Source organism: Amphiprion ocellaris, chromosome 13 (genome assembly GCF_022539595.1).
Source record: "Amphiprion ocellaris isolate individual 3 ecotype Okinawa chromosome 13, ASM2253959v1, whole genome shotgun sequence".
Classification (NCBI taxonomy): Eukaryota; Metazoa; Chordata; class Actinopteri; family Pomacentridae; genus Amphiprion; species Amphiprion ocellaris.
This window is the reverse complement of record NC_072778.1, coordinates 1,673,719-1,745,807: the sequence shown is the minus strand read 5'-3', so window position 1 is coordinate 1,745,807 and position 72,089 is coordinate 1,673,719. Positions and strand designations below refer to the sequence as shown.

Sequence of the window (72,089 nt, the reverse complement as noted above, 5' to 3'; positions counted from 1 at the left end):
TGGTGTAATTATCTGGTTAATTGTGGTGTATTTTGTAAAGTGCCAGATCATTTAAATCGGGATTAGATCTTCTCACCTCCAACGGCCGGAGGCGTTGCTCCGACTTCCCCCCTCCACCCAAAGGTGCTGCTGCAGGAGGTGAAGGGTTGGAGTGTTTGTGTTCAGCTGAGGAGGGATCAAGTCACCCGTCCATCTGTGGTGCAGACTGGGAGAGGCTCAGACTCCTCAAATATATATATTACATAGAGACAGATGTGGCACAACCTCTGCTAGTTAGACAAAACGTTGGTAAAAAGTGAATTCCATAACACTAGAACACAGTTATTAAAAAATAGTCTTAAATAAGTCAATTATTATCCCAAATGTGTCCAAGACTGCCTAAAATTTGTCCAGATTTGTCCAAAACCACAAAAATAGTGTCAAATGTGAAAAAAATGACCCAAAATATGTCCATAATTGCAAGAAGTAATCTTAATAAGCCAATTAATTTCCAAAATGTGTCCAAAAGCGCTTAAGCTTTGTCCAAAATGACACAAAATTTGTTCATAAATGCAAAAAATCATCTTGAATAAGTCAATTATTATCCAAAATGTGTCCAAGACTGCCTAAAATGTGTCCAAAATGACTCAAAAGTTGTCCATAATTGCAAAAAAATCATCTTAAATAATTCAATTAGTTTCCAAAATGTGTCCAAAACTGCTTAAAATTTGTCCAAAATGTCACAAAATTTGTCCAAATTGCAAAAAAACACATCTTAAATAAGCCAATTATTCTCCAAAGTGTGTCCAAAACTGCTTAAAATTTGTCCAGAATGACTGAAAAGTTGTCCATAAATGCACAAATGTGTCTTAAATAAGCCGACTATTATCCAAATTGTGTTTAAAACGACACAAAAGTTATCCATAAAATCAAAAAAATCATCTTAAATAAGTCAGTTATTATCCAAAATGTGTCCAGAATGACAACAAATGTCCATTATGATTGGCAGCTGGTTTACAGCTAAAACAGACGTGCAGATCCACGTATTCTGATACTGTGTATAGAATCCTCCACAGTGAGGATTACAGGCTGCTTTTATTCATTAACCAGGAGAGAACATTAAAGCTCCATTCAGGCAGGATTAACACCACACAGGAATGAAATGTTCCTCCTCGTTTAAACCCTGGCAAAAAACAAAAGCCTCCCCAGAGAGAAAGACTGGCTGTCGGAAGAATTCACGAAAAATCTGAACACACGAGTCGAACATTAACCATCTGTGGAAAGATGATTGTTGGAGTTTCATACGTTAGCCAGGAGGCAGCTAACTTAGCTTAGCAATTAGCCAGGAGGCGGCTAACTTAGCTTAGCAGGGCCAACACATGTAAAACTCTGTTATTAATCCTAATTTAACAAGAAGTAAATGATCATATTTCAAAAAACTACAGACAACTTCTGAGTCATTTTGGCCCAGTTTTCAGCAGTTTTGAGCACATTTTGGATAATAATTGACTTATTTAAGATGATTTTTTGCAATTATGGACAAATGTGTCATTCTGGACACTTTTTCACAATTTGGACTATTTTTTGTGATTATGGACAACTTTTGAGTCATTTTGGACAAATTTTTATCAGTTTTGGACATACTTTGGATAACAATTGGATTAATTAAGACAATTTTTTGTAATTATGGACAAATTTTGAGTCCTTTTGGACATATTTTAATCAGTTTTGGACACATTTTGGAAAATAATTGACTTATTTAAGACAATTTTTTGCAATTATGAACAACTTTTGGGTCATTTTGGACAAATTTTAAGCAATTTAGGACATATTTTGGTTAATGATTTAAGATGGAAAACTTATAAAACCAACATTAATTTAAATTTCATATTAGAAACATTTTTTTTTTCCAGATGTCTCTTTTGTGGTCAACAAGGACTGTTTAGGTGGAGTGTTTGATATTTTTACAACTTCAAGCATTTGGTAAAGGAGTTCCACAGGGATCTGCGTTGGTCCTCCTGGTTTTCATGGTTTTTCTGAGCAACATTTCCATCATTCTGGTCGTTGATATTTAGTATTAGGTGAGAGTTTTACTGTGGAAGTTTGTTTTTCCTTCATCTGCTGTTTCTTTGCTGTTTACTGGCTTCGTCAGACAGTAAATGGGGAGTTTAGAGTCACTAATGACGACCCTCGGGATGATGCTAACTAGCTCCCTGCAGACCTTAAACACAGCTAATGCTCGCCTACAGGGACACACCGAAGCGTGTGCATGTGTGGACCTGAACATACATGTGTCAGGTTACTACTCACTGCAGTATCATGTATTTGTTGGTGTATTTGCATTACAGGAGCATAAATCTGTTTAATAAGCAGTTTAAACATTTATTCCTGAATTGTTCCAATACTACAACTTGTCACTGTGATTTGATTGATAGATTGGACATCAGGTTTATGCTAACATCAGGCTAACGTTAAGATCAGGTTTACGCTAACATCAGGTTTACACTCAGATCAGGTTAACGTTAAAATCAGGTTTAAGGTAACATTAGGTTTAAGGTAACATCAGGTTTAAGCGAACATCAAGTTTACGCTAACACCAGCTTTACGCTAACATCAGGTTTATGCTAACATTAGGTTTACACTAACATCAGGCTTAAGCTAACATCAAGTTTACGCTAGCATCACGTTTGAATTAAGATCAGGTTTACGCTAACATCAGGTTTAAGCTAACATCAGGTTTACGCTAACATCAGGTTTAAGCTAACATCAGGTTTACGTTCCGATCAGGTTTACGCTAACATCAGGTCCATGCTAACATTAGGTTTACGCTAACATCAGGTTTATGCTAACATCAGGTTCAGGCAAACATTAGGTTTACACAAACATCAGGTTTATGCTATGATCAGGTTTACCTTAAGATCACATTCATGCTAACATCAGGTTCATGCTAACATCAGGTTCATGCTAACATTAGGTTTACACAAACATCAGGTTTATGCTATGATCAGGTTTACCTTAAGATCAAGTTCATGCTAACATCAGGTTCATGCTAACATCAGGTTTACGTTTAGATAAGGTTTATGTTAACATCAGGTTTACGTCAGTATTATAGTGAGATTATGTTTCGGTTAAATCACATTAAGATTATTTACATATTAGGATCATACTGAGAGCATGTTATTGTTAGGTTGAATTTAAGGTTCCAGTAACGTTACATTAAGGTTAGTGTAGTTCAGCAGTAAACGACTAACGTTTCTGTCCACCATCTGTACCTGCAGCGTGGCTTCCATCATTAACCAAAACCACAGGGAGGTGAACAGCTGCTGTAACTAACACACACACACACACACACACACACACACACACACACACACACACACACACACACACACACACACACACACACTCAAACTTTTCCATGTAATAATGGAGTCATGTGATACTTGTTCTAACCAACCAGCAGCAGGATGAGTTGACAGTAAATCCTCAGCAGATGATCCTGGTTTCTTCCTCCACTCATGATGAGCCTTAAAGTTTACCCAGAATGCACTTCTTCCCCTAAACTTGTCCAGAATGACTCAAAAATTATGCAGTGACTCAAAAGACGTCCAAAATATTCCCCAAAACTCACCTAAAATTATCAGAAACGTCTCCTAAATTACATGTTGTTGTTGTAGTTTTGTTGTTGTTGTTGTGCCTCTGCGTTGTAGTTTTTGTTGTGTTGGTTTCATTGTTGTGTTGTTGTTGTGCCTCTGTGTTGTTGTGTGTGTTTGTGTTGCCTCAAACACTTCTTTCCTCCTTCTCTGTGATTCCTCTGCAGCTGTCTGTGTTGTGTTATGTTGCAGTGTTGTTGTGTTATGTTGTAGTGTTGTAGTTGTGTTGTTATGTTGTAGTGTTGTTGAAGTGTTGTAGTGTTATGTTGTAGTGTTGTTATGTTGTGGTGTTGTTGTGTTGTTATGTTGTAGTGTTGTTGTTATGTTGCATTGTTGTTGCATTGTTGTTGTGTTGTCTCAGACACTTCTTTCCTCCTCTGTGATTCCTCTGCAGCTCCATCTCTATGTTTTTGTTGTGTTGTTGTTGTGTTGTTGTTGTGTTGTTGTGTTTTTGTGTTGTTGTTGTGTTGTCATGTTGTAGTGTTGTTGTCTTGTTGTCTTGTTGTTGTCTTGTTGTGTTGTTGTTGTCTTGTGTTGTCTCAGACACTTCTTTCCTCCTCTGTGATTCCTCTGCAGCTCCGTCTCTGTTGTTGTGTTGTCATGTTGTAGTGTTGTTGTCTTGTTGTGTTGTTGTTGTGTTTTAGTGTTTTTGTGTTGTTGTTGTGTTGTCTCAGACACTTCTTTCCTCCTCTATGATTCCTCTGCAGCTCCGTCTCTATGTTGTTGTGTTGTCATGTTGTAGTGTTGTTGTCTTGTTGTGTTGTTGTGTTGTCATGTTGTAGTGTTGTCTCATACACTTCTTTCCTCCTCTGTGATTCCTCTGCAGCTCCGTCTCTCGGTGAGAATTGTCGGCTTCTCTTCCACTCGGGGCCCAAACATGTTGCCGTGACATATTTGGCCGCCATCGCCGTGCCAACCACACGCCGACCGAACAAGGCGGCCATTGTTCTCGGCGCCACTTTCGCAGCAGCGCTGTTGTTGTTTGGCGAAGTTGTTAGCGGGACGCCGCTCCTTCACACGGCTCGTTTTTAGCGTTTCGGCGGCGACGACGCGACATATGCTGTTTGTGTTTGAGACGTGGAGCTGCTGGACGCCGCCAGGAGGGAAATCAGACGGTTCTGATCAGCTGCTTCCTGCAGAGTTCTGGAGGTTGATCATGTTCAGAGTTTATTTCTGTCTAGAACCTTCAGAGTTTTACAGAAATACACAAAAAGCTTGAAAGGATTTGTTATTTTCACTCTGACAGTGAATACAATTGAACACAACGAGTCACACAGGAAGAGACTCTAAAGACTACACAACAACTACACAACATTTACACAACTACACAAAAACTACACAACATTTATGTTTGGTCTCTAAAGACTCCAGATATGACATAAACTTTGCAGCATTCTTCATGATGCTGCCACCACCATGCTTCACATCATGATGCTGCCACCACCATGCTTCACATCATGATGCTGCCACCTCCATGCTTCACGTCATGATGCTGCCACCACCGTGCTTCACGTCATGATGCTGCCACCACCGTGCTTCACGTCATGATGCTGCCACCACCGTGCTTCACGTCATGATGCTGCCACCACCGTGCTTCACGTCATGATGCTGCCACCACCGTGCTTCACGTCATGATGCTGCCACCACCGTGCTTCACGTCATGATGCTGCCACCACCGTGCTTCACGTCATGATGCTGCCACCACCATGCTTTATATCATGATGCTGCCACCACCGTGCTTCACGTCATGATGCTGCCACCACCGTGCTTCACATCATGATGCTGCCACCACCGTGCTTCACGTCATGATGCTGCCACCACCGTGCTTCACGTCATGATGCTGCCACCACCGTGCTTCACGTCATGATGCTGCCACCACCGTGCTTCACGTCATGATGCTGCCACCACCGTGCTTCACGTCATGATGCTGCCACCACCGTGCTTCACGTCATGATGCTGCCACCACCGTGCTTCACGTCATGATGCTGCCACCACCGTGCTTCACGTCATGATGCTGCCACCACCGTGCTTCACGTCATGATGCTGCCACCACCGTGCTTCACATCATGATGCTGCCACCACCATGCTTTATATCATGATGCTGCCACCACCGTGCTTCACGTCATGATGCTGCCACCACCGTGCTTCACGTCATGATGCTGCCACCACCGTGCTTCACGTCATGATGCTGCCACCACCGTGCTTCACGTCATGATGCTGCCACCACCGTGCTTCACGTCATGATGCTGCCACCACCGTGCTTCACGTCATGATGCTGCCACCACCGTGCTTCACGTCATGATGCTGCCACCACCGTGCTTCACGTCATGATGCTGCCACCACCGTGCTTCACATCATGATGCTGCCACCACCATGCTTCACATCATGATGCTGCCACCACCATGCTTCACAGTGGGGAGGTTTGTAATGATGTTCAGTATTTGGTGTCAAACATATTATCTAGTCTGATGACCATAAAGCTCCATCCTGGTCTCCTCAGACCAAAGAACCTTCTTCCAGGTGTCTTCAGAGTCTCCACGTCTTCTGCTGAACTCTAGTCCAGATTTAATTTGAGCTTTTTCCAACAGAGTCTTTCTCTTTGTCTCCATAAAGCTTTGACTGGTGAAGAACAGACAACAGTTGTTGGATGAACAGTCTCTAACATCTCAGCTGCTGAAGCTGGAACTCCTTCAGAGGAGTCATAGGAGTCTTGGTGGCCTCCCTCTCTAGTCTCTTTCTTCTCGGTCTCTCAGTTTTTGAGGACGTCCTGCTCTACTCAGATGTTCCATCTTCCTGCCATTTCTTAATGATGGATTTCAGTAACTTTAAATCTTCTTGTATCGTTCTGACTGATAATTTAAAGAACATTTCTTTGTCAATTCCTGTTAGCATTTCTGAATATTTAGGTTCTTTTCAGGCAGAAATGTTCCACGTTCTCTGTTAGCAGCCTCTCATTATTGTTTTACGCTGGACGTGTTCAACGTCTATTTTTGTAAATTTGTTGATATTTTCCCGGATTTCAAAAATTGCAGAAAAAGAGCTGAAATAAAAAATAGTTGTTATTTTTCACTCTATTGTGGGGATTTTGTATCATTTGTAGTATATTATCCTCTTTTTGTCGTGATTTTGTCTTTTTGTGATGATTTTGCATCATTTTGTGATGATTTAGCGTCTTTATGGCAACTTTGTGTGTTTTGTGGTGATTTTGCACCATTTTGTGGTGATTTGCCCTCCGTGTGATAACTTTGTGTGTTTTCGTTGTGATTTTGTATTTTTTTGTGGTGATTTTGCATAATTCTGTGGGTATATTGTTAGAGAAAGAGCTGAAATAAACAGTAAAACAGTTTTTTCCAGTGTAAGTCGACCGTGAATAACTTCAGAAACAGCAGCCGTGACTCACTGATGATTAGTTTATTCTCTACTTCCAACTTTCACTCCAGAGTTTGTTGGTTTTCCATCAACCTGAGCAGCTCTGCGTCCTCAGGAACTCTGATAATTGATTCTCCTGCTGCGCAATCAGGCGGCAAGAGCTTCATCCTGATTGGTCCACTCCACCCTGGACCCTCCCCGTGTCCCTCTCAGGCCCCCGTAGTCTCCGGCTGTAATTAAAGGGTGATTAGGAGGCTGGAGCCGCTGAATGGAGCCTAAATACTCTAAATACCCCTCACTGCTCTGCTGTCGGACGCAGCGTGGAGGACTTAATTGATTCAGGCTAATCAGCGGTCAGAATTAAAACTGTCACAGTTGTCTGGGAGAGACGGGAGGAAAGGGGGAGGAGAGAGAAGGAGGGAGGAGAACAGAAGGTTGAGGCGAGGAGGAGGAGGTGTTTTATTGTGGAGGAAGAAGCAGCTCGGCAGAAGGCGTCTCGGCGTCCTGCATAAATTAGCACACTTTACAAACACACTGGCGGACATTAGAGGAACAGTTTGTCGGACAATTAGGTGATGCGGGGACTCATTAGCGTCCGACGTGACGCCAACTTCCCGTCCGAGTTTGGCCACGTTGCAGCGCCCGAAACCTGAGCTCCACTCGGAGGGTTTTCTTCCTGCCGTCATTTTCCGTCACATTTTGGTCGTTTTAAATATTTTTATAGTCATTTTGCTTCTGTTTGTGTCTGTTATGCGTCATATTTTTGGTCATTTTTCATCTTTCTGTTGTCATTTTGGTCATTTTATGTGTATTTATTTTCTTTCCACGCTAATTTTGTGTCTTCCTGTCATCGTTTTTCATCACAATTTGGTCATTTTACATCTTTGTGCTGTAATTTCTCACAGTTTTTTGTCATTCTGTGTCTCATTTTGGTTGATTTTTAACTTTCCATGCTCACTTTGTGTCTTCCTGTCGTCGTTTTCTGAATAAAGAGAAAACTGCAGCATTTGCTCCTAAATATCTTAATCTGACGTAGAGAAAACTCCAGAGAAAGTTAAACTCTATTTTGCAATTTTTTATGGTCTTTATGACCGTTTTTATCATTGATTTTTATGTTTTTGTAGTTAATTTGTATCATATTTTTGTCATTTTGCAACTTTTTGTGGTCTTTATGCATGTTTTCCTTGTTGATTTGCATCTTTTTGTAGTCATTTACGTGATATTTTGGCAGTTTTATCAGATAACCCGAACCCTTTTGTGGTTCTTTCATAGGTCATGAAATAATTTGCTTCACCATTTCACTTTCTGTGGTCGTTTTGAAACGTTCTGTGGTCTCTGTGCATGTTTTTATGGTTGATTTGCATCTTTTTGTGGTTTTGTAAGTTTTTTGGGTCGTTTTGCAAGTTTATGGGGTCAGTTTGAAACTTTCTGTGGTCTTTATGCAGGTTTTTATGGTTGATTTGCATGTTTTTGTGGTTTTGTAAGTTTTTTTGGTCGTTTTGCAACTTTTTGATTGGACAGACTTCATAATCAGAGAGCTGATCCGTGGAATAAAGAGAAAACTGCAGCATTTGCTCCTAAATATCTTAATTTGTCGTAAAGAAAGCTCCAGAGGAGAAAGTTAAACTCCTGGACTTCCTCCAGCTATCAGCGTTACTAATCCTCTTTGTCGAGCCTCTCAAAGCGCCGGCGGGGAAACATGGCTTCATTGACAACCGGCGTCCTGGTTCCTCAATTAGACCTTGTGGTGGGCTGGTCTTGGGCCGGTCGGGGTTCCAGAAAGGCCGAGCGCTGTAAAGCCGCCTAATGACGTGATGGGAGGAGCAGCCCCATGCCGCTGGGAACCCATAATCCCACTTTGTTCCTGCAGGATTAGTGAAGACGCCCCTCCTGCTGCCCCTCCGGAGGCTGATCTGCTGCCACACAAAGGCCTCGCTGTCGGACCTCGGCCTCCCGGCAGCGCTCCGATTTATCTGCCCCTCAATTAGCAGAAAGGCTGCTGCTGGTCACTTCCCCTGCAGAGGTTATCGCAGCCGGAAACACAGACTTTCACGTCACGTCTGCCGCCCTCCGGAGCTCCGCCCACCTCCTTCACCTCGTTATGGAGGGGGACGGACGCCGGCTTTGATCAACCCGTCCTCCCATTTCCGCTGGACTCTCTGCCAAAAACCTTCAACCCCCGTCCTCTGTGGTGTCGGAGGAGAAGATCTGAGACATGCAGCAGTTCTTAACTAATCCACAGCTGCAAAAACTTCCTCTATGCTCCAATAAGTCAGTGCAAAACTACCAAAATGAGACACTGACTGCACGGTTTAACACCAGACGACCCAGAAAAGTAGTAAAATGAGCAAAATGTGACACTAGACAACCATAAAAAGATGTGAAACAACGTGAAAAAGTAGTAAAACAACCTAAATGTGACACAGAAGTAAGAAAGGTGCAAAACAAGCAGAATGTGATAGAAAACAACTATAAAAAGATGCAAAATGACCAAAATATGACACAAAAATGCTATAAAAGATGTAAAATGGCCTCAAAAAGATAAAAAACAAGCAGCATGTGATAGAAAACAACTATAAGAAGATGCATACTGACCTAAACATGACACTAAAATGCTATAAAAGATGCAAAACAACTTCAAAAAGATGCAAAACGAGCATAATGTGACAGAAATAACTATAAAAAGAGGCAAAATGACCAAAAGATTTCACAAACTTACAATGTGTTCTCACTTGGCTGCACTCAGCTGACACAAAACAATCCCAAAAATTAGAAAAAAATACCCACACTGACACAAAGTGACTGCAAAACATGTTAAACAACCAAAATGTGAAAAAAAGGAGATATAAAATGAGATAAATGAAACAAAATGAGAAAAACAAGACACAAACTAACAAAACAAAACACAAAATGAGAAAATTGAGACACAAAATGAGAAAAAATGAGACACTAAACGACTCAAATGAGACACAAAATGACAAAAACAAAACTCAAAATGAGAAAAATGAGACACAAGATAACAAAAATAAAACAAAATGAGAAAAATGAGACACAAAATAACAAAAATGAGATAAAATGAGAAAAATGAGACAAAATGACAAAATTGAGACACAAAATGAGAGAAAATGAGAGACTGAATAACACAGATGAGAAAAAATGAGAAAAAGGCACAAAATGAGAAAAATGAGACAAAATGAGAACCTCAGAAAGATGTAAAATTACCTAAAAGTGCAACTGAAAGCTGCACCAGAGGACTATGAGTTGGATCTGTGGGGTCTGGATCCATCCTATAGGTGGTCCATCATCTAAGATCCGGTCAGCCTTGGGGATGGAACCGGCGACCTCCAGCTCCACCAGACTCAGGGCTATTTGATGGAGAAGCATATGTCAGATCGTCTGGTGGTCCCGGAGGACGGCTTTAAACGGCCATCTGTCCGACTCTTGGCAGCCGGTCGGCCTCCCCTCCACAGAAGAGTCTCTACAGAAAAGAGAAGCGACCAAGAAGCTCCACCGAGGCCCAAGTCGAGGTCTCCAGAGATCTGAGGAAAGAAGAAAGTCTGGAGACGTCCAGTTAGCAGCTCAATATATCTGGTTTCCGTGGAAACAGAATCCATGAAATGTGTCCTAAACAGAGGCTTTGATTTAGTTCTAACTTTAATGAATCTGGAAGTTTCTGTTTCACCTGTCGTCAGTTTATCGACTGTTTTTCATTCATGGAACACACAATTTTATGTAGCACCAAACTCCAGACACAGAAACTTCCATGACAAAAATCATCCTGGAATCAACGTCCAATATTTTCCACAGATGTTACCAAGACTGGAAATAAGATGGAGGCTCCACGAACGGCAGATATTTGATTATTTAGCATTTTTACAAACACGGTGACACAGTTTGTCACATTTCTGTTGTTATTCTCATTTTGTGTCTTCATTTCTGTCATTTTGTGTCTCATTTTTGTCATTTTGTGTCTAGTTTTTCTCATTTGGTCTCATTTTGTGTCTCATTTTTTTGGTCATTTTGTGTCTCATTTGTCTCAATTTGTGCCTCATTTTTTGTCATTTTGTGTCTCATTTTTGGCATTTTGTGTCTAGTTTTTCTCATTTTGTCTCATTTTTCTCATTTTGTGTCATTTGTGCCATTTTGTCTCCTTTTTGTTATTTTGTGTCTCATTTTTTCTCATTTTGTGTCTTCTCTTTTTGTCAAATTTTTGTCATTTTGTGTCTCCTTTTTGTCATTTTGTGTCTCATTTTTCTCATTTTCTTTCTCATTTTTCTCATTTTGTGTCTCATTTTTGCCATTTTGTCTCATTTTTTGTCATTGCATCTCATTTTCCTCATTTTGTGTCTCGTTTGTGTCATTTTGGGGATTCAGAGGGTTAAAAGGACCTTTAATTAAAAATTTCGAAGAGTGTTTGATGAATGAATATAAAATTACACAGTTAACTTTTTAAATGTCCAGAGTTCATGATTTAGGGAAAAAAAGTAAATCAGAGAGAGTTGAGTGGAAGTTATTCCATCCAGATTTTTTTTTTTTTAAATTTAAAAATTAGATTGCCGGCTAAAGATAAGGGGGCGGGGTTTACAGCGGGAGGTAAATAAACAAGCTCATCGTCTGTTTTTCTGTCTGTCTGTCTGTCTTCTCTTTCATTTCTTTAACTCCCTCCTTCTCTTGCCTCAAACACCTGCAGCGCCTGAAGGCCGATCTGTCACCACGATGACTGAAAACACACACACACACACACACACACACACACACACACACACACACACACACACACACACACACACACACACACACACACACACACAGGAAGTGAAACACCTGAAGAGGTCAAAACATCTCCTCCATCATCACGTCTGCAGGTAAGAAGTCAAACAGCTCAGAAATGTTTTAATTCTCCAGGATTTACTTTGGAGAAACTCCAGATATTAAACAGATTTTATCTATCTATCTATCTATCTATCTATCTATCTATCTATCTATCTATCTATCTATCTATAGTCTATCTATCTATCTATCTATCTATCTATCTATCTATCTATCTATCTATCTATCTATCTATCTATCTATCTATCTATCTATAGTCTATCTATCTATCTATCTATCTATCTATCTATCTATCTATCTATCTATCTATCTATCTATCTATCTAACTATCTATCTATCTATCTGTCTATCTGTCTATCTATCTATCTATCTATCTATCTATCTATCTATCTATCTATAGTCTATTTATCTATAGTCTATCTATCTATCTATCTATCTATCTATCTATCTATCTATAGTCTATCTATCTATCTATCTATAGTCTATCTATCTATCTATCTATCTGTCTATCTGTCTATCTGTCTATCTGTCTATCTATCTATCTATCTATCTATCTATCTATCTATCTATCTATCTATAGTCTATCTATCTATAGTCTATCTATCTATCTATCTATCTATCTATCTATCTATCTATCTATCTATCTATCTATCTATCTATAGTCTATCTATCTATAGTCTATCTATCTATCTATCTATCTATCTATCTATCTATCTATCTATCTATCTATCTATCTATCTATCTATCTATCTATCTATCTATCTATCTATCTATCTATCTATCTATCTATCTATCTATCTGTCCTTAGCATGCTAAGGACAGGCAGCTCTCGGCCTGCATGGGAGGGGGTCAAATCCATGATGGGGATGCAATTCAGGAAGAGCCATGACTCCTTTAATGGAAGGTCTGATCTGGTGCTCTCAAATGAACTGAACAACTTTTACAACCGTTTTAACAACTGTGATTTTAGTAAGGAATTGTCAGTTTTTACAAATGTTGGCCCCTCACAGAATAATGTTGTTGATAGGTGCAAGGTGTGTAAAATTTTCTGTGGAATCAAGGAAAGAAAAAGCCGTGGCCCAGATGGCATTGGAGGGCGTGTTTTTAAGAACTGTGCTGATCAGCTGGCAGATATATTTACTTTCATTTTTTCAATGTCCCTCCAACTTCATAAGGTCCCGTTAATTTGGAAGAATTCCATTATTGTTCCAGTTTCCAGGTCTGCATCTGCCAAATCACTAAATGATTTTAGACCTGTGGCATTAACTTCTCTTGTTATGAAGTCATTTGAAAAAATTGTCAAGGAGACACTTGTGACCTGTGTTCAAGAGAACCTGGACCCACTGCAGTTCGCTTACAGGTCAGGCAGAGGTGTTGAAGATGCATTAGCCACCCTTTTAAATCTTGTCTTAACTCATCTTGTGGGAACCAAGACTTTTGCCCGTCTTTTATTTATTGACTATTCATCTGCTTTTAACTGTATACAGCCACACATTTTAGCAGAAAGATTAAGGGACTTCCATTGCATTGATCCTGGTCTAATAGCTTGGCTGATGGATTTTTTGTGAGGGTCAATGGTGTTTTGTCAGACACCCTCGTCTCCTCCACTGGATCACCTCAGGGCTGCATCCTTTCTCCTTTACTGTTTGTTTCATACACGAACGAGTGCCAGAGCCAACATGTGGGGCGTCACATTTTGAAATTTGCGGATGACTCAGTGATTGTGTCCTTGCTGAGTAGTGACAACCCTGACCATGGCCCTGTATTGAAGGAATTCACTGATTGGTGTTCCACATCCCTTATGCACATCAATGTGTCTAAGACTAAAGAGATGTTTATAGACTTTAGGAAACATCAGTCAGTCCCCCCTGCTCTTGTCATCGAGGATCAAGCCGTCGAGCTGGTCCATACTTCTAAATATCTTGGCATTAATATTGATGACAAGCTGTCTTTTGACTTTCATGTTGATGCTGTTTGTAGGAAGGTGCACCAACGCATGTATTTTTATAGGAAATTGCAGAGTTTTAAGGTTGATAGTACTTTTATGAAAATGTTTTATTCTTGTTTTATTGAGTCTGTCTTAACTTTTTCTTTTATCTGCTGGTACAGCTTACTTTCACTTAAAAAAAACCCCCAAATTACAGGGTATAGTGAGAGTATGCAGCAAAATTGCAGGTATTAACCTCAACAATCTCTCTGATGTATATAAGCTCAGAACCCTAAATAAGGCCCACAGACTCCTCACTGACCAGAGCCACCCTTTGGTTGGTGAGTTTGTGCTGCTCCCATCAGGCCACAGGTACATCCTGCCAAGATGCAGGACAAATAGACTCAAGCATTCTTTTGTCCCTGCTGCAATTGTCCTGCTAAACAAGTGACTGACTAATCTGTTCGTCCTATTTATTGTTGTCGTCTGTGCTTTATGTAACTGGTACTCTGCGATTGTTGTGACTTTTGTTCTGCTGACTGTAGAGTGATTTGCCCCACGGGGACAATAAAGATTCCTTGATCCTTGATCCTATCTGTCTATCTGTCCATCCATCCATCCATCCATCCATCCATCCATCCATCCATCCATCCATCCATCCATCCATCCATCCATCCATCCATCATCCATCCATCCATCCATCCATCCATCCATCCATCCATCCATCCATCCATCCATCCGTCCAAAGATATATACATATATATTTATTTATATAAAAACATGGAAATGACGAGTTTTAAAAGACAAAATTACAAAATAAAAAGACAACATGATGATAGAAGTAAATGAATTAAATTAAAAAATCCAAATTATCAAATTATTTATGAAGAAGATAAAAAAAACAAAATTAAAGTGTTGAAATTATTTTATTTTAAAATAATAAATTACAAGTTTCAAAAGTCCTAAGTACAAAATAAGTCTAAATAATAACATAGAAAAATCTAAATTATAATAAAAAGTTTTTTAAAAAAAGATTACAAATCCAAATTGTGAAATTTTTCTCCTGCAGAGTTTTATTTCATTTTTCATTTCCTGCTTTTATCTCAGCTGATAATCAGAGTATTAGAAATTCTTCTTCTTCAGATTTAATCCGGACGTTTCTTCCTGGATTTATTTCTTCGCTCCACTTCGTCTCGTCGTCCTTTTATTTTGTTTCTTCTGCTCGTATTTCTTCCTCCTCCTCCTCCTCCTCTCCTTCCTCACCTCATCTATTTTTGTCGATCTTCCTACACATTCTCACCCTTCGTCTCTGCAACGCTTCGTCTTTCCTTTTCCACACATTTCCTGTTTTTTTCTCCCAACCAGCAGCCGTTTTTCCTTTTATGTCTCCTCCTTTCTGTCGTTTAGACTTTATTAATTATGGATATTTAATAGAGGTGTAAACAACAAGACAACACAGAATATTAGGACATGAAGTGAAGGTAAAACAGAATAAAATAAAGTAAAATAAAATGAGATAAAAATAAAATAAAGAGAAATAAAATTATGTAACAGAAAAAAGTAATAAAATAAAGTAAAATAAAATAAGATAAAATAAACTTAAATAACATAAAATGAAACAACATAAAATTAAAGAGAAATAAAATTATATAATAGAAAAAATGTAATAAAATAAAGTAAAATGAAATACAATAAAATAAAATAAAGTTAGATAAAATAAAATAAAATTTAACAAGATAAAATTAAATAAAATAAGATAAATTAAAATACAGTGAAACTAAAATAAAATAAGATAAAATAAAACAAGAGAAGATAAAATAAAATAAAGTAAAAATAAGATAAGATAAAATAAGACAAGATAAAATAAAGTAAAATAAAATAAGGTAAATTAAAAAAATAAAATAAGATAAAATGAATATAGAAGAAATGAAGATAAAATAAATTTTAAAACATCAAATGAAGCAAAATAAAATAAGATAAAATAACAAAGTAAAATAAAGTAAAATAATATCAAATAAAATGAAGTGAAATGAAATGAAATAAAATAGAGTAAAATAGGAAAAATAAAGTAAAATTAAATTTTAAAAAAGAAAATAAAGTGAAATGAAAAATAAAATAAAATACAATAAAATTTTTAAAAAAGTGAAATAAAATAATATGTTTGTTCTTATAGTTTGTTCTTTTTAAAATGAAAATCTGACACTGCATAAAAATATACAAATATATAACATTTTATGGCATTTCATGTTTGTCTTGCAGACATTTTTGTCTTTAAAGTCCCAAATCTGAATATTTTTTTAAAATTTATTTATTTTTTAGCAGACACTGCATTAAAAATATGTTCTTGACATGGACACTCATGTATTTATATATATAATATTCATAGCAGTGTTTTTTACACATCAGAACCAATTTATGATCATCATTCACACATCCCAGACTGTAATAATCGACCCCCAAATCCCACTTAGCACGTCATAATTAATTTAATTCATGGCAGTGTTTTTGTCTTTAAGGTCCTGATTTTTATTTAAATCTAACACTGCATAAAATCATCTGTTAATATGTGTAATATTTTAGATGTGTTTGTCTTTAAGGACCTCTGTGCAGCTTTTTAAAAGGACTCCCGGGGTTTAAATGTCTGTAGTGGTTTTATTTCTAATCGTCTGCACCGGCGAGTGCTTTGCTTCTGTTTTCGCTCCGTTATAAATAAACCTCTGTGTTCGATCCTCTCAGCTCTCTTTTCTCGGACACGTTTGGCGTCTTTCTTTTCCCTCTTTGACACATTTCTTCTTCCCTCTCTTCTGTCGGAGGTGAAGTCGGGAGGCTTGTCTTAGCGTGCCATCTGTCCTCGGCGCTGACGTTGGCTCTAATTACCGCCGCTCCCCCGGCTAATGCCGCCTCATTAGGCCTCCGGAGCATGTGCAGCCGACACCGGGAAGCTCGAGCCATTACGGGATCAGGAAATCTGTCTGGTGCGAAAGGCAATTCACACCGCCGCTAAACGCTCATTTTGCTTCCCTCTGCCTCCCCTCTCCATCTGAGTCTCTGGATGCTCTCATCTGGACCGAGTTCTGGAGGCCCGAGTCCAAAAAAATGGCACAACAAAGGAGTGGAAGCAGGAGTCCAAGACGGGATGACGTTCAGCTCAAGTCTGCTGAAGGTTTCACTGGTTCCTGCTGTTTGATTCCAGTTCTTTATGACCTGAGCTCCTTATTTTATTTATTTATTTAACTCTCACCGTCCAGGACTTGCTTGACGTATGACTTTATTCTATCATAGTTTTTAACCTTTTCCACCCTGGAGGTCCCTCTAACTACGAAACTAGTTCATAAAACACAACTTGCTGCCATTTTGAGAAGACCGTTGTGTTTGATTAACTAGTCCTGTTATTAGAGGGACTTCCAGGGTGGAAAAGGTTAAAAACAACGATAAAACAATGAGCGCAAGTCACAAAGAACTGGAATCAAACAGTAGAAATAAGTATGTTTGAGTCCAACATCGCAGTTTAAAACAGAAAGACTGGAGGTGCTGATTAGGGGTCCATTCCTAACTCCTTCTGGAAACAAGATACCAGTTTGATTCCAGTTCTTTATGACTTGTGCTCTTCATTTTATGGTTGTTTTTAACCTTTTCCACCCTGGAGGTCCTTCTAATAACAGTACTAGTCAATAAAACACAACTAGCTGTCATTTTGAGAAGATTTGTGACTAAACGGGTTCACAAAAGACGCCAACTTGTGCCATTAGAGTTAGAACAATGTTGTTGAAATCCAGTTGAGTGTTTGGAGACGTACTGACTTGAACTCTCAAGGTCCAGGACTTTAAAGTTCCACATGAACCTCCAAAGGTCAACAGGATCCAGGCCGGAGCTGGTTTTGGTTCTAGAAGGCGTCAGGAATGAACCCCCAATTGCCACCTCCAGTCTTTCTGTTTGAAGCTGTGATGTTGGACCCAAACGTATTTATTATTACTGTTGATTCCAGCTTTTTGTCACTTGTCCTCCTTCTTTTAATATTGTTTTTGACCTTTTCCACCCTGAAGGTCCCTCTAAGAACAGGACTAGTTAATAAAACACAAAACGCTGCCATTTTGAGAAGATTTCTGTCTTGTCTGCAGGTTCCGGAAACCACCAGTTTAAAGATCATTAGGTGCATCTGAGCTGGTTTTGGTTGTAGAAGGCATCAGGAATGGACCCCTAATCGGCACTATGATGTCGGACCCAAAGTACTTGGTTGAAACCTTAGAAACAACAATAAACTTAAAATGACTTAAACTTAAACTTAAAAATGACTTATGGTTCTAGAAGTCGTCAGGACCGCTCATTGTTTAATCATTGTTTTTAACCTTTTTCATCCTGGAGGTCCCTCTAACTGCAGGACTAGTTACTAAAACACATTTTTAACAAAACAGTCATGCTTTTGCCATTTTGTGTCTCATTTTTGTCATTTTGTGTCTCAATTTTGTTATTTTGTGTCTCATTTTTGTAATTTTGTGTCTTGTTAGTCGTTTTGTCCCATTTTTGTCATTTTGCGTTTCATTTGTGTAATTTAGTGTTTCGGGGGTTTTTTTGCTTGGTTTTTTTTGTCATATTGAGTGTCATTTTTGATGTTTTCTTTCAATCCTCATCTTGTGTTTTTGAGTGTTATTCAGTTGCATGAACCACTGCTTAGTAAAACCCTAGAAGTGTAAATGTTTTGTCGCCGTGTTTAACTGTTTTTGCGTTTGTGTAGTTTCATTAAATTACACTAATGCTGTTGCTGTTCAGTCACATGGAGGAAGTATCAGTTTGCAACACTCAGACGAGTCTCATAATTACAATCCATAATTAGGAATTTGACAGAATATGTGTCATCCTTCCAGGTTTCCCCTCATGGGTGAAAATTAACGCCTGCCAAAAACCACATGTTGTTTACCGCAGCCTCCTTCCCGCCTGCAAAGTGAGCTTCCAGTGCAGCTTTTTCTATTTTAAATTCCAGTATTTCCTGCTGTCTGTCTGTCGAGGAGGAAGCATCTCGTGGCCTCGCAGCTCCTCGCCGTGAGTCACCTGACCACATAGAGATCTGAGGCCTTCGTCTTGGCTTCTTCAACAACGGCGGCGTACGGACAGACGTCGGCTCTCGTCTCAAGTCTTTGTTTACCGCCGGTGTTCAGTGCCGTGGCAACCGGTCGAGCAGAAACACAACAAAAGAGCAGGAGAAGGTTCAGCGGGGAGGCGTTAGTCATGTGTTCCTCAGCAGCTCCGATAATTTATTCACAAAGCTGCTGAGATGTGGAAGATGCAGTCGTCGTTGAAGGTTTACTGGGATTTAATCAGTACAACAAAGCCTGCAGTTTTCAAATCCAAAATCCGGACCGTTAAGAAATAAATCCTGTGGAAAAAAATGTAAAAATCCATCAGCGTGGATGCAAAAAAAAATTTAAAAAGTCCTAAAATCTTTAAAAACAGTGAAGAATAATCATGAATATCTTGTAAATAATGACATGAATGTCACAAAAATGAGAAAAACTAGACACAAAATGACAAAAATGAGATGAAATGAGAAAAATTAGACAAAAGGAGAAAGATTTTACACAAAATAACAAAAATGAGACACAAAATGGCAGACATGAGATCCAAAATGATAAAAAAAATTAGACAAAATGGCAAAAATCTGACAAAAAATGACAAAAAACAAGACACTAAATGGCAAAAATGAGACAGAAAATGACCAAAACAAGACACAAAATGACTAAAAACTAGATGAAACAACAAAGTGAGACACGAAATAACCAAAAAAAGCAAACGTAGAGACAATACGGTTGTACAGACACTAAATGACATAAAATAGACAGAAAATTAAGAAAATAAAAACACAAAGTCTCAGAAAGGAGACACAAAATTATTATTATTAGATGTTTTTTGATTTAAATGCAGATAATTGTTGTAATTTTGTGGTCCAATGACATTATTATACCGCAGTGAAATGAACTTCACCACAACGACCAAAAGTCCAGGTTACTGGACACAACTGCAGTTCTAAGAGCTCGATGGAGGCTTTTAAGGTTCTTTCAGGACAGGAAGTAGTTTATTTAGTAAGTGATGGTCCCATTTAGAGGAAGATGGACGATAAAGACGGTTACGTTTGAGGACATCTTCAGTGTATTTGATGCAAATTGTGGCAGAACTGGAACTTTTCTGCTTGCAGGTCTCTAACTGAAGTCCTTGGCGAACACCTCCAGGAAGTCGTTGCAGGTTCGACGTGGCACCACATGATTGATTCTTTTAGTCCTTCTGATTCCACTGCAGTGAGATGAACTTCACCACAACAATGTATTTGTTGTAGTTTTGTGTCTGGTTTTTATTATTTTGTCTCGTTATTGTCTTTTTTTGGTCTCATTTTTGTGTCTAATTTTTTTCATTTTGTGTCTTGTTTGTGCAATTTTCTGTCTCATTTTTGTCATTTTGCGTCTCATCTTTATCATGCGTCTCATTTTTGTTATGTAATGTCTCATATTTGCCTTTTTGTGTCTAATTTTTTTCATTTTCTGTCTTTTTTGTCATTTTTTGTCTCATTTTTATCATTTTGTGTCTCATTTTTGTCTCATTTTGTTGTTTCATCTTGTTTGTTGCCATTTTGTGTCTCATTTTTGTCATTTTGTCCTATTTTTATCATTTTGTTTCTCGTTTTTATCATGTAATGTCTTATTTTTGCCTTTTTGTGTCTCATTTTTGTCATTTGTGTCTCGTTTTTTTTAGTTTGTGTCTCGTTTTGTTATCATTTACATCTCAGTTTTGGCGTCAGTCTCCTTTTGTGTGTTTTTTGGTCATTTTGTGTCTCATATTTATCATTTTGTCTCATTTTTATCATTTCATGCCCTTTTTTTGCCATTGTGTGTCTTGTTTCTGTCATTTTTTGTCTCACTTTTATCAGTTTGTGTCTCATTTTTGCCTTTTTGTCTCATTTTTGTCATGTGTGTCATTTTTATTATTTTGTGTCCCATTTTTGCCATTGTGTGTCTGGTTTTTGTCATCTTGTCTCTCGTTTTTTTCATTTTGTGTCTCGTTTTTATAATTTTCTGTCTAATTTTTTATCATTTTGTGTCTTGTTTTTGTCATTTTGTGTCTCATTTTGTTGTCATTTGCATCTCACTTTTGGCGTTTTGTCTGATTTTTGACCTGGCGTCTACTTTTGTGTGTGTGTGTGTATTTTTTTAAAATTAATTGTGTCTCATTTATATCTATATTCTATATTATACTGAATGGTCCCAGATCGTCTGAACGTCCCGACGGAAGCCCAAATCCAGGCCGACGCCCACGACGGCGACGTCAGGCCGAAGCAGGCCAAACTCCCACCGATGCCGGCGTCCTGGAGGCCGCGGCCGCTTCCCACGTCCGACCACATCATCTGGGAGGAAGCTGGGCTCGGAGCGGCGTCGTCTGTTCGGGTCAGAACTCAGACTCCCACCATGAGAGGAGGGGACGCACAAATTATCTCCAAAACGCAGAGGAACAATGAGGCCGGGCCGATCCAAGAAACGAGAGATGACTGGAAAACAAAAAGGACTCCTACACTTACGACACAATCGGTTGCAGAACATCATCTCAGACGTTCTAGAGACTCAGCGGAGGAAGTTTGAAGAGAAACTTGGTGCTTTTTGTGACGTTTAGCTGCCGGAATGACGACAGGAAAATTTCCTGATTCATCACGTTAGTCCACCTCAAACAGCAGCAGTTGTTCCCTGCTTCTATTTTAGACGTTGGGATGAATAAAAGCGTCTCTGCAGCAGGTGGGGGGTCAGATGTCGAATCGATGGGGTTTTTATTCGTGACTGGACGTTCGTCATTGTGTTTGCAGCCGGCCGTTGGCGAGCGGGAGCCGGTCCAGACATCTTGTGTTGGAAAATTTCGGACTGGGCACGAGGCGGCCATCTGCAGCGCCAGGCCTTCAGCAGCCAGCAGCCAGGAAGAAAGCGGCGATGGAAATCAACGGCTGCAGCATCCCTGTTACATTTCATTTGGAAGCAAATGCTCTGACTAGTCATGGTTGAAGAGAAATTACATTTAAAAACCGAGCCTTCAGAGCCGTCCAGCTTCATCCACCTTCTCTCTTCTTCAATTCAAGTCTTTAACGGCAGAAAAATGGAACAATGTTTGAATGTTTAGAGGAGAAAATTAGAGGTTTTACAACACTGATGATAAAACGAGTCAATTACACGTTATAGTTGTCTCATTTTTGGTGTTTTGTCTCAGTTTCCTTCACGTTTTTATTGTTTTGTGTCTCATTTTTGGCTTTTTGCCTCATTTTGTGTTTCGTTTTTATAGTTTTGAGTCTTATTTTTGGTGTTTTTCTCAGTTTCCTTCACGTTTTTATTGTTTTGTGTCTCATTTTTGGCTTTTTGCCTCATTTTGTGTTTCGTTTTTATAGTTTTGAGTCTTATTTTTGGTGTTTTTCTCAGTTTCCATCACGTTTTAATTGTTTTGTGTGTGTGTCTCGCTTTGTGTCTTATTGCATCTCAATTTTGGTGTTTTGTCTCCTTTTGTTCGTTTTTTCATTTTAATTGCTTTGTGTTTTGTTTTTTTATTATTTGCTTCTCAGTTATGGCATTTTGTCTTGTTTTGTGTGTTTTTTTTTGGTAATTTTGTTCATTTTGTTGTTTTTATTTCATCTTGTTTTTGGTTGTTTTGCGAGAGAAATTACCTTTAAGAACTGAGCCGAGAGCCGTCCAGCTTCAACCATATTTTCTCTTCTTTAATTCAACACTTTAACTGCAGAAAAACAGAACAATGTTTGAATGTTTAGAGGAGAAAAAGTAGAGATTTTCCAACAGTGATGACAAAACGAGTCGTACTCTGACAGTTTATAAGAGTTTAGAAGCAACTAAAACCAAAACATGTTGAGGAACATGATTTAATTTGATATTTTGTAGATAAGAAAAGAGAAAAGCAAGTTGTAATATAAAAAGAATGAAATTAAACACTTGTGATGGTTGTATTTTTGTGGTATTTTATCAAAAATAATGCCAGGATTGATTCAGATTCATTTCCATGCTTTGAGTATTTCCTGTCATTTAGGCCATTTTTAGTCATTTAAAGAAAAAAATTTGAGTGATTATGGACAAATGCTATATTTTAATTGACAGGTTTTTATTATTTTTGGACAAATCTCAAATTGTTTTCAGACTTATTTTGTCATTTTGGACAGATATCAAACTATTTCAGACAAATTTAATATAATCTTTGACAGGTTCTTATCTTCAATCATAGTGGACCAGTTGTGGTTGTGGACAAAAGATGTTATTTAAAGAAAAAGAAGATGCTAAAAATGAATTGGATTGGATTATTGTGCAGCAACATCATTTGTTCACGTTAATAGGACAGAACTGAAATCCTTGTAAAACTCAAGCATCTGTTAAATTATTTATTTGTTATATTAATGTGTTTCATAAACTGTATTGTACTTTTTTTATTAATATTTGTCTCCCTTCATTAGAGGTTCTAAATGTTGTATTTTCATTTAATTTCTATGTGCTTTTTGTTTAAATTTCTTTTATTTTTTTATTGTTTGTATGGCAGAATCAATAAGTCAGCACCTGGTTACGAAAGAAACACAAAGAATGTCCAACTTTTTAACAGATTTTTGCATTTTGAAACAAAAAGTTTCCAATAAAACTCCCAGAAACTTTTGAAAATCTTCATTTCCTGTTTGAGCAGGAAGTTGCATCATGACCAGGAAGTGTACCTGCAGGTTGAACTGGAGGACAAGCACACCTGAGAAGCTGAAATCTGCAGCCGGTGAGTTGACTGTCAGTTTAGTTGGGTCATCTTTTAGAGTTTCATTTGGAAAAATCAAGAAGTTGTTGTGGAGTTTTGAGACTGAACAGATGTTAAAATGAAGAAAACTACATTTTTAGAATCATCTAAATGCAGAAACCCAGAAATGCACCCAAACCTGATCAGAACATTTGATTTTCAAGTGTTTTATGTTGTTCTCTACTATTGTTGAACTTGATTATGAGTTGAAAACATGGAAACGTACCTTAAAGAGGTGCATTGCATACTGTTTTCTGCTTTTCAGTTGCTTAAAGCTGCAAAAAGCAAAAAGGTGAAGATATTTCACAATAAAATGGAGCTTATCAGCTTTAATTCCTTCTACATTGTATAATATTTCCATGTCCTTACATATTGATTACCAATACATCAGATCATTTTATGAATAACAATGTGCACTGTAATGAAACTTTAAAAAAATAGTTTTTTCCTGTCTTTATCAGATTTCTCCCTTCTTTTGTTGAATTACAGATATCAAGAAAATCACAGAAAAAAGTATGAATTTAGATTTAAACCATAAAAAACAGGACCAAACTGCATTTAAAAAAATATTTTTATAAATGGTAATTTGTTCTTTCATAATGTTTGACTGTAAGATTTCTGATTATTTACTGTATTTACACTCACATTTTCCTTTGAATTCCAGTTACTATTCTAGAAATCCCATCTGCTAGCCCAGGGATGCTAGTTGCTATCCTTGAAAAGCTATTCTTAGTCAAAGAATACTACTTACTTTCCTGAGGATGTTGATGACTACCCAAAGAAGGCTATTTGCACCCCTTAGGATTCTAGGCTCTTTCTCAGGGATGCTACTAAGGTTGCTAGTGGCTATTCTTGGAAGGCTATCTGCTATCCTTGGGAACGCTATTTGCTAGGCATGGGATGCTAGTTACTTGCTTTGGAGGGGCACTTGCTAGCCTAAAAATATCACTGTCTTTCCAAAGGTTGCTAGATACTGCCCTGGGATGGCTATTTTATAGCCTTGGGATGCTAGTGGCTAATCTAAGAATGCTATTGACCAGTCTAGGAATGATATTCTCAAGTTTAGGTTCTATTGGCTTTCCAGGGACTGCTAGTTTCCACTCTACAAATGCTATCTGCTATTCTAGGGATGCTACTTGCTAGCCTTGATGTTAGTGGCTACTGAAGAAAAGCTATTTGTTCACCTTGGGATGCTACCAAGGATGCTGGTGGCTACCCTTGGAAGTTGTGAGCTTGCTAGCCCAGGAATGGTATTTGCTGTTTCTGGAATGTTATTTTTTAGTCTTGGGAAGCTAGCTGCTAGCCCAGGAACACTATTTGCTAGGCATGGGATGCTAGTTACTAATTTTGGAGGGCCACTTGCTAGCCTAAATATATCCCTGTCTTTCCAAGGGTTGCTAGTTATTACCATAAGAGGGCTATTTTTTTTAGCCTTGGGATGCTAGTGGCTAGTCTAAGAATGCTATTGACCAGCCTAGGAATTATATTCTCAAGTTTAGGTTATATTGACTTCCTGGGGGTTGCTAGTTTCCACTCTACGAATGCTATCTGCTAGTCTAGGGATGCTACTTGCTAGCCTTGATGGAGATGTTGGTGGCTACCTAAGAAAAGCTATTTGTTCACCTTGGGATGCTAGTAAGGATGCTGGTGGCTACCTTTGGAAGGCTATTTGCTAGCTTGCTAGCCTAGAATGCTATTTGCTCGCTTGCTAGCCCAGGAGTGGTATTTGCCGGCTCTGGAATGCTATTTGTTAGCCAATAATGCTAGTGGCTAACCTTGGAATGCAATTTTTTTATGTCTTTGTTAGAAATACTAGTGGCATTGGGATATTTTTATTAACTGTTACTTTACAAATTAACTCTTACAGTTTACATGTTCACTGTAAATAAAAAAATAAGCAGATGTCCACATCATCTTTATTTTTTACAAATATTAATTTGCTATTTTACATGTGAGGATGAAATTACAGTTTTATGAAATTAAAATGAGCTAAAAAATATCAATCTACAGCCATTTGGTGTTATTTTCTCAGTTTTAATGCAAAAATCATCCAAAATGTCCTAAACTCGTCTGATTGCCAAAAAATTGACTAAAATAAAACAATATTTCTCCAAATATAGCTTAAAATTGGCCAAATATGACTGAAACCTGGAAACTTGTTCAAAGTGATCAAGAAAATTGTGTAAAATTGTTAAAAGTTCTCCAAACTCATTGAAAAATGTTCAAAATTTGTCCAAAGTGACTTCAACTTACTGACATAATTGAAAATATTGTCCAGAATGACAAAAAGTTTGGCAAAATAACAGAAACCTGAAAGCTTGTCCAAAATAGTTGAGAAAGTTGTCTAAAATTGCTTCAAAATTTCTCCAAAATAACTAAAACATTGCCTTCAATTACTTGAAATTGGCCAAAATATAATATAATGATAATATAATAATGTGTCTTTCTCTGTTGATTTTTGTTTATGTTTCATAGAACCAGCAGGACTTAATGTCTCTGTAGTATCATCACTGAGACTAGTTTTATCTCCAGGTGTCTTGTGCTGCAGCTCCTGTTTATCCAATCAGTCGCCGCAAACGTCCATCTCTTTTTTTTAACGTTTTCCGATAACAACTCCTCCAATTATTTCTGTTAAACAAAACAATGAGCGACAAAAAAACACTTTTCTCAGCCTGAGTGTGAAGTTCCTCTGTCGTCTTGTTTTCCCTCGCAGGCTCCAGGTAGAGCGGCGTTCAGGTGTGTGAATCACAGCGACTCTGTTGTTTAGGAGGGAAGGTGACATCATCTCTACACCTGAGGCGGCGGAGCTCACACCTCCAGCTCTCCGACAGGTGAGAAGGAACAAACAATCCAGAAGGCATAATGAGGACGACTGCTGGCCTCAGAGCGCTGCCGTTTGGTTCAGGTTGGGTTTGAGCGCATATTTTATCACTTTTACTATGAAGTGTGTCACTACAGACTAAGAAATAAGTTTCTGTCTTCATCCAGGGGATGTTAGTTTCCACTCTACGAATGCTATCTGCTAGCCTAGGGATGCTAGTTGCTAGCCTTGATGAAGATGTTAGTGACTACCAAAGAAAAGCTATTTGTTCACCTCGAGATGCTAGAGTCTTCCTTAGGGATGTTAGTAAGGATGCTGGTGGCTACCCTTGGAAGGCTATTTGCTAGCTTTCTAGCCCAGGAGTGGTATTTGCTGGCTCTGGAATGCTATTTTTTAGCCAAGGGATGCTAGTGGCTAACCTTGGAATGCAATTTTTTTATGTCTTTGTTAGAAATGCTAGCGACTGGACTGGTTGGCCAGATTGGGATTTACCTGCCAATGCTATTTCTTAGTTGACGGATGCTAGTGACTTGGCTAGGGAGGCTAATGTCGGCCTCATGATGCTAGTTACAAAGTTACAAGCTTAGGAATGTTATCTAATAATGAAAGTGCTATTGACAAATCTAGAGCTCTTAGCGGTTAGCCAAGAAATGCTATTCAGTGACCTGGAACTGCTCCTCACAAGCTTCGGCATTTAGTGACTTTTCTAGAAATGCTGCTTGCTAGCCAGGATGCTTGTCACTAACCTTAGGATTTTAACTTTGAAAGAGTCAATTTTGACTTTTAAAGGGATGCTCATGACTAGCCAAGAAGTGCTAATTGCTAGGCTAGTGTTGGGATGTTCGTCAGCCTGAGGTGGACATGTGAGTCACTAGTTGTTGTATAAACATCAAGATGCTGCCGGATGATCATCAGCTAAATCCGTCGTCGGCCTCCAAACAGATTTGGGCTCCTGCAGACTGTCAGGAGTCTTATTTTTGGCCTGAACTCTGCAGCACATCCAGGAAGCTCCTAGCAGTGATGAGGGGGTGATAATGATGATTACGTCTCTGTTCCTGGTGTCTCTTTTCCTTTTGTAAAGTGATTATCTGAACACTGTAAGTTGTTTCCTCATGGACTTAATCCTGATTTATTGTTAATGTTTGGTGTGAACCTCTGAATGAAGGATGAGCCATAAAACTGCATCTCACTTCCTAATAAATAAATCATCAGATATTCCTGTTTACTGTGAGACAGAAAATGAATTTAAGAAAGTGTTTTTAAGATTTGAAAATTTCTCAACCTGTTTTTTTCTTCTTTTTTACGGTGTAAAACCCCGAATGGCTGCAGCTGCATATTTTAACAGACAGGTTTTTTAAAGGTGCTGGAACTTCTATTGGAAACATGGAAGAGAGCGATGCTTACCTCGTTCACACCTCTGATAAGAGAGCTGAGGTGTGTTTGAAGGTGGGATAATTAATTTGGACAGTCGCCAGGAAGCAGCAGCATCTGCTGGGCCGACAGGAAGGGAAATTAAAGCCCCGCCTCCCGATGACATCACGCTGCCCACCTGAAACTCCTCATAGACGACCTCAGTAGCATCCAGTCAGACAGCAGGACCTGGGTATGGACATGTAAAAGGCCTGTAGTTTTGTATTTTTAAAGCCCAGAAAAGGTGACAGTAACCAATCATCTTTTGAGTTTTATTGGATGAGATCATAAAGGATTTGTTTCAGGTGTCTCAAAGGAAGTGAAATACAAAAAAAAGTCCAAAACCAGGACAAAATAAGAGTAAACTCACATCTAAAACCATCAAAAAAAAAATTAAATGAAAGCCTAACACCATTACAAAATAATCCTAAAATTAAGTCAGAATCCAGAGCCAAGTCCAAAATACACCCCAGACTATGAATAATAAAGTCCTAAAATCAAGTCCAAACCCAGTTGCCCCGAAGCCAAGTTTCAAATACCTCAAAATAGTACAAGAATGAAGCTTTAATAAGTCAAAATAAGCCTCCAACCAAGGACAAACTAGATGCAAAATAAAGCATAAAATCAAGACCAGATAGGCCCAAAGACAAGTCCAGAATCAAGTACAAAAAAAGTTTAAAACTGGGACAAAACACAGCCATACATTAGCCCTAAAAAGGTCCCAAACCAGTCCAAAATAAGCCTCAAACCATTGACCACCCCTTCCCAAAATAAAGTTTACAACCAGCATCAACCAGTCCAAAATGAACCCAAAGCAAACCCCAAACCAGCTGCAAAACCTGCCCCAAAACAGCCCAAACAAGTGTTTATAAAAGCCCCCAGAAGGGCTAAAACCAGTCCCAGATGAGGCCAAAACTAAAATGAAAACCGGTTTGTGAAAAAAGTCTAAAACCACTCCAAAATGAAGTCGGAGTCCAGAGCCAAGTCCAAATGAAGCCCAAAAACCTGGACAAAACCAGTCCAAAATAAACTTCAAAATGTGGACAGATACAGTCCTGAAATCAAATCCAACAAATCTAAAACCAGTACAAGAACAAAGCTTTAACAAGACAAAACAAAAGTCTAAAACCAGTCCAAAATAAGTCCACAGCCAAGTCCAGAACCAAGCACAAAAAAGTCTGAAATCACTACAAAACCAGCCCACATTAAGCCTTAAACGAATCCAAAAACGAATTCAAAACTATCTCAAACCGGAACAAAAAGCCAGAAACAAAGACTAAACTGTGACAAAAACCCAACTGCAGCTGACCAAACCCCTTCAGAACCACAGGGATGAACTGTGGCCTGACGAAGACTTTTATTCTTCCTCCTCTCTGACTTTACCGTCGCTGGTGTTTTGTTTCTTTATTTTCCGTCGTGCTGTGTGTTTTTTTTCTCCTTCCAACCTCCACTCGGCTCAGAATCTGTTTCACTCACTAAATTGGCTCCTCAGACACCCTTCCCCTTCTTCCCCATCTCTCATTTAAAAAGTGAGAAATTATAATTATCTGAATTATGCTTTTAATGATGCGTTAATTAGAGTCATGGAGTGAGATTAGCCTATGAATTATTACTTGTGAAATCCTTCCAGACTCGTGCGTGCAGGCGGCGAGGAGGGAGAGGAGGGAAATGTTGCTGTGCTCGGTGATTAGCGCACCAATAAATAACAGAACAGATTGTGGTGCATATGCTTACGATTACAACTTTTAAACCAACGCTTTAAACTCACACCGACTGTCTTGTGCTGGCAAGAGGTTTCTGTACTAACAGCCCAGTCAGTTTTGTGTTTCCTTCAGAGGCTCTCTGTGCAATTCTCACCAAATGTGAACTATTATTATACTGTGTGAGCAGAAAGCTGGTTGTTGTTCTCAGCTTTGACTGCCTGCGAGCTCAACTGCCGCAAAATGACTCCAAGAGCGAGTGTTTGGAAAATGCAGGTTAAAGCTGTGTGTTATACTAAAGAGTCAAAGCAAACAGTCAGCTCTTTAAACTGGTTACAAACTAGACCACAACCAGTCTAAACCCATGTCAGAGAATTCATCCAGAATTATAGCTAAAACAAGACCAAAATCAATCCAAATCTAGTCCATAATTAAGGCCAAAACAGTCCACAACCTGTCTAAAACCAAATCCATGAACAAATCCAAAACTAGGACCAAAACAAGTCCAAAATCACCAAAAAATCAATCAAAAACAAGTCCATAATTAAGGTCAAATAAGTCCAAGAACTAGTCCAAAACTAGGGCCAAAACAAGTCCAAAATCAGCCAAAAATCAATCCAAAACTGGTTCACATCCTGTCTAAAACCAAGTCCAAGAACTAGTCCAAAACTAGGGCTAAAACAAATCCAAAATCACCTAAAAATCAATCCAAAACTAGTCCACATCCTGTCTAAAACCAAGTCCAAGAACTAGTCCAAAACAAGTCCAAAATCAGCCAAAAATCAATCCAAAAACAATCCAAAGCCACTTTGAAGCAATCTGAAAAAAAGGCCAAACCAAGCCCACTACCAGCTCAAAATCAAGACCAAACCCAGTGCAAAACCAGTCCAAAAATAGTCCACAACCAGTCAAAAACCAAGTGCAAAAACTAGTCCAGGATTACGGCCAAAAAAGTCCAAAGCTGACTTAAAATCATGGCTGAAACTATTCAAAACCATGTTGAAAGTCCAACGTCAAGTTCTGTACCAGGTCCAAAACCTGCTCAAAACTAGTCCATAATTACAACCAAATCCAGCCCAAACATATCACCAATACAAGGCAAAACTAAGCTTTAAACCAGTCTAAGAAGTAATTTTAGATCAACAAGGACTCAATTGCAGTCTCTTGGAATGTTCCTGGTCTTTAGTTCCTGGATCTAAAGTTCTAGTTTATGTGAGTAAAGTTTCACCTCCTTCCCACTAATAACTGCAGCTCAAATGATGTCATGTTGGCAGAGTTTTTGTCCTGTTTGCTGCATTTTATCAGGTCAGCGTGAAATTCGAGTGGAAATCAGACGGAAACTTTTTACACCAACATTCAGGAATATTTGGAAGCAAAATTCATTTAAAAATGGGTCCTTTTTGATGGTTTTGTCCAGACATTGCGTTCAGTAATACAAACCTTGTTGACATTAAACAATCAAGCAAACCAACAGTAAAAGACGGAGGTGTTGTTTCCACCGACTGTCAAACTGAGGAGATAATACCGAAGTTAAAATAAACAGAAGGATTCTTTCAGTGGCAGAGCAGCAGCTTGAAAGTCAGAAGGGAGATGGTGTTATTAAATGACTGAATATCTGCTTCGGCGTCGCCACATTTGTGCGTCTGATAATCAGTGTGAAGCATTTGTTCTGGCAGAGGGTGAAGTTGTGATTAGAGATGCTGTTTGTCCCCGCACACAGACTGAAAGACAAACCCAAAGCAGTTTACTGCCTCATTGCACTCATGTAAAACACTTATGCCATTATTACCCTCAGCGTTCCAGTCAGGTCCTCACATTTACATGGAGGGGGGAGGCAGGGGGAGGCGAGGGGAGGTGGGTGAGACTTTCCCTTCTCAGCCAGAAAACCTCTGACGCTACACCGGCTAAATGCTCCTGTTAGCGGTGAATCCTGCAGCATGACGGTGAATCCAGTTAATCCTAAAGGTGGACAGGAGGGTTTTATGTGCTGCAGAAATATAGTAAAGATATACTTATTAAATTACATTAACCCTATCAGAATGGTCCAAAACCCTGTCTAAAATCAGTACAAAACCAGTCCAGATGGTCCAAAACCCAGTCTGGTGCCAATCTAAAACAGTCCAAAACCTCTCCAAAACAGTCCAAAACCCAGTCTAAAACCAGTCCAAAGCTCAGTAAGACCTAGCCCAAGACCAAGTCCAAAATTAGAGGCAAAGCAAATCTTAAATCAGCTCAAAACCAGTCCAAATCCTGTCCAAACCTGTCCAAAATCCATTCTAAAACCAGTCTAGAACCTTTTCCCAAACTAGCCCATAACCAGTCCAAAACCTGACCAAACTGTGTTCAAAACCAGTCATACACCAGTCCCAAACCAGTCCAAAATCACAATGAAAATTGATCTAAAATCAATCTAAAACTAGCTATAAACCAAGGACTAACAAGTCTGAAATCTGTCCAACATCAGCCCAAACCATGTTATGTTGATTAAAAAATGTTCCCACAATTACAAGAGACATCAATGAAAACAATAAAACCAAAAAAGGGAGGTTTGAATTCCATTTTAACTGTTTTATTAGAGATTCAGTTTGGTCATCAGGGGGGTGGGACAAGAGAAAAATGACATTTTAGGGGAACTCCAGATTTATTTGCTATTTTATAAATATTTTCAAACATTTTTTTCTCCTTTTTTTTTTAAATTTAGATTTGGTCTCCGGACAAGAACATTCACACAACTACTGCATGTTTTAGTATTTAGTACATGGATTAATTGAACTTTGATGGGTGGGACGTAAAATGTCCTCCAGTTCTAGAATGACTCTAATATTTACAGCTTGTGTAGACATGTTTTTCCACTGTGGTCACCTTTGGGCTGTTGTAAAGGGCTATAGAAATAAACTCTGATTGATGACTGATTGATGTTTTCCAGTGTTGGTGACATCTGTGGACGCACTGATTCCAGTTTTATTCTGTATTCGTCAAATAAATCATCAAAGTTCTGAATTCTTTCTAAAACTTAAACTGCAGTGAAAAATGAGACTAAATTCTGGTTCCCTTCTTTACCTGATATTAGATTTGAGAAACAAAAAGAAGTACTTTAGCATGGGCGTTTATTCTGAAGAATCGTTTTACTTTACTGGAGTCCAGTTTTTTTAGGTGTAGCTTCTCTGGAAATGACAGATAATTAAAGCCTTAAAGCCTTTGGATCAGTTTCCTGTTAAATCCATGAACAAACATGTCATTGAACCTTTTCTTCCTGGAGTGCTGCTTCTCCTCCACCCTCGGTGTTCCCAGCCTCGCTGAAGACATTATCGGGGCTAATTTGTTTAAAAGGTGCGGGCAGGTTAAGAGGAGGCCTCGTTATCCGGCTCCGTCTTTTCAAACAGTGAAAGCGAGCTCTTTTCTGTAGCCCCCTCCTCCACTCTGCTTGTTTAGCTGCAGCCATGCATGCTTAAAGCGACGAGGAGGACGGAGCGGCCTGCAAATTAGCCGGCTGATTTCCCTCGCGGGGTTTGGACAGGGGATCCCGCGCCTCGCCGCCAGGCCCCGATCACCGAGGCCGGAGTCACGGCGGCTGAGCGAAGATGGCCGCCTTGGATTCAAAGCGCCGGCCGGTGTTGTTTCAGGCAGGGATTACCCAAATGTGGACGCCACGGTCTGTTTAGCTGCAGCACCAGCAGGACGGCCGACGTCGAGGTTGTTGTTCTTTTTCTGCAGCTCATTTGTACCTCAGTGAACTCATTTGTAATTAGTTTGTATTTGAAGCCATCGAAAGCATCTATGTCTTGACATTTTTCTTCAAAGTGTCCATGAAGGGAAAAGATTAGATTAAAAAAAGAGAAGCAGCAGGTAGAAATACAGAACGTAGCTATGGAATACTGTTTAACTGTACCCCACAGTAATCAGATTACATCTAAGTAGAACAGTAGAGTACTTACTCTGATGTCAGATTACAGACAAACAGTTTAGATTGACTGTGTCTCCATATTAGGAACTCCTTCTATATCTGCAGCCCTCATTAGTGGTACTATGACTCCTTCTATACCTCCTGATTAGTGGTACTATGACTCCTTCTATACCTCCTGATTAGTGGTACTATGACTCCTTCTATACCTCCTGATTAGTGGTACTATGACTCCTTCTATACCTCCTGATTAGTGGTACTATGACTCCTTCTATACCTCCTGATTAGTGGTACTATGAGTCCTTCTATACCTCCTCATTAGTGCTACTATGACTCCTTCTAGACCTCCTGATTAGTGGTACTATGACTCATTCTATTGCTCCTGATTAGTGGTACTATGACTCCTTCTATACCTCCTGATTAGTGCTACTATGACTCCTTCTAGACCTCCTGGTTAGTGGTACTATGACTCCTTCTAGACCTCCTGGTTAGTGGAACTATGACTCCTAGACCTCCTGATTAGTGGTACTATGACTCCTTCTAGACCTCCTGATTAGTGGAACTATGACTCCTTCTAGACCTCCTGGTTAGTGGAACTATGACTCCTTCTAGACCTCCTGATTAGTGGTACTATGACTCCTTCTAGACCTCCTGATTAGTGGTACTATGACTCCTTCTATACCTCCTGATTAGTGGTACTATGACTCCTTCTAGACCTTCTGGTTAGTGGTACTATGACTCCTTCTAGACCTCCTGATTAGCAGTACTATGACTCCTTCTATACCTCCTGATTAGTGCTACTATGACTCCTTCTATACCTCTTGATTAGTGGTACTATGACTCCTTCTATACCTCCTGGTTAGTGCTACTATGACTCCTTCTAGACCTCCTGATTAGTGGTACTATGACTCCTTCTAGACCTCCTGATTAGTGGAACTATGACTCCTTCTAGACCTCCTGATTAGTGCTACTATGACTCCTTCTAGACCTCCTGGTTAGTGGTACTATGACTCCTTCTAGACCTCCTGGTTAGTGGAACTATGACTCCTTCTAGACCTCCTGATTAGTGGTACTATGACTCCTTCTAGACCTCCTGGTTAGTGGAACTATGACTCCTTCTAGACCTCCTGATTAGTGGTACTATGACTCCTTCTAGACCTCCTGATTAGTGGAACTATGACTCCTTCTAGACCTCGTGGTTAGTGGAACTATGACTCCTTCTAGACCTCCTGATTAGTGGTACTATGACTCCTTCTAGACCTCCTGGTTAGTGGTACTATGGTTTCTTCTAGACCTGCTGCTAACTCTGTGCTTCACTGGTTTTTAGTTTCTCACTGGTTTTCTTGGATCCTTTTTATCTTTGTGAAGTCTTGCAGTTCCTCAGTTGTTTTCTATGTGGATCCATGATGCAGACATAGATAGACACAGTCCATAGTTCCAGAACTGAGGAAGTTCTGCTGTTCACGACTCATTTTAGAACCTCGTTCATTGTTGGAAATCACAGCTGGACTCAGTTTAGTTTCACTTTTCTTGCTTTGAGTTTCTACTGTTTTCGAGGCCATAATTTTCAAAATCGTCTGTCAAACGTGTAACTTGTTGTTGATTGTTAAAACTTTACTGTTAAATTTAGAAATAATGCAGTTATTGACACAGTTCAGAATCATTTGACATTCAGATGATGCTGCACAGATGTGCTCTCACTGCTGTTGTGTTTTTTTATCTGACAGTTCTTCGCCTCCGTAACGAGCCAATTAAAGCCTCCGAACTTAAGGAGCTCTGAGACTTAACAAATTAAATTAAACCGCCAAACCTGAAGATGTGTCGCCCTGAAACTTTAGTTGTTGTTTTTTTAAACAGTGTGAAGCTTCCTGGAATCTTAGTTTAACAGCATATTACCTGAACCACACTTATTTTGGTCCTTTCTGTCCCACTTTAGTCTTTTTGTCTATCTTGGTGGTAATTTTATGCATTTTTCTCCCATTTTGTGTCTAATTTTGTTCAGTTTTGTCCCATTTTGACTCTTTTGTGTCTTATTTTGACCATGTTTGTTCTATTTTAGCCCTTTTGTGTGTCATTCTGCCCCATTTTATGTATTTAAATCTGACTTTGGTCCATTTGTGCTTCATTTTAGTCATTCTCGTCCTATTTTGACTCTTTTGTGTCTTATTATGGTCTTTTTTGTTCTATTTTAACCCTTTTGTCTATCTTAGTAGTAATTTTATGTCTCAACATGCATTTTTCTCCCATTTTGTGTCTAATTTTGGTCATTTTTGTCCCATTTTCACTCTTTTGTGGCTTATTTTTGTCATTTTTGTCCCATTTTAGCCCTTTTGTGCGCCATTTTGCCCCATTTTATTTATTTAAATCTGACTTTGGTTCATTTGTATCTTAATTTCCACATTTTTTTTGCCCCATTTTAGTCCTTTTGTCTATCATAGTGGTGATTTTCTGTCTCAGTTTCCACATTTTTGTCCCATTTTTGTCCATTTTCAGTTTCACTTTGGTCACCTTTGTCCTATTTTGACTCCTTTGTGTCTTATTTTGATTATGTCGGTGCATGAAGCCGTCTTCCATCAAGTGTTCTTCTTCTTCACTGCTTTAGTTTCCGGCTGCGTTTGCCATCTCCGACACCTCTTTTGGTGCCTAATTGCAATTCCTCAGACGCTGCTTTAGTGGTTTATTATAGTTAAATATAAGCACCGCAGTAAAGCTCGTGTGACTGTCTCCATCAGACCTGCTAATTGTTGCAATATTCAATTTTCCTTTGTCTTGAATGTGATTAGCACCCAGCTGGCATCAATGAAATCAAACATTATTTACACGTTCATTTTGGGCGCATAAACCTGAATATTCACCTCAGAACCTGCAGGATCCTTTTTTCCCCCTTTTTCTCCCCACTTCTAACACTTAGTTTCAGAATAGATTATAAACTCTAACGAGTTACAGAGGCTCCCTGCTGCTCTGAATACCAACGAAGAAGAAGAAGAAATAGAAGAAGAGCCCAGTCTGGGTGCCAGAACTGCTCGAGGGCCTGCAGCAGCTCACCGCCGGCTGGAGATCGACTTGTTTTTCTCTTTTTCCTGCACATGTTTATGTAAATGAGATGTTACCCCCCTCCCCACCCAGCTAACGCTAATTAGCAAAGTGCTACCTTGCTCAATATTTGCTAACAGAGTCACCGACGGCGGATGCAGAAATTTACAGGATTTGGCTTTTAATTGAGTGCAGGAGAGCACAGGTGCGCTAACGAGCAAAGAGGAGTTAATTTGTATGAAAATCATCGTTTTTATGTTGGAAGGACAGAACATTTTATTCCAGTTTGTGAAATGGCTCCAGCTGCATTTAAACAAACAAAAATGTTTCTGAGAATTTTGGCTTTTTTTAAATTAAATGTGTATTAATATTTACAGAGTGCGCTGGTTGTCACATCTGAAGAATGAGCTGCAGGAATTATGCAAATCAAGACCACAGCTGGACACAGTTTGGGTGAATTTGGGTATATTTCGGACAATTTTCCTGGCTTGTTCACTACAGAGAGGAATTATGGGCTAAAATGATGGGAGAACCAGAAAGAGGTGCAAAATGACAACAAGGATGTAAAAAAAACAAGAAAAATGCAAAATGTCCACAAAGATGCCAAAATAATGTCTGAAAAACCTTCTATTTTGAGAGAAAACGGACAATAAAAAGATGGAAAACAACCACAAAGACACGAAAATGACAGCAAAGATGTAAAAAAAAAAGCTGCTAAAGAGAGAAAATAACAAAAAGACAGGAAAAAAAACAAGAGACATTAAAATACTTTTTCAAACAAACATTTCCCAAGTTAGCAGCTTCTGAAATCTGAGGATTTGCTGTTTTTTTGTGGTTTCCTGACAGTAAATATCAACATTTTGGGGTTTTGAGACCAAACAAGACATTTAGAAATGATTTTGTGGATTTTTATTCGTATTTTCTGACAATTTATGTAGTTTGAGGGTTAAAGAAGATCATTTCAAGTTGCGGTTTTTCAGTTTTGTGATTTAATAATGCGACAGTTCACAGGTTCTCTGACTGTTAATTAGCCAACACACCGGCATAAATGGAAGTAAATGGATAAAACACAACTTTGCAGCAGCTGTTAACTAAAATAATTTCAGTTTTTAAACTGGATTTTAACAAACAGCTCCATAATTTTGTAATTAAACTTCTAATGGGGCGATGTGAAGCCAGTTTTTGTGGCATTAATGTGACTTCAGGGCTCCGGGGGCCAGTTAGTGAATCATTTCTGACCAAGTGAAACACATTACCACAGAAACCAATCATAAACATAAAATCCGTCTCCGCTGACCGTCGTCTTTTCCTCCTGTCCTCGTCAAACCGGAGGCGTAATGAGACCCTGTGGTGATAATTAACACCGAGCTCGGCTCACCTTCACAAACGACGTTTAGGCCTCGTTTTCACCCGCCGGCGTCATAATGAGGCGCTGTTTGTTGGAAGAAGAAGAACAAACGCTCGGCTGAATCTCCAATAACCCTGCAATTAGAGCGTGTTGTGAAACAAGTGTCAGGGCTGGAAAAAAGAGGAAACACCTTCAGCAGCCGCCTCCAGCAGCAGAAAGGCTGGAAATGTGTTTAAGACCCGTTAGAATAACAGTTTATACCGACGCTGTTGGACAGGATTTGATGGTAGTACTCTACAGATTCAGGCTGGTTTAAATCTTTTGGGAGGTTTTTTGATGCGTCGTTTAGGATAACTTTTTGTCATTTTGGACGCTGAAATTTGGTGTCAGATCAGAAGTATTTTGTCTCGTTCTGACAATTTCTGGTCATCTTCAAGCAATTTCGAGCCATTTTGGACTATTTATGATATGTTTTGGACCAATTCTTGTCAATTTGGACCAATTTTGAGGATGACTTTTAATAATTTTGAAAAAAATTTAGTAATTCAGGAAACTTCTGTCATTTTCCACATGTTTTTGAGCAATTGCTGACAGTTTATGGTTAATTTTGAGTCATTCTGAACACATTTTTGTAACTTTGGAGTAATTTCTACCATTTTTTTCAGTCTTTTTGAACACATTTGGATTGTGGACTAAAACTAAATATTTGAGGACTTTACCATTGGCTTTGAGAAACACTGATCAGCATTATTCACAGTTTTATGACAGTTTTTAAGCCGAACAATAAATACATTAATTAAGAAAACAGTCGTCAGTGGAGACAATCCTAAGTGTGAGTCCTGGTTGGTGGAGTCCAGTGAACCAAACTCTGAGAAGTTTTTATTCTGCTTTGCTAAAAGATGGACGTTGGCGTTACTTCTTGTGTTTCCGTTTCTTGAATCTGCTGCTGGTGATCATTAAGCCTCATCCTGTCTGCAGTTCATCAGGTTCAGACCCGACGTCTCGTTCTGTTTTTAGTTTTCATCTCCAGCTTTCTTAAAAGTCTCGACTCAGCCGTTTGGTGAGCAGGTGGCGGCTGCTGACAGATGGAGGCGGAGCTTCCAACAGTTTATATCCTAAACACCGGTGTTCATAATTAGTGTTTTGGTGGTGGCGGCTCACCTGTACAACAGGTTGGGTCACATTGTCCTGAGAGGTTGATGTACAGACTGACAGCAGTGAAGTTTCAGCTTTTTGTGATCACAGAACAATTATTCTCAGATCTTGTTTTGACATATTTTCCTCCTTTGTAATTATTTTCTTCATCCCAAATGTCTCCTCCTGATTACCAGAAGAAAACTTTCTGCTGAAGTCAGGATCTCCAGGAAATGCTGCTTCTCTGGAGGTCACAGAAGTGATTCTAATGTGGTCTGGTTAGATGTGGTTCATTAAGTCATGGAGATATTTACACCTTCCACAGCTCCTCACAGGACTAATAAATGATAATAATAAATCAACAAACAGGTTATTGACTAATAAAGTTTAAGTGTTAAATTAAAGCCTAAGTAACCGTTAAGTTTCCAAAAGTGTGTGGACGAGTTCATCATACTGAGTTTATCTGTAATAAAAGCCTGGAAACAAATCTGGAACCAAGTCTAAACCAGTTCAAAACCAAGTCTGACACCCGTCAAAAAGAACAAGTCTGAACTAAGTCCAAAACAAAGGTTTAATCCAGTTTGAAACCTGCACAAAACCAAGTTCCAAACCAGTCTGAGACCTGTTCTAAACACGTCTAAAACCAAGTCTAAACTGAGTCCAAAACAACGTTGAATCTGCACAAAACCAAGCCCAAAACCAGGTTCAAACTGAGTCCTAAGCCATGCCTGAACTAGTCCAAAACCAAGTCTAAAGTCAAGTCCAAAACAGTTTAAAACCAAATGCCAAATACAAAAATGACTTGATAAACTTGTCCAAAATTACCAGAAACATGTAGAAAATGACTTAAAGATTGTCCAAAATATGTACAAAATGCGTTTCAAGAATCAGTTAAAAATTGTCCCCGTTGGCTGCACCTCCTGTTCAGACTGAGCTGGATGATTTCAGACACTTTTCTCTCTACGGGTGACGTGATCTGCAGCTAACCTTGAAACCACAACCTCAGTTAAAATCAGCTTTTCCGCCATGTATTCTCAGAGATTTATTTCCACTTGAAGCCTGTATTCATTCCTTCTAAAGAGGGGAAAGTTGGTCAAACTCAGCACATTTCCAAAAGAAGTGAATGAATTGAAAGTTATTTTAAACTTGTTGAAAGTGAGTTAAACGGTTGTCACAGATGAGTTCATATATGTTCAAAATGACTTCCAGTTTATCCCCAATGACTCAGAACACGACTACCTGAACACTCCGAGATTTATTTTCTCTTAAACTCTGTAATTTCTTCCCTCATTGAGGAGAAAGTAGGTTTAACTTTTCTCAGATTTTACTCCTGATTTATTTCTTCTTCTCCTCCTTAATAGAAGTCAGCGTGAAACCTTGCGATTATTCACGTCCATCAGCTCCCAGAGCAGGAATTAAGCAATAATCTAAATAGCAGAGAGCAGCAGCATTAAACTAAACTGTTATTTTCTCCGTGATTAAGTGTAATTATCCCAATCATTGTTCTGCAGACTCCCAGCAGCCGTCTATACGCTAAATTAGAGCTCCCTCTGTGATCATTCAGAGCTGTTCTCAGCCAATCACAGCGGCCCATCCAGGTGGTGTCGCAGGAAGCAGAGTGGGGAGGGGCGGCAGCCTGCAGGCGCTGATCCGGGATCCACTTCCTGCCGCCATGCGTCCCCCGAGGAGGCCTGAAGCTGATCTAGGAGCAGCGTCGCTCCGGCCCGACCTGCTCTTCTGCTCTATAAAAGCAGAAACCCGTCATTAGCCCGTCGAGGCGCTCATAAATCAGACGTCGCCGTGGCAACAGGAGCTACAAATCGTCAGGACGTCTGAGCTGACAGGCCTCTGGCACGTCGGGGGAGTTTTCAGAGAAAGTTGGAAGTCAGATGAGGACTGATTCGGTCCGTCATCCTGCGTTGACGTGATTTGGCGTGCGGGGCGTTTTTTTCTCGGCGCCTCACGTGAAGTCGAACATCAGACATCCATCATCCAGCTGTTCGTAAACGCAGCAGTTAGCGAGGTGGAGACGCCAATAAACGCAGCCAGATAATCGATGGACATCAATCACTGACGTTTATAGATGTTCCTGTTCACACTCTGGCAGGCGCTGCTGCATGTGCTGCAGGTCGTAGTTCTACACAAACATCTCTTCATGGTCTGATCAGCAGAACGATGAGCCCAAACATCCAGCCAGAGCTCCACGGACAAAACAAAACAAGTGTTAAAGCAAGACGTCTGAACTAATTCCAAAACCAAGATTAAAACAAAGATGAAAACCAGTCTAAACCCAGTCTGAACAAAACAACCAAAATTAAAACCAGCAAAAACGAAAAGTAGCTGCAAGTTGCCTCAAATATGTGGATGAGTTTATATCACACTGCTCTGAATTTATTTAGAATAACAGCCTGAAACACAAGTCTGGAACCAAGTCTAAACCAGTACAAAACCAAGTCTAAACCAGTATAAAACCAACTCTAAACCAGTACAAAACCAAGTCTAAACCAGTACAAAACCAAGTCTAAACCAGTACAAAACAGAATCTAAACCAGGCCAAAACCAGTCTAAAAATAATCCAAAACAAAGTCTACACAAGTCCAAAGTTTAAAAACCAGTCTACATCCTTTGGCAAAACTGACTCAAAGACCATCTACAGCCATGTCCAAAAAGAATCCACTTTCAAATTAGACCACAAGTCCCTAACTAGTCTCTGACTGGTCAGAATACCTTAAAAACTGAGCAGGTGTGTTCAGGTGAGCAGAGAGTGGAAATCCCCTCCGTCAAGCCTCGACACCTTCAGCTGTTACCACCAAACTTTCCTTCTGTGAAGCTTCAGTGAGGAGTTAAAGACATGCGCTGGACTTCCTGTCTCAACCCTGGACTTCCTGTGTCCACACTAGATTTCCTGTGTCAACGCTGGACTTCCTGTGTCCACACTGGACTTCCTGTGTCCACACTAGATTTCCTGTGTCAACGCTGGACTTCCTGTGTCCACACTGGACTTCCTGTGTCCACAAAGATGCAGATTGTGTGTATTTCTTTCCTACATTTGATCCAACTGCAGCGAGTCTGCAGCTGAGCAGCTGAGTGGATAACGAGCCTCTCGTGTTAATTGCCTTCATTTGCAGCGGTTAAGTTGATTTGCTTGATGAGGGGTTTGATAATGAGAGGTCGGGTCAATTTGTCTTGTTTGGATAAATACTTTGATTACGTGGCAGACCCTCTGATCGGGGCGAAGGATGACTGACGCTAATTGCAGCACTCGACTGATTGGAGGTGAAACGCTCAACAAGTGGAAGAAACTCCAGGAAACAGCAGAAGGTTCAGACAGAAAGAAAACACTCGAGTTCTGCAGGTAGAAGAGCTGAAAGCGCCTCAGGTTTTCATATGTGGCTGATCAAAGTTCAACTATTTTCATCCTCAGTGTCAACCAAGAAGTATGTCTTCTAGCAAAATGACGCAAAACTTCACCAAAATCACGAGAAATTGTCAAAAATGGACTTGGCTTTGGTCAAAAAGCAAAAAATGTCCAAAATCTCCCAAACATTACGCAGAATGACAATACATCTGTGTAAAATGTGCAAAAAAATCTGTCTAAAATAACTTGAGATGAGACAAAATATTGTCCAAAAGGACAAACTTTTGTCCAAATGTATTCAAAACCTGTCCAACGTGGGTAAAACTCTGTCCATACTTTCAATACTTTCTGTCCATACTTTCCAATTTTAAGTTTAAGGTTTTTGGGTCATTTTGACCAATTTCTGAGTCATTTTAGACACTTTTTGTGTCATTCTAGGTAAATTTTGAATCAATTCAAACCATTCTGAGTCATTTTGACCAATTTTGGAAACTTTTTGACATTTTGGACTGGAAATATTTTGATTAAATTAAAACAATTTTAAGTCATTTTTTGAGAAATTTAAGGCACAAATTTTGTGATTTTGGACTAGTATTGGTTTATTCTGTAGATATCTTCAGTTTGGACAACTTTTCTGTCATGTTGGACAGGTTTTGAGTAAGTTTGGACAAATTTTTGTCATTTTGGCCATTTTTTGTCAGTTTGGACCAATTGCCAATTCTTTTGGACCATGTTTGAGTCATTTTGGATATTTTTTGAGTAATTTTTGGCACGACTTGTGTGATTTTGGACCAATATTGGTTTATTCTGCAGAACTCTTTGTAAACCTTTATGTCATGTTGGACACATTTTAAGTCATTTTGGAAAGATTTCGAGTAAATTAAAACAAATTTTAGTCATTTTGACCATTTTTCAGTCAGTTTGGTCCAACTGCCATTACTTTTGGACAATGTTTGAGTCATTTTTGAAATTTTTTTGAGCAATTTTAGGCACGACTTTTACAATGGTGGACTAGTGTTGGTTTATTCTGGAGAAGTCTTTGTAATGAAGTAAAAAATTCACCCTTACCAATTTGTCGACCAAAAAGAAATGCTAATCTAGGTTAATCAGACCTGTTCTTACAGCTAAACCAACTGTTGAGGGTTTGTCTTGCTGCTCCAGGTAAACCGAGGTCTGAGCTGGTAGAAGATGTGAAGAAAAGCCGGTGAATAAAGTGTAAAGCGAGTCGTGATGGAGATGAAACCCTCCCCCTCCGTCGCCGCTACCTGCCTGTATGTTGGTGGCGTTGCCATGGAAATGTTTCAGTGTTCACATCGGGAGGCTGAAATGAAATAACAGATGGTGGGATGCATGTAGGTGCACGACCGGCAGAAACAAATTATCACTTGTCTTTATCTGCTTTAAAATGCTGCCGGGTGGGTCCAGCTGAACCGTTACTGACGGTTATTAAATTCAATTATCAAACGCACATGAAAGAGAGCAGCTGCATCCAGAAACAAAAGACCAGCAGCATTTTTATGAGCCGTGGAGGAAACTGAACATTTTCATAATCCATTTGCATACGTGATGATTTGAGACGGTTTCCAGGAAATGTCAGCAGAAACACAACAGTTTCTTTCTCTGGCGCTGCTGCAGTGACGTCTGGTTTTACCGCCAAATCTTCCTACTTCCGCCCATTTTTGCGGTGCCCTAAATTGAATCCCAGCACCACTAAAATTTGAGAGGCCTTTTTGTATTCCGTGTCCTTTTTTTTAAGAAACCAGAAAAGTGTAAAAACCATACAGTACTTGGTTGATAGGTAATGTTTTAACAACAAAAATACAGCACCCTCCCCCCCCATCTTGCCTCTAAAATGGTTTGATCCCCTCCAACTTTCCCACCTGGGCTCTGAGCTTCTACCTGCACAGAGCTCAGCTGCCTCCCAGAGATGTACAGTCGTGGTGGAAGTAGCTGCTTTAAACCAGGATATGTGGCACAATTCTGAACGTCTACCACCCAATACCAACTCATTATTATCATTACAAGTCCTCATTTCTGCTGCATTTAATCACAGGTTACTGTTTATGTTGTTAGCTAGGAGTTAGCTGATGTTTTTTCTAGATAGCAAACGTTCCAGGTGGTCAGTGTCTGTTTGAACTGGACTGAGAGAAGCTGCTGTTGTGTGTGTGTGTGTGTGTGTGTGTGTGTGTGTGTGTGTGTGTGTGTGTGTGTGTGTGTGTGTGTGTGTGTGTGTGTGTGTGTGTGTGTGTGTGTGTGTGTGTGTGTGTGTGTGTGTGTGTACAGACAGACAAACAGCCTCATCATGGACATAAGATAGTTTTTTCCAAAAAAGGAGCCAGGTTCAGGTAAGAGTGTCGGATCAGATGGTCTATCAGGACTAATGTTGTAAGTTGGATCAATGTTTATTTCTCTTATTAGATAGAAAACACATTGTTTGGTTATTGGCCTTTTGGTTGACAGTACAAAGACAGACAGGACGTTATTTATTCGTATTCTTATTGGTATTTTTTCATGTTTATGTAATTTTTCGTCTCGTTGAATACAATCTATTTGTGTATGATTGTCAGTCCAAAGAGGGAGAGATGAAAAAGGGGAAGGAGAGGAGAGAGTTTAAGGTCAGGAAGAACCAGGTAAGAAAACAACCAGAGAATAGTGGCAGCAGAACAGCAACTGTTAAGCTGACAAGCATTTAAAGAACCTTTATCAGATTGGATGGTTTAGTCTCAGACTTTTTCTTTCACAAATGTGGGAATGAAATTGTGTTAAAATGTACAAAACAGTGAACTTTATCTTGCCTGTCCGGGAACATCTGGGTGCTCAGCATCAGTGTTTCCAACTCCTCAGTAAGGAAAGTAGCTATTGGCTGTCCTAGAAGTCGCTAGAAGTCGCTAAATGACGTCATCGCCTAATTTGCATCATTTCCTGTCTGCATGTAGTTGTAATCAACGTTGTAGGAGAGACAGAAAGTGAGAATAAAACACCCAAAATGTGTTTCTGAACTAGAGGCTGAATGCAGGGATTTATTTTAGTGACAGTGAAGAAACATTTTCATTTCCATCCTGCTCTGTAAGCAGGACGGGATCTGCAGAGACTTTGATTCATCTGCTGTCTGGACATGGAGTGATGAGGGTCTCCTTCCTCTAATCAGACAGTGGGATGCTGCAGGTCACTAGATTGACCAGCTGTACTTTGGAAGGGGAGGAGCTCACAGCGCCACCTGCTGCTCATTGAGGACAGTAACTACAGAACGATCCCAGCTTTCATGTCAGACAGGGGCGGATCCAGATTCATTTTAGTTGGGGGGGAACAGGGGGGTACAACAGATATTTTGGGGGGGGGTTGTAAGAAAAAATGAAAGCTGCTACTGACCTTTTGCTTTTACAAAGTATTTTTCATGGGGGTGTTTTGGCTCTTTAACCCAATAGGAAAGCTGTATATGACCTTTTCATTTTGAACTGTTAACATTCAAATTATGATGGACGTGTTTCCTTGTTTATGTGAATTACAACATCATTAGCTGCAACATCTGCCTGTTCTGTAAAACTGGTAGCTCAACGACAGCATCCTGAGGGCAATTAAGTGACAAATACTGTGCAAGAACAGCACTATTACAACCCTGACAATTTCCACTTCTTAGAATGTTTACTGCCAATTATCACACATAAAACAAGAAATAATATTCTGTACTTTTAGCAACCAGTTCTCAGCTGTAAACCATAAACATCACAGGGTTCTGTATGCTAATCAGTCTAAATCACAATGAGTACTACCCAATACACAGTGAATAAATATTATCTGAAAGTCAGGTTATTGTTGTTTATCAGCACAATACAAAAAGATTTATGTTAGACATATTCCAGTTAAGACTCTAGAATATCATGATTTATGTAAATTTACCTCAATAATATAAATGTTCAGGTTAAGATTGTGCAGTGATATTTATTATGTAAGTTTAGCTGATTAAAGTTTATGACTCTACACTACAATATTATTATTTAAATTGACATCATTATTATAATATTTAGGGTCAGACTCTACAGTATTGAGATTAAGAAATCAAATATTCTATAAAATGTAAATACACTGAACTCATTTGGGTATATTTAAGTGAGACTCTACATTATTATTTGACACAAATCTATCTAAATCAACATTTTAATCATTTTTACTTCAAACATTTACTGGACTGATTTAAATATTAAAATCACTCCTTTCTAATCCTCTGCTGTACGTTCAAACCTGAGGCCTTAAATAGAAACACACAAGTATCTGATTGAAGGAACTTCTGCAGAGTCCTGGTTCCAGAACATGATGATAGAATTATAGACAAACTTTAACAAAAGCTGCCTGAGAGTTTACAGCTTTTTATATTAGATTTCTTCAGTAATTTAATGAGTTATCAGCAAAAATCAAGTGTTCATTTGATGAACTTCATTTCCTAAAACATCCAGAATTGAAGCTTATATCTTTGCAGCTGTAAAGTTTCTGCTCCTTCAAAGTTCACAACACAATGAATGAATTCCTAAAACACTCTCAATGCTGGAGAGCGTTTGTGATGCTGAAGCAGTGACCAGTTTTTCTGTTTCTTCTCTGGAGATGCACAATGAGGGACGTCTGCAGCGACTGAGAAAGAGTCTCACCACATCCTGACATGAGGAAAAAGACTTTATTGAAGACTACAATGATAAAAACTATCAGACAGCAGACGGCTGCATTCAAGGTGAGCTCTGAACATTTGATCTGGAACAGGAATTCAATAACGGCAGCATGAGCTTCATTTCAGTCTGTAGCTGCTGAATTCATGGATGAATCATCTGGCACTAGAGAGGAAGACCATCAAACATCCACGTCAGCTGATGGAGGTCCAAGAGTCTCACCCAACAAACAACCAACAGAGTGAAGACCTCCAATCTGATTGGACGGCCTCCTATTCAGCCACATGTGTGAACAAATGCCTCTAAGCTGATTTGTTTTCTAAAATAAATCTAGTTTGAGTCCTAATCTATGCCTGTGTTTGCTTCTTTACACTGCTGTTAACAGTTTAGGCTGTTAGATTGTTCCAGATAAGACAAGTACAAGATTCTTCAGAGCCGTTCTACCACGAGCCTGACAGGAAGAACTCCAACAGCTACTGAATGTTCCTGTGGTTCCCTCAAGGCTACAGGAGGAGCCCTACGAGGACGAGCCGGTCCACCTGATGGCGGCCAGTCGCTGCGGTTCAAAGCCAACACCGACTACGTGGACTTCTACTGGACCACACGGAGGCCTTCAAACCGGACCAACAAGTTCAGCGACTCCCCGACTCGTGGGTCTGAGGACGCCGCCGAGCCTCGGTCCAGCCGGCCTCCTGTCTGTGGGTGTTTGAGTGCTGAGAGGTTTGTGGATGCATGTGAACGTTCTGTGTTGAAACAGCAGCTTTGGACTCAGTAACGCCGGGAAAAACCAAGAGCTCCTTTATTTGTGACTTCCACTAAAAAAACTGATGAAAATAAGTTTGCAGGGTTCTGACTGATAACAGATTATTAAATAATGAAAATAATCCTTTAAATATTCCTTTAAACAATCCTTTTAGGTCCACATTTCCTTTACACTGACTTCTTGGTTTATGTACAAGTATTTTGGGTGGAATATACCATTAAGCTCAATGTTCAAGGGTTCTTCTGGGAATATACCATGAAACCAACCTTTTAGGTAAATGTTCCAGGATGTTGGGTAGAATATACCATCAGATCAACCATTTAGGTCTACATTGGAAGATTTTAGAGTAGAGTATTACTCCAAACCATCCTTTAGGTCTACATTTAAGGTGGAATACTCCTTTACAACAAGATTTTTTTGGTCTACATTGAAGGATTTTAGGTGGAATATTCCTTTGAATGAACTTTTTAAGTTTATGTTCAAGGATGTTGGGTGGAATATACCATCAGACCAACCTCCAAGGTACAGTAGTGAATTTTAGGTAGAATATACTCTGTAACAAATTGCTGTAAAAAATACAGCATATTTTATACAGTAATGTACCATTCTTTGTAAATACAGCTGAATACTGTAAATTCATGTGTTTTTAAAGAACAAAATATTAACAGCAAGCTTACAATCTTACAGCAGATTACAGTATTTTTCTGGTTTGGGTTGATTTGAGTCTGACCGTTACTCGTCTCAGCAAATCTTCCTGCACATCACCGCATTTAGCAAACAGTCAACACAAAGAAGTGCCGAAATAGGTTTAAAATATTATGTATCAGTGATTTTACTCATTACTGAGAGAAGAAATAGGAGCAAAAGAAGAACTGAGGACGACGATTTTCGGCCCGGCTCAGACCTGCACAGACCATCTGTAGCTGATCCATCCTGCTCCTACGGTTCACTAAACAAGGTAACTGTGATTATTAAAAAGTCAGCCTTACTTTTAATTCTGTCAGTCTATTTTATGTTTTATTCTGTGACAGTAACATAAACATAACCAGGTTAATTACTGTTTGGTGTTAGCCAGGAGTCGCGAGCATGAATGCTCATGTTTCCCACACTGTTAGCTAGCTAGCTAGCAGCTAGCATGAATGCTAATGTTTCCCACACTGTTAGCTAGCTAGCAGCTAGCATGCTCCCCTTTGGCAGCAGAGTGGAGAAAACTTTGGCTCTTTCTTTTAAACCAGACCAGGAAAATGAATTTCTAAGCAACCAGATCCAACTAGGTTAAGTTATCTATCTCTGTCTTTTACGGTGGCCAAAAGGTGCAAACCAAATTTACATAATGCAAAACAATTTTACAACCTCCAAGACAAATTTACAAGCGACAAAACACTTTTACAAGTCCAAAAACACTTTTACAAATCCAAATTTAACCGGAAAGGGAATGTCCCAACTCCGGGGTTGAACCGGAAGTGATAACGAGGAGCGGCTAATGCACTCTGTCGGTCTGATCTGCGCCATTTAAACACTCTAAAGACCGACCACACGAAAAACAAAACCGCGTCAATCGGTTCATATGCTCCCCACAAAACGGGCAAAACATCACCCGCTCGCTTTCCATCTTGGTTCACCATCAACAACAACCAAAAGTTGCATTAGCCGCTCCTCGTTGTCACTTCCGGTTCAACCCCGGAGTTAGGACATTCCCTTTCCGGTTAAATTTGGATTTGTAAAAGTGTTTTTGGACTTGTAAAAGTGTTTTGTCGCTTGTAAATTTGTCTTGGAGGTTGTAAAAGTGTTTTGCATTATGTAAATTTGGTTTGCACCTCTCGGCCACTGTAGTCTTTCGTGTTATTTTCCATTAAACATCCAATGTGATGCCCCACTGATCTGTTATCAAATCTCCACGTTCTTGTCTGCATTCAACCATTTAGGTAATTTCAAGTTTTAAAAAGGTTTGTAGGATGTGTCATGTTGCTTTTCTCTCCACTCAGGAAAGGTAAATTTGCTTGTTATGCAAATGGCTGCAAAAATTTTATTTAAATGTGTACTGAACTAGATAGTTGTTATAAGTGGAACCCTCTGTTTTGCTTAATAATTTGAGTTTACTGTTTGTTTTGATGAATGTGACAGAGTTCCATATTAAGTTCAAGGGATCTTTGCCTACATGCCTAATATATTCTTTCTTTGTCATTTCATTGTAGGCAGTTTCTTGGTATCAACCCTGAGAGGGGAACAAAGGCCAGCCAGGAGAAGGTGATGTTGCTCCAGAAAAAGACATCTACTGTAATTCCCCATGTAGTCACCCTGAAAAAAAGACTGATGGACTCTGAGTGGGACTTCATGTAAACCCACAGCACCTCTCCACACAGGACCTCACTTTCACAAAGGAAAAGCCCAGTCTGCAACCAGATGTTCATGTTGTCATTTTAAGGTAACAAGTCTCAGTATTGTGTTGGGTTCAGTGTAAAATACTTCAGTCCAGGTTTGTTCCATGACTTGGTGTTTATTGAACATGATCATGAGTTATGAAAGACTGATTCTGAAGGCAGGGTACCTGAAATGTGATGTGCAATTTTTAAACAGATTGCTGACATGTTAAACATCATTAATTTTTTTTTTGTAGATTTTATTTTACAAGACTTGAATTACTTGAAATTTGTTAGCTGCTGAATGTGTTCAATGCAGTAGTTAAATAATTTAAATGATATATAGGGATCTTTTGTTACAGTTCAGGAGAAATGGAAACCAAACTCAGTGTACCTGAACTAGAACATGCAGAATGAGAACCTGTTCAGCATGAGGAAATGATTGTATGTTACAAAAATTTAATGGGTTAAATAAGTCAGTTTTTGAAATATGTTTGATATAGAGTTGGCTTTAATAGAAGCTTAATGTTGAAAAGTCATCTCTTGTCTGAGCCATTTCTATGCTATACTGTTTCCTGGGGCTTTCATTTTGAGATGTGACATTTTAAAATCATTAGTTTTTAGCAATGTTATCACTTTATATCATCACATTCTCTGATATAAATTTTACAGTAGTAAACTATTTATGAAGATTACAGTACAAACAGTAAAATAACAGTATATGGTACCAAAATACTGACAGTAATATACTGTAAGCATAAACTCTAAACAACATAATATTGTCATATTTTTTACAGTAATAAACTGTTGTTGTAGGATACGGTAGGTTTACTGTAGAATAACAGTGTCCTGTTGCTGCTAGCTCTTTACTGTAAATTTACAGGGAAATTTCTTAGAGTGTACCATTAAACTCACCTTTTAGGTCTACATTGGAGGGTTTTAGAGTAGAATATTACGCCAAACCATCATTTAGGTCTACATTTAAGGTGGAATACTCCTTTACACCAAGATTTTTTGGTCTACATTGAAGAATTTTAGGTGGAATATTCCTTTGAACGAACTTTTTAAGTTTATGTTCAAGGATGTTGGGTGGAATATACCATCAGACCAACCTCCAAGGTCTACATTAGTGAATTTTAGGTGGAATATACCATTAAAATCACCTTTTAGGTCAACATTGGAGTATTTTAGGTGGAATTTTCTTCCAAACCATCTTTTAGTCTACATTTAAGGATGTTTAGGATGGTATATTCTTCCAAACCAACTTCTCAGGTCTACATTTCAGGTGGAATATTCCTCCATACTAACTTTTTGGTCTACATTGAAGGATTTTTTCTAAACCACCCTTTGGGGGTCTATATTTGAGGTTTTAGGTGGAATATTCCTTTTAACCAGCCCCTCAGGTCTCTTTGAGGATTTTGGATGGAATACTCGGTTAAAGCAACATTTTAGGTGCATGTCCAAGGATTTTTGGTGGAATGTTCCTTTAAGGTGGATGTGTGAGGACCTTGGAGGTGGAATACTTCCTGAAACCAACCTTTTAGGTCAACATGCAAAGATTTAAGGTGGAATATTCCTTTAAACCAACCTAAATTTCATGTTTTGATCATTATCAAGTGAGAAACCTCAATCCAGACTCCTCATAATGATGTTTGAGATTTATGCTGCTGTTATTTGTTTAGTCCAGACTAAATGACAGAAATCCACAACTGTAATTTTATTTCAGGACTCGGTTATTAAATGTCAAAACAATCCATGTGACTCTAAAAACTCAACAGCTTTACAAACTCTAAGATTAAACTCTCCACAAGGATCCAAAATAAGTTGGACTTCTACATGAGAGCTTTAATTATTCTTCATCTACTTCCTGAAAAGTTTGGTCAATAAAAAAGACAAAAACTAATATTTTCAGTTGAACTAAAGACAGACTTTGTGATTTTTCTGCTCACATGTTGTGTTGTTGTAAACTTCCTCTTTCAAATAAATATCCTCCTAACCCCCTGGAAACCAGCGTTTGTCCTGTTTTTGTGTTGCTCCTCGGCGACCCTAGACAGCCAGGTCCTAATGTTTTTTGAGCAACACACCATACTATGACGTTTTTACAATGATGGTTCTACTATGGAACCAGTTTGACATGTTCAGGCGTTCTTTGTGTGAAAACTCAGAGATTTCAGGTATCAGAAGGTGGTTTTCAACTTTCTTTGTTAACTTTCTGCTTCAACTTTAAACTAAATTTCCTTCACTAACCCAGCCCTCTGGACTTCCAGGAAGCTGTGTTCCTATTGGCTGTCCAGGTGGCTGCTTGGTGTTATCAGGAACACCTGAGCAGCTCAGTGTCTTCCTGCTTAATTTAGCTGCAGACAAACATTTCCTCTGTTTCTCTTCACCAGTGAACCGGGTTTGGCTCCCTTGCTTTAGTTTGTTCTTTAGGCATTGGCTTGCAGCTTCCAGCAGTAAAATCGTCTTTAATGGGTTTCTTGGTGTGTTTTAGGGCTTTGTACTGGATAGTTGTCTTGGTAAATGTGGTTCTTTAGCCACAGTTAGCACATGGTGTTAATGTGTGCAGTAATTAGTGGATTTGATGCAGCTGAGTTGTGTCTTTATCTTGGCTGTAGTGAGTCTTTAGAGGTTTTTGGTCAGACACATTCTGTATTCTTGTTTGAGAACCAGCGTTGGTTGTCCAGAAGGTAAGAGCTCCTGTCCTGATTCTCTGTTCTCAGAGGTTCTCTGGTAGGCTGCAGGAGACTTTAGCGTTTGGGTTGTACTAGTTTGGTTTTGTATGGTTTCATTTGGACGACTATCTTGAGGCCACTCCATGTGGTTTAGTGAGGTTTTCTGTAACAGTTCTACATAGCAACCTGCAGCAGAAGAGACTTTGAGAGTTTTTAGGAAGTTCTGGAGAGCAGACTTTAGAGCAGCAGAAACATTTGTCAGCAGTTTGAGCAGGAGAAGGTGAGCTTCAGAGTAGAAATGAGACAGAAACCTTCTTGACCCGTGTGGTGAGGTCCTGTACCAAGAGTTTGAGCAGGTTGTGAAGAGTCTGTAGTTCTTTGGTCTGAAAGCACAAGAAGAGTCGACTCATAAAGGAGAAAACAGGAGATATTGTTGGTTCTTCTGTCGCTCTGCAGTTTCCAGTTTCCTTAGACTGAATATCAAGTTTATATTTTAAATGATTTCCCATGTGAGCCCAAGAAGACTTCAATAAACTCCCTCCATCCCCTGGACACAACATACTTTATTACCATGTTAAATCTTTTTGGTTTTTTTATGTTTTTGAGTTTTAATCATAGTTTTAGCATAGTTTTTTCTCTTTGCGTGTTTAGTTTTGTCATCTGTGTGAAAGGTGCTAAACAAATAAAGTTGAATTGATAAACTGAATAATTGACTAACTCATGATTGTGACAACAGAAGTATTTTCATTGTGATTTAAGGGTTTGTTTCATTTTTAAGGTTGGGGTTAAAATCTTTACAGAAAAAAAGATTAAAGAAATAAACTACATTTTTTAAAAAAGCAATTAAATCAAAGGGGAAAAACGTTTAATACAATAAAACTTTTAAAAAGAAAATTAAACATTAAATACAATTAATTTATCTTAAACAGACAAAATATTTAATTAGATAATTAAACAGAAGATACAAAATATGTAATTATAAAATAAAAATTTTTCAAATATTAAACATTAAAGATGAAATATTTTCATCTTTAATGTTTATATTTTAGACTATTAAGCATTTTAAAAATTCAATTAACAAGAATATTAAACATTTAAAAAAATACAAAACATTTAATTAGATTATTAAACCTTAAAAAGACAGAACATTAATTTAGAAAATTAAATGTTTAATTAGAAAATTAAATCTTAAAGACAATAAAACTTTAAATAGGAATCAAACAGAAAATACAATGAAGCATTTAAAAAGAAAATTAAACATTAAAAGGAGGTGAAACATTTAAAAGGAAAAACAAAGATTTAATCGAAAAATTAAACATTGGTAAAGAAAAGGAAATTTTTCAAACAAGCCGATAAAACATTTGAAAAAACAACAAACATTAAAAAGACAAAACATTTGGAAATCAAAAAAGACATTAGAAAAGAATTAAAGGTGAGAAAAGAGCAAAACTAAACATTTAAGAAGAATCAAACGAAAGGCAAAACATTTGAAAAGACACCAGTTAGACTTTAGAAGATCAAATTAAACAGAAGAGACAATAAAACGATCAAAAAGAGAAAAAACAGATAAAGGTGTTCAAGCGTTTTCTCGTCTGCAATGAAAACATCAAGTTGTTTCTTCAAATATTTCCTCTTTCTATGTTCTTGGTTTGATTGTGGACAGATTTACTAAGAACTCATTTCAGAAAACTGATTTCCAGATAAAGTCTACTAGTAGTTGATGGCACTGATCAAACTAATGTTACCTTCTGATCTCCACAATCTTTACTGTTCAGTGAAGAGAATCAAAGTTTGTTGAGGATTTCTAAAAAACCCACAGGTGAAGGTCTGAGAAGAACTCAGATGGATGATCTAAATGTGAAATCAAGACTCATGGTCACAAGTTTTAAGGCTTCTGTTAACCAGAAAGTTCAAACTAACAGAGAAGTACTGAGAAACTTTTGAAACTTCAGTCCTCAGACTGTCTGAAGGTTCAAACTAACAGAGAACTACTCAAGAACTTCTAAGATTTCAGTCCTCAGACTGTCTGAAGGTTCAAACTAACAGAGAAGTACTCAAGAACTTTTAGGTTTTCAGTCCTCAGACTGTCTGAAGGTTCAAACTAACAGAGAACTACTGTGGGACTTAGAAAATTTCAGCCCTCAGACTGTGTGAAAGCGCAGGTCCTGAGGACTCGGGAGGTGTGGAGGCTTTGGAAAGTCTTGGAACTGAGGGTTCCACCCTCCAGAACAAAGGCTGAAGCCCAACCTCCTGAGAAAAACGGTCGAGTTGAGACCCGCGTTAAAAAAAAATTCGAAAACGACAAAAAATAGATGATAAATGCGCAAAAAAAAGAAGAATTAGTATCTGAGCAAGTAGCTCAGGAGGATAAGAAGAGGACTACCAAGTGGAAGGTCGCAGGTTCAAGACCCGCCACCGGCAGTTTTCTTTCTTTGTCTTTGTCAATCTTTTGATAAAACTTAAGAAGTGTCTGGTCTTGAACCAGCGACCTGCAGCTCCATAGGCAAATCCTTAACTCACTGAGCTACAGATCAGATACAAAGAAATAAATTCGTCGTCCCTTTGACATCGTAGTTGCTGAAGTCACCACATGGGTGGAGCCAAGGCGGAGTCTGGGTGGAGTCAGGGCGGAGAGTAGGCCGGGAGGTGGGTGGCGGCCTCCCCCCTCTACTCCCCCCACCACCCACCACACCTTCCCCCGCCTGACGAGTTCTTCGAGTCTCCACGAGTTCTTCGAGTCTCGACAGGTTTTCCCCAGTTTCTGGAGTTTCCACCAGGTCCGAGGCAGAACAAGTTGTCATGAAGAGGTGTTGAAGTCGGCCAGGATGGACTGACTTTTTATAGCGACTAGAAGGAAGACCACTAGAAGAGCAGGTCTTTAACCACCATCCATAAAATCCATGGAGTCGCTCCAGAGAAATGAAGGGAGGTCAACTTTTATCAACCTCCATCCAGATGTTCAACTTCATATCTTCACTTGGACATTTTTAGCACCACAAACCTTTAGTATCACACTTTATTATCATTTATAAGGACTTTAATGGAATCCACCAGCAGATTTACTTTTTGTTGAGAAACTTTATTCTTGTCGTTGTGGGACTGCAGTATTTAAAACTGTTCTTTCTATTTGACGTCATGTTTATTAGTTTTAGTGGAGAAAGTTATTTTAATTGTCCATTAGTCCCTTAAAAACCAAATAATAAATTGGATTAGTCAAGAGCTTTAAATTTCTTACTTTGTCATATTTTAAATATGACAAAAAAATACAAAAATAAAGCGTCTTGAGACAATTTGACCTGTAACTGGCGTTATATAAATAAAATAGAATTAAAATTGTATGTATCTTGTAATGTTGGATTAATTCAGCCATATATGTTGGAAAACACATTTTCTTTGTCCATTAATCTGTTGATTGTTTTCTGCACTAATTCATTCCTTGTTTTGGTTTATAAAATGTCAAACCCAAATATATTCAGTTTACTGTCATAAAAACCAAAAAGATTTACATTCATGATGCAGGAATCAGGCAGTTTTTCACTTTTTATCTTAGTTTAGTCAGAAAGATAGTTGATAATGTGTGAATTGTTGCAGCTTGTGAGCGGTAAAATGTTTTAATCTTTGGGGCCGAGTGTCAGAAAACATTTAGAAACCAACATCAACAAAACACTCAACAAACATTTGAAAAACTGCACTTTAACATCAATGAATGACACTGAAGTTTAATCTCTACATAAATGAGACTGAGTCTGGATGTGCTGCTCTGTCATTAACTCCTAAGTTTAGGGAAAGTTCAAACAAAAGAGGACAGTTCAGATAAGACTTGAGAATGAGCTTATTCTGAACAAACATCTCAGACTTTCTGAGCTTCAGCACCTCTAGCAAGATATTTTAACAACAAGCAACTCAAGAGATCCAGAAGTTGGAGAGACTTAGCTTTAGCTGAGCCAAAGAACATGTGTGACGCTAACCTAGCAAACATTTCAGACTTTTCTCTGTGAATTCTGAGAAATAATTTCCTATTTAATGACAGAGCTACACATCTTAACTCAGTCTCATTAAAACAGACTCTAATTCAGTGTCATCCATCCATATTAAAGTGCAGTTACCCAAAATGTTTGTTGCATGACCTCCAACAAAACCTGTCCAGGTAGAAGGCCACTTTGACAAACAGGAAGTGGAAGATTCCAAGCAGATTTATAGAAGGGGGAACCGGACTGTACTAAGTGTGGTGGAGTATAGAGGGGTGTTTTGTGGGTTTTTAAGGGGGATCATGATTATTAGTGAGACATTTGGAGTAGATATTCATTTGCAGTAAATTAAAGTATTTAAAATCTTGGAGTTAAACACAAACTCTAACAGAAAACTTTGTTGATACGTTTTTGTTTTGTTTACAGATGTTAAAGGAGTTTTATTCGTGACGTATAACCAATCAAATCACTCCAGAAGACAGAGCAACCACAGGTAGATAAAGGTTCAGAGCCAAAGTAGTGCCATTTTTAAATGTATTTATTACCGTAAATCAGTAAAAAATAAAATACTGATAATCAGTAAATCAGTCAGCCCACAATTACTACAATTCTACAATGTATGTCTCTTTCCTTTGACTTGTTATTTGTACAATATACAATGTATATGATGCCATTTTTTCATAGCAAAGGCTGTACTATGATGTTTTCTAAGAGACATGCTAAACTATAGGCTTTTTTAATTGACATATTACTGTGACGTTTTGTTGTTTTAGTTTTTTTGTTGTATTTCAAGAATTTGAACAGTTTTAAAAATGACTATACTTTAACTTGTGCAATGAAATATTCTATGGCATTTTTTAGATGACATATTATACTCTGATGTTTTCTTGAATAACATAATATTTTGACAATATGCTGCACTATGACAGTTTTTGAACTACATATCATACATGACAATTTTAGGCAACATCCCATCATTTTGCGCTTTTTGAACCACATAATCTATGGATTTATTTGCCGACATGCTGTACTATGAACTACAGGCCATACTATGTTATTCTTGAGTAAAGTATACTATACTTTGACATTTTCTGAACTACATCCTATACTATGACGTTATACACAGATGTGCTTTGGTTACATGTTGATTTATAATCTAGGTTTTTTTCTGTTTTGTTTTTTGATGGCATTACCACAGACCTGACCGTGAACACCATTGACACCCACCTGAGGGAGACGCTGTCTAAGATCTCAAGGCTGCTTGGTCGTGGTCTTTCTGGTCCTGCTCCAGAACGCCTTCATCAACTACATCTTCTATTGAAGAGGCCCTCAGATGCTGCGATCTCTGACCTTCGGGAGGAACTGCTACTTTCACTCTGTAACGAGACGGTGGTTATTTTAAAGACCCAGCTCCTGGTGGCTTTGAGTGAAAGTTTAACATCCATCAAAACAGAACTACAGACAGTTAAATCTGAGCTGTCGGTCAGTATTTCAAACATCACGAAATTGTCTAAACAAACTGAAAAAATCGGTCTAAAATTTTTAAAAAAGTGTTCAAAATGCTTTAAATTGATTCAAAATATGCCCAGAATGGCTCAAAATTCATCCAAAATGATCAAAATTGACCGAAATGACTCAGAAATTGGTCAAAATGACCCAAAACATTGGCTAAAATGTCAAAAACTTGTTCAAAATAGCTTAAAATGGTCCAAAATGTCTTGAAACTAACAGAACTAAAATGATAAAGATTTGTCCTTATTTACTCAGAAATGGTCGTAAATGACAAACACCTATTCAGACTTATTCAGAACCTGCCCAGCAGGTGTGGATTAACCTGCCCGGTAGTTTATCGCCCAACAAGAACCCAAATACCAACGTCAGCTTCATTGTTTTATACCAGAACTGCTCGTTTTGGACAAATTCTCATCAGTGTGGACGACTGCTGGTTGTTTTGGACACATTTTAAAACACTTAGGACAGAGTTTGAGTCATCTTGTTCAACCTTTGTTGTCATTTTGGACGATATTTTGCCACATTGGGACAATTTTGACTCAAGTTTAAATCGTCTTCATCATGTTTTGATGTTTTGAATTAAATTTTGATGTCATTTTGGAAAAACGTTTATTATTTTTGACGCATTTGAAAACATTTAGGACAAAGTTTGAGTCATGTTGAACAAACCTTTGTATTTGGAGTCAGTCTGGAGTCATTTAGGGCAATTTTTTGTCATTTCGTACAAATCATTTTTTAACATATTATAAATAATTTAGGGCAAATTTTGAGTCATCTTGTTCAAATTTTGTTGTGATTTTGGACAATATTGTCATATTGGGATGATTTTTAGGTGATTTATTTTTGCCATTTTGCCATATTGTACAACTCTTAAGTCATTCTATTACATATTTTTAGTCATTTAGGACAAGATTGATGCATCTTGAACACATTTTGTCATTTAAAATCAGATTTGACTCATTCCAAACACATTTTGGACAAAAATGTGTCATTTTGGATAAATTTGGAATCACTGAGAAAAGCTTTTGCCTCATTTTGGTCCAATTTTGAGTCCCTTAATCAATTTTTTGTATTTGTAGTTGGTCTTGGGTCATTTAGGACAAATGTGACGTCATTGTGGACAAATTTGTGTCATTTTAAATGAATTTTTGAGTCATTCTTGACAGATTTGAGCCATTTTGGACAGTTTTGGAGTCATTCAGGGCACTTCAGTTTGTAATTTGGACAGATTTCAAGACATTATGACCAACTGGACAAGTTTTTGTCATCTCAGAAAAACTTTGAGTCTCTCAGAACACATTTTTTGGATGAATTTAGAACTAGAGTTAATGTTGACTTTACCTTGTTGTCTGAGTTACGGGTTTTGTTACTAAAATACAAAAAGTTTTGAAGTCCAAAATTAGCATAAATGTGTCTAAAATGACTCAGAAATTGTTCAAAAAGAGAGAAACTCATCTGAAATAACAAATATTTGTTCAAACTGACTTCAACTTTAGCCCTAAATGACTGGAAAATTCTCCAAAAAATACATAAAGATTATTGAGATGTGTGGAAAATGTGTTGAGAATAACTAAAGTCCATAAAGACAAAAAGCCTGTCCAAAATTATTTAAAATTTGTCCAAAAATCAACACTTTGTCTTCCTTTAACATTCAAATCAGTGTGATGTAGGGTTAATGTAATGTGGATTAATCCGCCGCCGAAAATAGTCCCCAGCAAATGTACGGTCCTGCATGATTTAGGTGATTAATTACCTTCTTTCTTGAATTGAAACCATATTTCTGAGCATAGTTGTCCCGATCTGTGCTGTAAATTAGTTTATTATGTCATAGGGCATTATTTAAAATATATTTTTGCTGTTTTTATTGTATTTTCAGATTATTTTGCTGCTGTTTAAGTCTTTATCTGAATAGTTTCAGGAAGAAAATTCAGTTGAAACCTTCATTTACTGACATATTAGCTTCATAAATGTCCTTTATGTGCACGTTTTAGCCATAAATGCACCAAAAGAATCACCAAAGGTCCCCGACAAATTTACTACGAGATTTAGGTGATTAATTAGGTCCTTTTTTTTGAAAATCAAACTATATTTCTCAGCATAATTGTCCAGATCTGTGCTGTAGATTAGTTTATAAATCCATAGTGCATTTTAAATGTATTTTTGCTGTTTTTATTGCATTTTAGCAGGTTTTTAGCTCTAACTGCACCAAAAGAATCACCAAATGTGGATTAATCCGCCGCTGAAAATAGTCCCTAATAAATGCAGCGTTTGAAGGAGAATCATTTCCTCCTTTTTAAATAAATTAAATCACATTTCTAAGCCTTATTTTGTGTTGTTGTTTAAAAATTACTCACTAAAAACAGAATTATTTCCATTTAGAGGTGAAATAATAGTTAATTGGTTCCACTAACTAATTAATTTCCGGTGTTTTATTAATAATATTTACTGATTCTGCTATATGTTGCTGCTGTTTTCATGTTTATTGTTGCTTCTGCTTTATATTTTCCTGTTTCTTCAAGTGGATTCATTGATTGTGAGGCTTTTCTAATGAAGTGGTTTGTATTTATGGGGCCCCTGGAGGCCCCCAGCAGCAAGTTCTGGTCCCTGGAGCGTCCGGTGTGGCCCAGAGGGTCTCAGCTCTGGAATTATTCACATTTTATCAACCAGAAAGCTGCAAACAGCTGATTAAAGGTGCAGAATTTATCTTAGCTCCTCGGTCCGTTTATTCTGTTTATATTATTTATTTATTATTTTTTCGTTAATCCGGTAAAACGACGTTAAATCTGATTATTTATTTCATTTTGTCCGCCCTCAGACGCTGCAGGAGGCCCCCGACGGAACACCGGAGCCTCCCGGAGCTCCAGCAGCCGGTGGAGGCCGCGGAGAGGCGGCCCGGAGAAGGAGCGGAGCGCCGCGGGGAGAGCAGCCGAGGATGAGCGTCGATCTGCGGGAAGCTTCAGGTCTGAGAGCCGCTGATTTAACCGTGGAGCTTCAGCAGGTATTTAATGTTTGATTTATTTTACTAAAATAAATAAATGTAAGTAATATTAATAGTAAATGTTAGTTAAACGCTGCGGCCTGTTTAGTTTGTTTAATTTGGATTCTTTTAACTTTAAATGCGTTCAATTCTCACGTTATTTCCGCTCATCTTAAAAAATAGAAATATATATATATTGTTCAACTATAATAATAATAATAATAATAATAATAATATATAACACTATAATTCTAATGATTTCTATCTTTAAAAGAATGAGGACACTGTCATTGCATTATTAATAATAAGAATATTAATTGTTATATTAATAAGAATATTCTTGCTATCGTTTTCTTCTTCTTCTCATTATTATTATTAGTAGTAGTACACAGGTTGTATTAAATATTCTTTAATTTCAATTGTATTTTTTTAAACATACAAATGTGAGTTTTGTTCATTTCTATAATTATTAATAATTTTTTTATTCATTAGTATTATTATAATATTAGTATGCAGTTACCATTATAAGGTGTCATATTTATTCATTTTTAATACAACTATAATTTTAATCAATTATTATTATTATTTATAGCTCAGCAGTATATAGTTGTATTTGTAAAGATGAGCGGAAATAACGCGAGAACTCTTAATGAGTTTCTCCTTTCTTTTAAATTGTTTAAAATGATAGTTTTATTTAAAATGAATAAATATTAGAGTTTATAATGGTAACTGCATACTACTACAACAGTAAAAATGAATTAATAATATTAAGAATAATTGTAGAAATTAACAAAACTCACATTTGTCTGTTTATATAATAACAATAATAATAATAATAATAATAATAATAATAATAATAATGAGAAGAAGAAAAACAATAGCAATCATATTATTATTAATGTAATAATTGTCATTATTATTAATAATAATAATAACACAATAACAGTCTCCTCATTCTTTTAAAGATATAAATAATTAAAATTATAGTTTTATTTTAAAAAAGTCTAATATCAGATCTAATAATAGTTGATAAACCTCCCTCCTATTAGTAATAATAATAATAATAATAATAATAATAATAATAATAATAATAATAATAATAATAATAATAATAATAATAATAATAATAATAATAATAATAATAATAAAAGAACTAACATGATCTAATATATCTAAATTATCTAAATCTAAATTAAAGTTTAATGTTTTTCAATTTCACTTTATGAAATACTTCAAATTAAATATGTTCAGTTGCTTCTTTATTTCTTGTTTTTATTAATTTTTTTTCTCTTATTTATTTAAATTTTTTTTAAAAAAACTGTTAAACTTCAGATTTTTTTCCAACACATGTATAAAAAGAAAACGTTTCTTTTTTTCTCCAATTCATTTCTTTTTATTGATATTTTTTTTCCAAATCTGAACACAGAAAGTACAAAGTCTGTCATTTTTTCTTCCCTTTTCTCAGTCGAACGTTTTTTTAGTGCATCGATCCTAAAACGATGAAAAAATAGATCTAAGAAGAAGAAGAGGAAGAGGAGGAAGAAGAAGAAGTGCTACATAAGGAGATGATGAGGTAAATCTGTCCAGGAAGAAGAAAACCAACAGATGAACGGATGCAGTGAGAGAAACAAACAAACAGCACACCTTATTATTATCATCATCACTATTTACACAGCAAATGCATAGAATACTTTCCTTTTTTTACATAAATACCTACATTTTCCCCCAAAAAACACAAAGAAAAACCACTGGCAGAGTGAAAACCACTGCAGGTTTCAGGGAAAAACAACCTTCAGTCGGTAGAATATTCAATATTCCAACAAATCTCCTCAAAATCAGCAGAAAAATGAAGTTTCTGAGTCTAGCTGAGGCACAAAACCCGATTCATCCGCCACTGAAAGTAGTCCCAACATTTAAGAGATTAATTAGCTCCTTTTTAGAAACAAAAATCATAATTTAAGCTTCAGAAATGTCCTTTAGGTGTCAGTTTTATTGTAGACACAGAAAAATCAGAGGTACTGCAGTACCAAATCTGGATTCATCCGCCAATGAAAATAGTCCCCAGTAAAAGCATAATTCCTGCAGGATTTAGAGGATTAATTAGTCAATTTTTAGAAATAAAAGCAGATTTTTCAGCCTAATTGTTGCTTTCCAGAGCTGCAGAGTTTATAAACCACTGTGATGTGTTTTAGTTCTGGATTATTACTTTTTTGTGGCAATTTAAGTCTGTTTTGTTGCCGTTTTAAAGTTTAAAAATGGCTTAAAAATGCTGAAACCGTCATTTATCTCTAATTTGTAAATAATAGTGATGAAATGTCACCATATAGGCTTCATAAATGTCCTTTATGTGATAGTTTTTAGTGTAAACGAACAACAAAACCAAAGGCATGACAGAATCAAATGTGGATTCATCCGCCGCTGAAAATAGTCCCCAATAAAAGCCTCATTCCTGCAGGATTTAGGAGATTAATTAGCTCATTTTTTTTTAGAAACAAAACCACATTTTTAAGCCTAATTGTTGCTTTCCAGAGCTGCAGAGTTTAAAAACCACTGGGACCTATTTCAGTTCTGTATTATTCCATTTTTATGGCTTTTCAAGTCTGTTTTGTTGCCATTTTGAAGTTTAAAAATGACTTAGAAATGGACATTTCTATCTTAATAAATTTAGATTATTCAGTTAAAATCAGTTTCCACCTCAAAATATTGAGAGGAAACTTTCATTTATTTAAAATTTCTAAATAAAACTGATCAAGTTTTGACACATTAGGTCCATAAATGTTCTTTATGTGCTGGTTTTAACTGTTCGAAACATCACAATGTGGATTCATCCACCACTGAAAATGCTTTTTTTAAAAAAATGAAACTGATTTGCAGGAACTATTCAACCTCAGCCGGTTGATGAGGTTTGTTGAGAAAAATACTGAATATTTCCAGATGTATTTTCAGGTTGTTTTTCCTTCACAAAGAGTCACAGGTTCATCCAGCAGGGAGCAAAGACGTTTAAATAATCAGCAGAACCAGCTAACCGCTAACATTTACCAGCTCCGTCAGGAATAATATTCTGTTAATTAATAATCTATAGGTAATAGAAATCAAAGAACTCTTCAGAGATGCTGGTTTGAGCTCCAGAAACCCTAAAAGTGTTTTTTACTGCAGTGTTTTAAGCATTTACCAGCCAGACAAACGACGTCCCTCAACCACAACTAAAACTGTGAAAATTTGAATTTTCAGACATCTGCAGTTTAATTCTGATTAATTCTAGTTCAAGAATCAGTTCAGTTTGTGTCGGTTCAGACTTCGACATTTAGTTAAAACACTGAGTTCTGTTAAACTTTACGACTGAATTTTCAGAATTTCAAGTTTTTTCACACCTGGGAAATTCACCATTTGATCAAAACATCTAAATACTGGAACCTTGTCTGGTCAAACTTTAACACATCAGATTCTACTGATGTTAGAGCCTCAACAGTTGGAGAAATGTGGACCAAAGACTGTATTTTAGTACAAATATGGATCCATCCATTTACACTCCCGATCAAGGTTTTTACACTTTTTTCCCATTTTCAAGAGCCACTAATTAAAATGTTGGCCTCTGCTGGAGCTAACTAGTAACTTAGATCTGCTGGAAACTATTCTGGTTGCGTCTTCACCAAATTTCACAGTTGTAGGAGTTTTATTTTTGGAGATATCAGCCCTTTAAAAAGGCTTCACGGGTAAAATGGGGGATTTTGAAGATGAAAACACAAAAATTCTCAGTTCTGAAAGCATCTGAAATTCTCAAAGTTCAGCCAAAATGTTTTACAGAACTTCGTTTTGGGTCCCAAATAAATAAGTAAAAGTAAAGTGAATCCCAGATTAGTCATAAAGACATCTGGAATATCTGGATTTAATACTGAACCAAAGCCCAGAGAACTCAAACGTCTGATTGGTTGAAATATTGGGTTTCTTCTCTCTAATTTATATTTAGGATCGTGAGCTAAAAATAGAGTTAAACCGTCTGGTGAAGGATGTCAAGACTGCATTATAAGTTTAGTTTTTGTCTTAGGCTGTGGTTTAGGTAAGTCAGAATCACTTTCTAGACTCTTGGTACTTTATTTGTGATTCTAAGGAGTCAAACTCAGCTGAGAAATGTTAAAACCTCTGAAGGTGTTTCCTCAAAGACTCCCTGAAACATCTGGAGTAAAAACAAAAAACACGTCTGGTGCATGAAGAGAGATTTTAAGCCAGTTTTTTGGATTGTTTAGGGCGACATGGCACAAAAAAAGAGGAAGTTTGACTGCTTAGAAAGACATTAGAGGTCTTTTCTCGGCTGTTACAAACACTCTGCAGAGTTTATTCTAGAGCTCAGTTGAGATGGAAATAACCCCAGACAGAAGCTGTTTGACAGATTTTAGCTAGAATTTTTCTTTAATTTCGCAGTGAAACATCCCTCCAGTTCTTCCCTGCTGGACCAACCTGGTTTTTATGTTTCCGTCCCGTTGGTTTCTTTTCGCTCGTCCCTGCAGCTCCTTGACTTTAATCCTCTCAGTTTCAGCTTCGTTTGGCACCAGAATCAGCCGTCCAGCGTTCAGTCAGCAGCCGCCAACACATTTTCCTCCCGGAAGCAATAAATCCTCATCTGTCCTTTTTTGAAACAATCCTCCCTCGCTTGGTTTATCATCGTCTGTCTGAGGACAGTTCAAGACGTCCATCCGTCCTCGGAAAGGTGAGCTGTCGACTTCTGGGAGTTTGTGAGTGTTGTATTGGTGAGCGTTGTGTTGGAGTTTGTTAGCATCGTGTTAGAGTTTGCTAGTGTTGTGTTGGTGTTTTTTAGCATCGCATTGGTGTTTGTGAGTGTTCTGTTGGTGTTCGTTAGCGTTATGTTAATATTTTTGAGAGTTGTGTTGGAGTTTGTTGGCGTCTTATTGGTGTTAGTTAACGTCTTGTTGGTGTTTTTGAGCATAATGTTGGTGTTTGTTAGTGTTGTGTAGATGTTTGTGAGCGTCGTGGTGGTCTTTGTTAGCATTGTGGTGGTCTTTGTTATCGTCTTGTTGGTGTTTGTGAGCGTCGTGTAGATGTTAGTTAGCATCGTGTTGGTGTTTGTTCGTGTTTTGTTGGTGTTTCTGAATCTCTAGTTGGTGTTTTTGAGCATTGTTTTGGTGCTTGTTAGCGTCTTGTTGGTGTTTTTGAGCGTTCTGTTTGTGTTTTCAGGTTTTCTGCAAGTTCTGATGTCAGTTTCCTCCAGAAAATGCCCTTTAAAAAGTATTAAAGCCTCAAATTTGATATTTTTTATGTGACTTTACCAGGAGATGTTAAATCTGTCGGCTGTTTTTATTTGCTAACTTTTTTGTGCATCTCTTCTGCTGCTTATCCAGGTTGTGTTTAATGAAAAATTAATTATATGACTAGAAATTATTGTCTCTTTTAGAGCCAGATAAATGTCTAGATCTTTCAGTTTGACTTTGTTTTAAAGAAATTCTGCAGTTCTACTTTCAGTAAAACATTGCATTAAAAGTAAACTTTACTTCTTGATGAGTATCAAAAAAAATCTGCCTCAGATTTGATGACAGATTTGGTTCTGCTGCTAACATTTGCGAAGCTGCTGTGGTGCATCTTTTTCTTGTTTTGAACATGTAAAAGGCGCCTGAACGCAGCTCTGACTTTGACTTCATGGTGGTTGTTGTGTGTGTTTGTGACAGTGCAGTGTTGTGTGGCGGCTGGGCGGCGTCCTCGTCTTCCTTTAGTCCTCGCTGATGATGTCCACGTCCTCACCGCTGGCCTGCTGCTGCGTCGCTGCTCTCCAGCGACTAACGTGTTGGCTTCCCTTCCTCTTCTGCTGAGCTTCGGGCGACTCTTCCTCCAGCTTCTGGCGCTTGTGCTTCGTCCGGCGGTTCTGGAACCAAACCTTGACCTGCACAAAGACACACAGGTGAGTGTCAGTAAATAGTGGTTCAAGGAAAACAGAAAAGACCGTCAGATTTATAACTGTCTGACATCCCTGATCGTGTTATTGAGTTGAATTTGCTTTCGTCTAAACATGAAAAATATGAAAACTTTCCTGAAAGGAAACTAAAAGTGACCAACAGTCACCTGCCTGAAATTCTCATAGTATTTTATATAGATTTTGTCAGATTCAAATCCCTAATATGGAATAATACAGGTAAATTCACACCATAAATGCCTCTTTAGGGTCTTAAATTGACATCAAAGCCAATAATAATGATTTTTTTCCCCATCCGGCTGCACGATAAACTTTTAAATTAGTCATGTTAGGTTCCTTGATTTGTAAAACTGTAGGGTTTGCAAATGTACATCTAAATGAGCAGTTTGGAAACAATTCCAAAATTAAAATAAAACATTTTGGTTCAAAGAAAAGGTTCACGAAAAGAATATTTCTCCAGCTGTTGAGCATGGCGGTGGAATCATCATGTCTTTAGGCTTCTGTAACTGAAAACGTCTCTAAACCCACCCTAATAAGCATGAATCTGACGGAAACCAATCATTTGTAGCGAGAAGTGAAGCTTTATTTCCATTTTATCAGGCAGCACAGCAGCACTTTTCATCTTTTCTTTGGCGATAACGCTGTCAGAGTGACATCTGTATCTCAATTACACAACAACTTCCCGTCCCACGGAGAGGATCTGATATTAAAGCATCACCTCAGGCCTTTGGGAGTATTTATCGTGTCGATCTGGATCCCATCATGCAGATTTAGGGCCTGACTGATTGTGCAACGTGAGCTCTGAACCAGCGGGACGAGTCCCGACAGCTCTGCGTGTCACAGTCGTGTTTTACCAGCGAGGAGGCTTTAAATCACGGCGAGGCTCGTACACATCGATTCTTATCACTGACAGCAGTACAGTAGCAGTAGTAGGAGCAGTAGTAGTAGTAGTAGCAGTAGTAGTGGCAGTAGTAGTAGTAGCAGTAGTAGTAGCAGTAGTAGTGGCAGTAGTAGTAGTAGTAGTGGCAGTAGTAGTAGTAGTGGCAGTAGTAGCAGTAGTAGTGGCAGTAGTAGTGGCAGTAGTAGTAGTAGCAGTGGTAGTAGTAGTAATAGCAGTAGTAGTAGCAGTAGTAGTGGTAGTAGTAGTAGTAGTAGTGGCAGTAGTAGTAGTAGCAGTAGTAGTGGCAGTAGTAGTGGCAGTAGTAGCAGTAGTAGTGGTAGTAGTAGTAGTAGTGGCAGTAGTAGCAGTAGTAGTGGCAGTAGTAGTAATAGCAGTAGTAGTAGCAGTAGTATTGGTAGTAGCAGTAGTAGTGGTAGTAGTAGTAGTGGCAGTAGTAGTAGTGGCAGTAGTAGTGGCAGTAGTAGCAGTAGTAGTGGTAGTAGTAGTAGTAGCAGTAGTAGTAGCAGTAGTAGTAGTAGCAGTAGTAGTAGCAGTAGTAGTGGTAGTAGCAGTAGTAGTGGTAGTAGTAGTAGTAGCTGCTGCTTGAAGGTTTCCAGTCATAGTACTCAAATTGTAAAGGCTCCTCAGGCAGCATCAGAGCTTTAGGGTGCTTTCACACCTGTTAGTCCGCTAGAGTGGTTCGTTTGGACCCAAAAGTTGTTACAATGTTGCTATTTTCAACTGGTTCGGTTCGCATTCACACCAGTGTTTTCGCAGTTGAACCTACTCCAATGAATGTTATATCTCCCCCCAGTCATTTGGCGGCACTGTTTACAAAACAAGGCGTTTAAGTTTGTCCCCTGTTCATCGTAAACACAGGCTCTCGATCAAACTCGTGTGGAGAATGTGGTTTAGCTAGCGCGAGTTTTTTTGCACCTCCCAAAATTCCCTGTGCAGGTTGCTACGGAAGCTCCCGTAGACCAAAAAGTCTGCTGCGCCATCAAGCCGGTCCGAATGGAGACAGGTTTGTGTTCTCACCAGGAGCGAACCGAACTGGAGTTCACATAGAAGCGGACCGAGACCACCTCCCGAAAGTGGTCTCGGTGCGGTTCGTTAGTCCAAACCAAAAAAATCTGGTATGCTTTCACATCAGCCCAAACGAACCGTACTTGCAGGTGTTGCGGACTCCAGTCCGCTTTAAGCGGACTAAAAGACGTAGGTGTGAAAGCACCCTTAAAGGCTTTTTAGTAGCAGCTCAGAGTCTTTCTGTTCTTATTTTTGGGGGATTTTCTTCATTTTTCTGAGTTGGAGACATTTCCAGGGTCTTCATCGTGCTGTTGAAGCCTTTAGTTGGTTTTAAAGATGCCGTCGTGTTTGCTGCTATTTAATAGAATGCCTTCTTCACTCTCTCAGCCCCAAGCATGATGATTCCACCACCGTGCTCAGCAGCCGGAGAAATTTTCTTTACGTAAACCTTTTCTTTCAACCGAAAAGTTTCAACTTTGAATTTGTTTCCAAAAAGCTTGTTCAGACGTACACTTGCAAACCCTACAGTATTATAAATCCTATCACTTACCCTAACCTGACAAATTTAAATGTTTGTCATGTCAACTGGTCAAGTTTGAAAATGGGTTAAGACCCCAAAACACATATGTATGGTGTGAATTTATGTGTTACTAATTATGGAAAATAACCTACCTAATAGAATAATACAGCTACAACCCTACAGTATTATAAATCACAGAACCTAAGCTGACTAATTTAACGCTTATAGTGTCACCGGCTGAAACGCCAGCCCCATGCATGATGATTCCACCGCCGTGCTCAGCAGCTTTAGAAATAGTCTTTTCTTGAACCATTCTCCCAACCAAAAAGTTTAATTTTAACTTATAACTCGTATTGGTTTCCATTAGGCTTCCTCCAGATGGTATATTGGGAACTTTGCAGGAACAAAAACAGAAGTACCACTAGTCTTATTTAGAATGTTTTTGAGTATGTTTTCAAAACTATGTTTGAGGAAAGAGAGAAAAAAACACAACAGCACATTTGAAATAAACATTCTGTTTTCCAGTACAGAAACTGGATTGTTTTTGCAAATTTACCAAACAGGTTTAGACGCAAAAGTATTATTAATCAAATTTGTGTCCCTAATTTAGATATTATGTGGTGATGAAACGATCATTTATTAAACGGTAAACAGATAAATGTGGAACTAGAGACGGGTTAAAGCGGTGACTCAGCTGCCTCGGGAGGTTATCGTGGCTCTGAAGCAGCAGCAGTTTGTTAACACCGACTTGGATCTCCTTCAGGAACGCACATCGCTGCATCATTATTGCCTATAAAAGTGCGCTGATTGCAGAAAGCTGTGATTTATGTGTGATTAATAACCGCTGACGGCTGACTGATGGATTACTCTCTCTCTCTTCCTGTCTTCAGTTGTGAAATCGGCTCATAAATAATCGTGGATGATTCACGACGTTTCACTGGCGTCAGGACTCGTATCACCGCGGCGACCTGATGACAAACACCGTCCATCACTCCTGAGAAAAGGCGGCAGGGAGCTGACTAACCGTCGACTCATCCCTCCCGCCATCGTTCCCCTGATCTGGATCTGAACCAGCCGCCTGAAATACAGACTGACGTCAGACAGACCTGGTTTTATCCTGGAGAGGAAAAGCAAACGCTGTTCACACCAAGAAGCGATACGAAACACAAAGGAACACCGTCTACAAGAAAAAACGGTGTCTACACGCAGAAACACCTTTAACACCTTCTACCAAAATTCATGATGATTTTTTTTTTTTCAAAGAAAACCTTTCTGGAGTGTTTTTCACGGCCTCCTTTACATTATTTCATCATATGGCACGTTTTCACAACATGTTGAAAAATCACATTTTTTTTCGACATACTATACTATGGCATTTTGTTGCGCCAAAATTCATGCTGATTTTTTTTTCAAAGAAAACCTTTCTGGAGTGTTTTTCACAGCCTGCTTTACATTATTTACCTCTAACCCTCTACCTCTCTACCTCTTCTGTCCCTCTCAACCCACCCGGCCAGCAGCAGATGGGTCCCCCCACATAAAGAGCCAGGTTCTGCTCCAGGTTTCTTTCCTGATAAAAGGGTGTTTTCCTGCCACTGTCTCCTTAGGGCTGCTCTGGGGTTCAGGCATATGGGTTCTGTAAAGTGTCTTGAGACAATTTGACTGTAATTGGCGCTATATAAATAAAATTGAATTGAATAATTATTGGTTACAAATGCTACTTTCTCAGTAATTTAATTATTCAATAATTTGTTAATTATAGAAGATGTTATATTCTGCTTTCATACATTTTTATTTCGTCATTCATGAACTCGATCACGTTGTCTGGAAGTTTTACATCGTGTTTATCCATCCATTTATTTTAGTACGATATTAATCAGCCAACAGTTTGTTTTTCCTTCATTCATGGATGTCTTCTCAAACAAATCGTCTTGTTTTGTACAGCTTTTGTTTTTGTTTCTGTTCAAAGATCAGATTATTTTAATATTTAATTCTAAGAAGTTGCGTTCCAGCCTCGTCCTCCCATCATGCCCTGCTCCTACGTTGCCCATGATGCCTACCTGCGTCTCGGTCAGACACAGGCCGCTGGCCAGCTGCTTCCTCTCGGCTCCGACTACGTAGTGGTTCTTCTCGAAGGCTCGCTCCAGTCGCAGCAGCTGGGAGGGCGAGAATGCCGTCCGGATCCGTTTGGGTTTCCTGGAGAACGGACCGTGAAGCAGCAGGTTCTCTGGGCTGCTGTCTTCCCCTGCAAACAAACAAGCAGTCAACAAAGTCGTCAACATGTGTTGAACAGGGCTGCAGCGGGCAGTTATTTCCATCATCAATCCATCAGTTGCTTCTTCCACAACCCAAACTTTTCCAGAACATTTAAAAGATTGTCTAACATGACTGAAACTAGACCAAAATAATGATCCCTTCGGCAAAAATTACTCAAAATTTGACCAAAAATATCTTAAAATTAGTCCAAAATGACAGAAAATAGTAAAAGTCCAAGATGTTCACAACCCAAAGTTTTCTAAAACAACTAAAAGATTGTCAAAAATGACTAAAACTAGACCAAAACAATACCTTCAACAAGAATGAC

At 38.3% G+C, this 72,089-nt stretch overlaps 1 protein-coding gene and 1 long non-coding RNA gene across 2 annotated transcripts; one reads left to right on the top strand and one right to left on the bottom strand.

Moving 5' to 3' along the window:
* The first annotated feature begins 57,562 nt into the window (after window positions 1-57,562).
* On the top strand, window positions 57,563-62,806 carry LOC129350372 (uncharacterized). The gene is made up of 2 exons (XR_008603748.1): window positions 57,563-61,183; window positions 62,628-62,806. It is a non-coding gene; the product is annotated as an uncharacterized LOC129350372 (long non-coding RNA).
* Window positions 62,807-65,910: 3,104 nt separating this feature from the next.
* Window positions 65,911-71,838, bottom strand: LOC129350369 (homeobox protein EMX1-like). Its single transcript, XM_055016724.1, has 2 exons — window positions 71,566-71,838; window positions 65,911-67,052 (listed from the first exon to the last, which is right to left on the bottom strand). Exons 1-2 carry the CDS (start codon window positions 71,824-71,826, stop codon window positions 66,882-66,884), a joined length of 432 nt encoding a protein of 143 aa, XP_054872699.1. The 5' UTR covers window positions 71,827-71,838; the 3' UTR covers window positions 65,911-66,881.
* Between the last annotated feature and the right edge of the window lie 251 nt (window positions 71,839-72,089).

Coding starts and splice junctions, on each gene's coding strand:
- LOC129350369 (XM_055016724.1), bottom strand. CDS start 71,826: ATGATGGAAATAACTGCCCGCTGCAGCCCTGTTCAACACATGTTGACG. Junction 67,053..71,565: donor TGTGTCTGACCGAGACGCAG/GTAGGCATCATG, acceptor GTCTTTGTGCAG/GTCAAGGTTTGGTTCCAGAA.